The following is a 72,089-nucleotide window of genomic DNA, read 5'->3' as shown; positions in this document are numbered from 1 at the left end:
AAAAACCAAAGGTCTTCTTCCAAGAGAAGCTTGGCCAATGTCTGTAATTTGAAGAAAATAAAAAATAGACCATTCTCAAGAAAACAAAAAGCATCATGCATAAGATAAGATAAGATCATTCTATTAATTTTCAACAAATGACAACAAACCCATGTCAATAGAACCACAAAATTACATCTAGTGCCAATGCAAAGTGGAAGTGCCATAACATCTCCTAAAGTAATTATAAAAGAAAAAGATGTTGAGATTTAAGAACAAGCTAGAAACTAAGTGCTAAATGTCTAGCTAACAGATTATAAATAAGATGTTGGAACTTAAAAAATGTTAGAAACTGAAAATATTTGTACTAAAAAAAAGAGAGAGGATGTCAAGGCCTGTTGGATTTGATGGTCAAGGATGAGTGAGGGGTTTGATATGCAAGCTTGTTCTTGGAGTCATGCCTTTTGAAAGGGTCAATTAAATAGAAGATGACTAATGATGTTTTTTTTCTATTAGTTAATAATTTCCTAGTGAAGCATGTTTATGTATGGATGGTGGTAAGTAATTGATGTTATTAAAACGAGGTTAGGGTTTAGGGGGTTCATGGATTCTAGGTTAGGGCTTCCCTTTGGAGGACCGAGGGTCTATCCATAGAAATGGATGTTGGCTGAGGTTAAAAGGTCTCCTCTATAACTAGGCCACAACTCCATCACAAGGCAGAGAGCCTCATGCTTAAGGTAGGGTCTCAGGAGTACGTCCAAAGGGGCAGAGGAGTAGACTGCAAGCATTACGTAGGAATCTAAAGGCAACTACAACACACTAATATTATGGACAACAAGTGGGGGACTAGTACAAGGCTGAAATGTGAAGTATTTTCAGTGATGGAAGTTTGAAAAACAAGCATTTGAAGGATAAAGTATAGTTGATTGAAGGGAAAACCCTACTATGAGAACCTGATTATACACGAATAAGGAGGCAACAAGAACTTTAAGGGCTTACCAGACAAGTACAGACCCAAGGAGCTTCTTGGGAATCCTACTAGGTGGGCAGCAAGAGGATAGTGGCCAAAGAAGTTGATCACTATGTAATTTTGGAGGCAAAGAATAGAAAGGTACATAAAGGAAAAAGTAGACAGAAAGGATTGGAGATAAATAAATTTCACAACAAGTAAGTCAACCTATTTTTTCTTTGTTGTGATGGGAAGATTGAAGGTGTAAATGATTATACCTCAAGAAATAGATTTTGGGTACTATGTATACTAGTTTGTATCAAGGTTTATGGAGGGCCATGATCCCTAACATGGGATCACTAATGTTTTATGATTAATGGACTAATGAGAAATGAAATTTGGGCCAAATATATTTGTGGACTAATGTTTTCTAATTTGTTATGTTGTGCTAAGTTTCTAGTTAAGGGTTCCTAGTGTGTTTATGTGCTGAGATATAGTCATAGACTAGATCGAGGGCCTATGAAAAATTAACACTAAAAGAAATGGAGAACATTGATATCAAAGGGGGAAGGTATGATCCAAAAACTAAATAGAGACCACATTGAGAATGCATCCCCCATTGTCACAAACTTAATACTTTCCAAACTTTAGAAAATAAATGTATGGTTTATCCATCTGAAGAAGGAGTGATGGCGAACAACTAGGTTAGGATGGATCCATTTGGAATAGATATGGCATGCAGGGAGGGTTGTACACTTAGATGTAGGTGACATAAACAAACCAGCGCATGGGTTGTACTGTGAAACAATGGAAACAACCTGAGGAACGGTGAATTATGGAAACATGTTATAGGAAAGGATTGTTTCAGGGGAGGGGTTTCAAATTTTTTGATTGTTTTCTCGTGTGATCTCCCTTGAATGAACGTGCCTATCAAAGGAGGTAAACAACAAGTTTTTAACAATGGTTGTTTTTACCCTATAGACAGGGACAATAGGAATGGTCAACTATCACAATTGCATTGACTTGGAGCCCAAACCAAAGGATATTCTAATGATTTAGGGGTTGGAACTTACACAACAAAATTTAGAAAAGGTCATTCGTCCAGGTACATCTCTAGTAGGGAAACAGAAAGGAACAACGATTGACAGGAGCTTGAATGGTGGATTAGGGTTTATGGAAACTCGTACGCCATGTGAGCTTAGGCAGGGATTTGGGTAATTGATAAGGAATTCCAAGAGAGTTAGGGGACAATGAAATTTTCGGTGGGTGGCACTGCAAATCAGTCAGTGGAGAACCAGGAGAGGGACACACAAGCTTACTTACTTTCTAAGGATGGCCTGCAACAAGCTATGGGCTCTTGGCGCATAACGGAAGTTAAGGAAGACATGATCCATGTGTCAGATTAGCAGCCCTTTAACTCTTGATCAAAATGGATATTCAACAAAATGTTATGATCAACTTGTTTATTTACCTTTTTCTATGTTGTTTTCTTTTCAGTTGTCAAGAAATCTATATGATCGTTTATGTAAATCATTTTTTGTATATTTTGAAAAAAGATAGTTTATGTATTTATGGGTCGTTCTCCTTATTAATGGTGAGGCCCGATATTTATATATGGCTCTTTTTGGTTTATGGGTTTGAGTAGGATTCTATACTATTATCAACCCAAAGATGGATTACTATATGTTTTTCTTAAGGACATTCAATATTTTGAATGCTTAAATGCATCTACAATTGTAACTTTTTATTCCCTTAATAGGAAGTTCAACTTTTGGCTTGCAAAAAAAAATGTAAGGCTTGAAAGGAAAGGACAAAACATAATAGACAAAGCTACTTCCTACCTTTCTATATCTGATATGTAATTTATGTTCCATTCTTTTGGCTTAATCAAATATGGATTTTATCTTTTATGTCCTTGTTGGCCATTGTGCTCATATAATTTTTATTTTTAGCACTAAAATTCTATCTTCATGGACTCATTTATAGCCCTATAGTATCCTACATATTAGGACATATAATTGTTTGAATAATTATTTTTATGTTTCTACTATAATAGACCTAGCTAATGTTCATGTTGCTACCATCGTCCCCACCTCAAGATGGATCAATTTAAAGTGTGATTTCTTAGCTTGGTCGAAGATTTGCATATCATAGGCCATTAATTCATAACTCGCATAATAAAGCTTAAAAAGCCAAATTCTTCTCGCATTGAATTAAGATGAAAAAAATTACAACTATATTTTTTATATGTTTTTTAGCTATTTAGGATAGGGAAAACAATTCCAACAATTACCATTATAATTATACATTATATTGGAAACTAATTAATTCATTCAACAAACATTTCAGGCATCCAAACATTTAAACTCCTAAACCTCAATTCACATATAGGAACCGAAGTGCACAAGATGTTTGCATCCCCTCACCCCCAATAGAAAAAAAGAGACTGTTATGAAACCAGCTCACAAAAAGATAGAAAAGAGAGATCCACGCCTTAGAATTCAGCCTCTTCGAGGGGGAAACCTCCTTTACATTACATAAATGAACAATTCTTGGATGATACAAATGAAAATACCTCCTTTCTATATATAGGAGTCTAAGTGGTCCCAATACAATCAAAGCCTACATAACAATAATATTGTAGGGCACAACAATAACAATAGTGGGCTTCTATGTGGCACAATAGTAACAATATGGGCACTACATGGGTACATCAATATAATAAGTGGGTTATACTAACAACAATAGGGGGGTAATAGGGCACAACAATATAAATAAGGGGTATAACTACAATAGTAATGGGGTAATCACTAGTATTATAGGGACCCAACATGCCCCTCTCCTTCAAAAAAGTGTTGTCCTCAACGCTTGAGTAGTTCTGGATACTTCTGCATAAAATTCTCATCCTCCCATGTGGAATCTTCAGCGGATAAGTTCTTCCACTTGATAAGATACTCTGAAATTGATCGATTTCGTAGCTGTCGAGTTCTTGTTTCTGTGACTGCTTCCGGTTCCAATATAATTTTTCCTTCCTCATCAAGTTCTGGCAATATTGTTTGAATTGGAAGCTTGTCACCTATAACCTTCTTTAAACATGAAACATGGAAGACTGGGTGCAATCGAGAAGCTGCAGGAAGCTCCAATTTGTATGCCATAGTACCAATCTTTTGCAACACCTTGTATGGACCATAATACTTTGGTGACAATTTATTATCCTTCTTAGCTTGCTTTAGGGACATTTGCTTATATGGTTGTAGCCGTAGGAATACCCAATCACCTACTTCAAAACTTCTTTCACTGCGACGTTGATCTGCCTGTTGTTTCATTCTATTTTGTGCCAACACGAGGTTATCCTTTAAGAGTTGGAGGACTTGTTGTTGATGTTCGATGTGATGTTCCACTGCCTGAACCTTAGAATTTTCTCTTAAATATGATGTGATGGATGGTGGTTGATACCCATAAAGTGCCATAAATGGGGTCATTTTTGTTGCTGTATGGAAGGAAGTGTTATACCACCATTCAGCCAGAGGCAACCATTTGACCCATTGTGTCTGTTTATCAGATACAAAGCAACGAAGATATCCTTCCAAACATTTGTTTACTATCTCAGTTTGCCCATCAGATTGAGGATGATAAGATGAGCTATGAGCTAACTGAGTACCAAGACAAGAAAATAATTATGTCCAAAAATTTCCAGTGAAAATGGGATCTCTGTCACTTACAATAATCTTTGGGTTTCCATGTAGCTTTTGAACTGTTTCCATAAATGCAGTAGAAACTGTACTGGCTTTAAATGGATGTGATAATGCACAAAAGTGTGCATACTTGGTAAGTCTGTCAACTACCACCATGATGACACTCTTTCCCTCAGACTTGGGTAAACCTGTGATAAAATCCATTGAAACCTCCTCCCAACGTTGGCTTGGAATGGATAAAGGTTGTAATAGACCCGGTGTCTTAATTGTTTCAACTTTATTTTGTTGGCAAACCAAACATTCCGCCACAAACTTTTGAATATCTGATTTAAGGCCATCCCAAAAAAATTCCTTCTTAACCCTGTGGTAAGTTTTTAAAAATCCTGAGTGCCCTCCTAAGGGAGAAGTGTGCAATTCCATAAGAATCTTTTGTTTTAGCTGGGAATTCTTACAGAGGTATAAGCGATCTTTGTACCATAACGAATCATTTTTCCAGCTAAATGTATCAGAAGTACTAGAATCTTGTTGTATCTTTCGAATAAGTGCCCATACTTCTTCGTCATTCTTCCATTCCTCCCTTGCTTCGTTTATCCAATCTGGTTGGATAATAGAAATGGCACACAACAATGCTTCCACATCCTCATCCTTTCTTGAGAGTGCATCTGCCACCACATTTTGCTTCCCTTTTTTGTAGATGATTTCAAAGTCATAACCCAACATCTTTGTGACCCACTTTTGTTGCTCTTCAGAGGATAATCTTTGTTCTAAAAAGTATTTAAGGCTATCATGATCCGTTTTTACCTTGAAGTGTCTTCCCATTAGGTAGGGTCACCATTTCTTAAGTGCATGGAGTATTGCCAACATTTCCTTCTCATAAATAGCTTTGCTTAAAAACTTTCCCTTGATTGGACGACTTTCAAAAGCAATGGGTCTTTCATCTTGCATTAGAACAGCACCAATTCCATTTCCTGAAGCATCACATTCCACAATAAAGGTTTTTGTGAAGTCCGGTGTAGCTAAGACCGGTGCTTGGCACATTGCCTCTTTAAGATTTTCAAAGGCCTTTGTTGCTTCCGGAGTCCATGAAAATGAATCTTTCTTCAATAATGTTGTTAGAGGTGCTGCTATTCTCCCATAATTCTTAACAAACTTGCGATAATACCCTGTCAACCCAAGAAATCCTCGCAGATGCTTTATGGATGTGGGGATTTTCCATTCCTTAATGGCTTTAATTTTGCTAGGGTCTACCTTAACTCCTTCATGAGATACAATATGACCCAAATATTCCACCTCCTGGACTCCAAAGAAACATTTGGTTCTTTTTGCATATAATTGTTTCTCCTCCAATAGTTGTAGCACCCTGTCAACATGTTCAACATGATCCTTCCAAGACTTGCTGTAGATTAGTATATCATCAAAAAATACTAACACAAATTTTCTAAGGAATGGTTTGAAAATTGAATTCATCAAACCTTGAAATGTTGAAGGTGCATTGGTAAGGCCAAAAGGCATGACCAAAAATTCATAATGACCCTCATGAGTTCTAAATGCCGTTTTTGGAATGTCTTCAATCTTCATTCTGATTTGATGATATCCCGAACGAAGATCCAACTTGGTGAAGTAAATTGATCCATGCAATTCATCTAGTAATTCATCAATAACAGGAATGGGGAACTTATCTTTAATAGTGAGCTTGTTGAGCTCCCTATAATCTGGACACATGCGCCATGATCCATCCTTCTTGTGCACCAATACTACTGGAGCTGAGAAAGAACTTTGACTCGGTTGAATTATACCAGCCTCTAGCATTTCTGCAACCATACGTTCAATTTCACTTTTTTGGACATAGGGATATCTGTACGGCCTGATGTTTGGAGGAACACTTCCTGGAATCAGATGAATAGCATGATCATGATCACGCATAGGTGGGAGACCCTTGAGAGTCTCAAATACCTTGGAATGATTGTCCAAGACTTTTTGGAGATCTGGAGAAATAGATGATTCCAATGTGGAAACATCTAGCGAACATAATTGTGCAATTACACCTCTTTGCTCCTTTCTTAGAAGCTTTGTCATACCATGAGAGCTGATTATCTTTCTTGGTTTCCCTGCAATACCCCTTAATTCAACTTCCTTTCCTTCTGAAGAAAATTTGATGAAAAGTTCTTGAAAATTAAAAGCTATTGTACCCAAGGATTGTAGCCATTGGACTCCTAGTACAACATCTGCACCTCCCATTGGAATGGAAAGCATTGGGCTAGTCAATACATATTCTCCCATGGATAGCTTGATATTATGGCACTTTCCAGAGAAATTTATTGTTCCTCCATTTGCAATCATCACTTGACACTCTGGTGCTGGATATAGGAAGCAATTCAATTCTTTTGCTACCCTACAATGAATAAAATTGTGGGTGCTTCCTGAATCAATCAACACTATTACCTTTTTTTTCTTGATTTGTCCTTCTATCTTGATGGTTTGAGGAGTGGTAATTCCCGCCAATGCATTACAAGATATGGTCGGATTTATTTGTTCTTCATCTAGGCTTTGTTCCTGGAATCTATCCTCTTCTTTTGACCTTTCTTGCTCCTTTTCTTCTTCCTCTTCACAATCTATGTAGAATAATTTCTTCTCACCACACTTATGACCTTTTGTGTATTTGCTATCACAATTGTAACAAAGCCCTTTTGCTCTTTTTTCTTCCAATTGTTGTGGTGTCAACCTTGTAGGTTGTGGAAGACTATGGGCAACAACACTTCCGTCTTTATAGTTGTGAATGGTATGCTTCCTAGTTGCCATAATTTTGCTTTCGATTTTTCTTGCTAATCTGAATGCCTTCTCTAATGAATCAGGTTCCCAAAGGCGCACATCATGTTGGATATTATCCTTTAAAGACCCTATGAACACATCAATCCTATGCTCCTCTGGAATATCTTTTACCCTTATGTTCAATTTTTGGAACTCCTCAATGTGCTCCATTATTGAACCCTTTTGTTTGAGACTTATCAATTGGCTAAAAAAAGTGTTGCTTTTTGTATCCTCATAATGTGCTATCAATTCTTCCGTAAAAATTGCCCAAGTGATAAATTGTTTACGAGAACAAAGCCATTGATACCATACAAACTGATTTGGTTCCAAATATAAAGTTGCCATACGTACCTTTTGTGTGTTTTGCACATTATTGAGATCGAAGAATTGCTCCATCTATAATATCCATGTGGCGGGATCCTTGCCATCAAACTTCCTCATATCAATTTTTGGAACATGGTGAGTCTTCGATCCAACATTAGAGTCTATGGAATCATGATTAACATTTCTTTTGTTCTCATCGTGAGTTTCCTTTACTACCTTTTCACCATTAGTGACCCTTTCTTGTAGCAACTTCTTCAATTCATCCATCTTATCATCCATGCCATCAATTTTAGCGTCCATGTCATTCACCTTAGCTTCCATGCCATCCATATTAGCTTCCATGCCATCCATCTTAGCTTCCATGCCCTCTATCTTAGATTCCACGCCATTTACCTTAGATTCCACGCCATTTATCTTAGCTTCTGTTAGCTTTTGTGAGCGTGACATTTGTTGCACTTGTTCTTGTAATTTTGATATATCATGTAGCATTTCTTCCTCTTCTTCATGAGTCATGCTAGAGCTTTCAGGTTCCTTACTAGGTGTTTGCATTTTCTTTCCTCGGGGCATCAGTTACCGATAATAATGCTTTACTATGCCCTTTGAATTCCGTTAAACCAAGCTTACACAAAAAATTAAAAAAAAACTACACACCTTTTTTCACTTTATAGAAGCCTGATATTGAATCTGATGTATCTCTATAATTTCGGATCGTCCAGTTCTGAAATTGGTATCTATAGTAGCCTTCTGCGTCCTTTTTCCAATGCCACAAGTCTGAGCCCAATTGGATTCTCCAAGGAAGAGTTATGTGAAATCTCCCACAGTGACTTGCTTTTAGACTGGTTCAGTAGAGCGAACTTGTACGACGTGCCACGAGTCACTGTTTCAACCTTTGAATCTGAAACTCACCCAGAAGAAACTACAGTCCGTCCTCTTTCTGTACCTTTTTATGAAATTTCAATCCGATCCTCAGAGAGAGAGTTATGACGATTTTTCCCAGGTCACCTGTTTTGAATATAATTCAGGAGTCTGCAAAAAGGCCAAATTCCTCAGATCATATCTCTGAAACTATCACGCTAAAAGCTCTGAAATTTGGACCCAAAGTTCAGCGCCCATTCTTCTCAAATGGGTTTGTTTTGCGACTTCTGAAACGTCACATAAAAAAAGTTATAGCTAAAATACCACGATGACCTATTTGGAGCAGCGAAACCCTAGAATCCAAAGCTCTCATACCAAATGTTATGAAACCAGCTCACAAAAAGATAGAAAAGAGAGATCCACGCCTTAGAATTCAGCCTCTTCGAGGGGGCAACCTCCTTTACATTACATAAATGAACAATTCTTGGATGATACAAATGAAAATACCTCCTTTCGATATATAGGAGTCTAAGTGGTCCCAATACAATCAAAGCCTACATAACAATAATATTGTAGGGCACAACAATAACAATAGTGGGCTTCTATGTGGCACAATAGTAACAATATGGGCGCTACATGGGTACATCAATATAATAAGTGGGTTATGCTAACAACAATAGGGGGGTAATAGGGCACAACAATATAAATAAGGGGTATAACTACAATAGTAATGGGGTAATCACTAGTATTATAGGGACCCAACAGAGACGCATCAATACATGCCGACAAAAGCATTGATGTTGGTCTCTGTGACATGATTCTTGTGCAACTTGCACTCTAGATGAGCTCCAATCCATACTTTTCTGAGTGGCCCTTCCTTGGACAATATGAAATGTCAATAAAGCATTACATATAGTAGAATTTTCGACAACATTTAAGTTTGTCTAGGGTAGAAATGGGGATCGAGTGGATGCCAATATCAATGGAGCTGGCAGGAATGTCATGGAAAAAAAATTGAGGCGGAAAAAGGAGTTTGAGAAAGGAAAAGAAAGGGATAATTTTTTTCGTATTTTCTATTTTTGTGTACCACTATTTTTATGCATCAAAATTTATCCACCATAGTAGGTTCAATCCCTGGTTGGGAAAAATTTCCCTGCCAAAGTGGGTTCAATCTTTGATTACACAGAACTAGTGAAATGGAAGATAGATTGGAGAAAGAAACTTGCTTTTATTTTTTTATTTTTAACATTTTAATGTTATAAAGGTTATTTCATTTTTATGTTTAAAATTTGAATAGAAGTGGTGTAGTCTTCTAATATTTTTTTTTTGATATAATTAAAAGTGTAAAAGTTAAAAAATATTGAATTTTTATTAAATTTTTAATTATTTTAAATGATTTAAAATTAAAAAAATAATTAAATATCATTTTATCATGTATAAAATTTGAATTATAGTTAAAAGGAGGATCAGTTTATTACAAGATTATCTTACTCTCCCAAATATATCTTTCCCTAAGTAAAAAGAATTGCCTTAATATCCCAATGATATATGGAAAATAACAAACATATAAATATATATTAAAATTGTGTATTTTAGCTTTTCCCAATTTAAAATAATTTAACTACAATGTGCATACCTTTGGAGATAATGTTAGTCTCATTTTTCTTAGAGTGAATTGATTTTACAAGGCAATGTTCAACACTTTCATTATGTTAATTGAAATATCCTAAGGGGAACATTAGAAAGGAAGTGGGGATAATTGTGGATGAGGTAGGATGTCATTGTTTGTTTTATCTTTTGTGTTATGAGAAGGAAGATTATATGATTGCAGTAGGAATTCATTAATAAATTATTGATCTTATTTTTTATGAATTTAGCAACCTTATATTCAAGTTTCATGGGTGTTTGTATCCACATCCCCCTTTTCATCACAACAAACATAACATGATTATCTCACATGTTCATGGTGGATTGTCTAGCATCGGATGATTAAGAGAACTAATGCACCAAAGCTTGTGTTATTGTAAAGGCTTGCAAAGTTCTAGGATGAATAATTAATTCTTCCTACTTATCTTTGTTGTAAGCAATTATGTTTGATAGCACTTCTCTGCGTTTGCTTCATTAAGGCTAATGGTCAGTATTATTGATTCAATTTCGTGAGGAGGTGGAGATTACCGTGACATGAAAAGAACATTGGTTGTTTGTGGGCTTAAGTACTTTGAGTTTCAATAATAAATGAGGCTTTTGTATTAGGGTCAATTTTCTCTTGGTAGTGAAGATCACACAAAAGGATTTCAAAATGAACTTTAGTGATCTTTTCCTAGCTCCACTACTATATTCAAATATGGCTCAGTGTAAATCATCACTTCACACCATCCTGGAATTTACTACAAGTACTAATGTTTTGAACCTGAATGTTGGTCACATTGTTGTGGGGATAAAAATCTCCATGCTTCCATTTGTAGTGTTAATCATCTGTAATTTTAAAATTTAGTGAATATTAATGAAAAGGGGGCCTTTCAATCCGTTTGTAGTGTTAAAATTTAGTGAAATGTCACTTTAGTATCAAAATTGCAACTTTCCTTTTTTGGAGTGACAATTAAAAATTACTAGCATAAATGATGAATTCATACACTTGTTGTTCATGTTAGATGTTTAACTTTTCTATTATTGGACTATAGTAGTGATTTACATTAGTCATTTTTTTATTTTTGTCACTTATTTCCTAGTCATATATTTTAGCCATGGACTAAATTAGTCATTTAAGTTAGTTTTTTTTAGTTGGGTCACTTAAAATTACTCAAATTTAGTAGTAATTCAATTGAAATAATTGTGGTGACTAAATTTTTTAGTCGCATAGTCACTAATATCTCATTTTGTACTCGTGTAATGGCTTTGAAGTTTGAAGCAGACATCATATAGAAAATAGTATATAATGTGTCTCTGTTAATAGATTACATGGCCTTTCTAAAGGACTATCAAAAATGCAACATGCATATCTACGTGTGCCTTGGATTGATTTCAAATATGTCTCAATTTCTTTATTTGACTTTATATATTTCTTTTTCTCTTCTTTTATTATAGAAACTTGTGCTCGTACTACAGATTTCAATTGATGTAAGTGAGTGTATCACTTACTATAAGCATTGGAAAAAGAAGTAGAGATTTATTTGTTATATTGTGTCTAGATTGAAAAACTATTATTGTCCTCATTTGATGATTTCGAATCCTTTGATGCTACAACATTTTTTTTTTATATTGTGTTGTCAACTAAAAAATGCTTTAATTGAGTAGAACATCTATTAAACCTAGATTTATTGCTAACCGAATATCTACAAGGTACACTTGAGATCGACTTGCAGATATCTCTTTCCAAGATTCCTTGGAGCATTTGTGGTGAATTGTCATTGTCATTAATATTCTCAATATTCTGAATTTCTAGAATTTCAAGGAAATGTGCATGTGATGTATATATTGGCACATGCATAAGATACAAGACTTTGGCAAAAGTTTTTGATGAATATAACCTCAAGGAACTATCTTTTGTTTCTATATTCTAGATATATATGTTAACATCAAGGAGTTTACATATTCATTGTATAGAAAAACATTTTCCCTCTATATGTCCATGCGGATATGGCATTGATAAATTTGTAATATAAGCTTGCCAATCATTGACACATTTCTCTTTTTCAACGTTTTTAGCAATCAGTTGTTGTTTTAAGAAATTGATAGATCTATCATCATTGCAAATGAAACAATTGTAAAAATTTTGTGCAACTGTTTTTTTTTTATATTAGACATATCAAACCATGGTGCAAGTGTGAAAATAGACTCAATAAAAGATCCCTGAAAGTCATTGAAATTTTTTCGATAGATCATGAGGCCTTGTTCAAATAATATTTGTTCAATTGACAATATGTCAAACTGTCCATGTGAGAATTAGTATGTGGAAATGCATGGGCCAATCATTCTATTTATCGAAGCTACACTATCTACTATGCTATGTAACAACATTGTTTCAAAATGCCCACATGCACGATTTTGGTTATGTAGAAAAATACTATATTGATATCCATGCATGTTTGAATTGAACCTTAGATATGGTTGAACATTTGCAAATAGCCAAATATTGACTGGAACTAATAACCACTTGAGAACCATTTGATACAAAATGCATCCCCCCATAAGCTAATTATAGATGGAGCACAAATAGAAGAATGTCTAGACAATCCTTTCAAGTACACTTCAAGATTATTTACATCATGAATATTCTGAAGTTATTCCAGAGCCATTTTTGTATGCAATGAATGTAAAGTGGCATAATGTCCATGAGATAAGCAATGTCAAAAGTGGTTTACAATTCCATGTCGTATATCAGTTGAACTATAGTTAAAGTGAAGAGGAACAATAAATGAGTCAAATAAACAGTCACTGCGATAATAGAAGAAATGATCTAATCTATGTAGATTGAATCTAGATAACATTTGATCAATTTCTTGCAATTTTGATCCTTTCAATGCAGAACTATTTTTCATTTGGATAACGTACATTTAGACAAATTGGAAAATTGGCCAAATGTGACAATGATTTATAGCATTAACAACATTGATTGCCTTGAATGTTCAATGAGAACATATGATACTAGAAAATTTTTAGACCTCATTTATTATGTAGTCTACATTGTCTTTGTGACTAAATTCTCTCCTTGTTTTTTGTTTCACAATACTCCGAAAATGAGTACTTAGCACGATGACAAAGGATTAGAAGAAATGGCCATAAGGAACCTTGAAGACTTCATTTTTTTGCAATTGAAACATAATTTAGAACTAAAGAGATTTATGCAATTTAAAATAATAGCAACAAAATCATTATTATCGTTTTAACAATTTTCAAAACACAATATTTATTTTGTAAAATTTCATATTTTTTTTTTACAATTATTGGAAATTCTTTTCAAATTATATAATCAAATAGAATCCAAATATTAGCTTCAAAAACAAATTACAATATAGATTTTTATAATTAACAACTCTAATTTAAGATAAAAAAACATAAAACTACTTAAAACAATTATCATATTGATAAGGTTATTGAAATAATAAATATATTCAAATGCTTATTATTGTAAAGCTATTAATTGCACTATGTCTAAGTTACTAACCTATTGTTGCATTATAAAGATATTATGCTATCAAATAAAATGTAAAGTATTTAGGTTCCTAGCATGATGTAATATTCTTTTTTTAATACTTGGTGCAAATCGATATAGCTTCAATTTTTTGAGAATACCTATGGTTAACACATGAAAATCATAGCTTTTTGACATATAAAAGTCATAGTAGTTGGAAAACGTCTCATACCTAGTGTGCGCATATGCAGGAAAAAAATCTAGGCATAATTGGTAGAAAAAAAATAATACATGGATTTAATGGTAAATGTGAAAACATCAAAAACTAGTAATTGATATTTCTATGTAGCAAGAAGCACCAAATAAAATTGTAAGTATTTTGATGAATAAAACACACCACAAGTTGTTACTTTTTGGACAAATACCTATGCAATGTTTTTCCATAAAAAAATCTAGTTTTTTTGCTATATATATGATTTTAGAATTCTTGTATCTAAATTGTCTCTATATGATTTATGATAATAAAATTAATTAAACTAGTCCTATATACTTTTTATTCATGCATAGCCTATACATAGTTCAAATGTATTCATGATCACACAAGGCACAATGTATGCAAGGCACAATAGTATCTATAGCACTATAGCCATGAATTTATGCAAGCTCCACAACACTTGTGTAGAAAGACAAATTAACATTGCATTAAATGTTACTATATATATATATATATATATATATATATATATATATATATATATATATATATATATATATATATATATATTCTGCAAATAACAATGACTAAAAATGGGTAATGTGATTTTGTATCATATTCATTACTAGTGATGGATTTATGGAAGCTCCACAATAATTGTGTACAAAGACAAATTAACATTTCATTAAATGTTACTATATATATATATATATATATATATATATATATATATATATATATATATATATATATAATCTATTTTCTGCAAATAACAATGAACAAAAATGGGTAATGTGATTTTGTATAATATTTGTTACTAGCCATTGAAAGCATTACCTACTATGTCATGACCAATAAATAGCATTCGAGTGACACATGACTAAATAAAGAACAAATAAAAAATCATTTCCCAATTGTAACCATATTACTATAAGTACATTAAATTGCAAACCAAGGTGGGTAGTCTAAGTTTGTTTCATAGTGTTTGCTAGCCATTAAAAGCATTATCTACTACGCTATAAATAACAAATAACATTCCAACAACAAATGACTACAAAAATTCAAAATAAAAACCATCGCTCAATATTAATCATAGTTCTATAACTAAATTAAATTGCATATGTACTTTACCAAATGTGCCAATTTGAGAAAACCATATTGCACCAAAATTGTCTAGAAAAGCAATAATTTAAGCTTCGATAGCCATTCATATTGAAATAAACATTCCAAGCAGACATATACAACAAAAATGACTATGAGATTTAGGGGTGAATTTAATATCCGTTGATTTTAGCATTCTAATTTATGAATTTTTTTTCTCACTTCAAACATAGTGAATCAACAAATTTATCATTTAAGTCACACAAAAAAAAATCATGTTGCCCTTTGATATTCATTCAATATTCATTGGATTTGCGCAAATATATTTCATGAAACAACACAAACATTTGCACCAATTAAAACTGGAACTAATTCACGTGCCATGAAAGTTGCATTCAAACCACTCATTGGCTTTCCTCTTCTCTATTTTGTTTGTAGAATTCGATTTCTAATTATCAATATCCTTCTCTTCTATAATGTAGCAACGCTGATGAAGATTCTATGTAATAAAAGTTAAAAACAATAACCAGAGATGAATGGGATACTTATTCCAAGATTAATGTTTGGCAAGACATCCTAGATGGTGTTCATTTAGTTTTCTATGGCTAAGGAAATTCGCAAAGGCAACGACTAAGTCTTTGGAAAGAGAAAATGACATTTTTGGCACAATTATTTATGATAATAATGGAAATTGGGAGAAGAAGGAAGTGAAAGGTCATAGTTTGCACGTGGGCAGAAAACTGAAGGAAAATAATGGAAAATGACGAAAATAGATGCCTCATTCATCAAAAGGCTTATGAGGATCAATTGGTAACACTTTTTCAGTTTAGCTTTCGAGCTTTTTAATTATTCTCTCTGTCCCTCATACTCTTCGACACTCAGAGTTTTCTTGAAGCAATTTGTCATTGGAGCAATAAAGGCAAAGAAGGCAAGAGGAGGAAAGGATCAAATAGGGAAAGGCGGGATAAAAAATCTACAACAGGATTCATTACAACTATTGACTTACATGTGTATTTTCCTTGCTATATCTCACATGCATGCAATCGTATGTGGTTATTTTCTATAATGACATCAGTTTTTCTAGGTGTGATATTTTTTCAGCTTTCCATTTCTAAATAGCTATGGTGTGATGGGGTTCTCATGTTGTGGTTGAGATAAATTTTCATATGGATTCCAAGATGAGTGGGTTTGATCTTCGAATGATAGATCACATGTCCTAGTGGTCCCTGAACCAAACTGTGGATCACGGTAAAGCCATTGGCCTAGTGACCCCTGATCCAGACTATGGGTTGCGATAAAGCTAGGATCGTGTTCCCTTGCTTGGCCTAGGAATCCTTACTAGTGAATCACAGGATATACAATAAAGCCAAGAGATAGTTTTCTCTCTATTGGGACTAATAATATTGGATTTCGGATACGTGGTAAAGCCTGGAGAGTGGGTCTTAGTTTAGGGCCTAGTGATCTGAGTTTGGATTATAGTAAAGTCTGAGAGACTAGGAGATAGGAAAATTACTCACAATGTAGGTGGATAAATCTGGTGGCATCCATGCTTGTTTGGCTTATTAATCGGGTGGAGGTCATGGTAAAACCATTTATGATGTGTTCATTATGTCTTCCTAGTCATAAGGGACGGATTAAGGTAAAGCATGGATTTTATTGATGAGGGTGAGGTGGTTTATCCCTGGTATGCTCTGGTTGAGTTCTTTTCATTTAATTCCCACATTCATGCTTCACTACAACGAAACAAGCAATTTGCGTCAAATTTAGTGTTGGATTTTAGTGCATTGTTTTTAAAATTTGGAAGAGCAACCTGCTACTAAATCTGGCTCTATTGTCTAATTTTTAAAGCATCGTTTTTGGCACCTGATTTTGTATCCTTTTTCATGCTAGATTTTGCATCCTTTTTTACACCAAATTATGCATCATTTTTTGTTTCAAATTTTACACCAAGATTTGCGTCTGATTTTATGACAGATTTTGCTTCTAGTTTTGTGTCATTTTTTGCAATTAATTTATGTAATTTTTTCTTCCTATTCTGTGTCATTGTTTTCTTCCATTTTTGGCCATCATTTGCATCAATTTTACACCATCTTTTGCATCAAATTTAGTGCCTTTTTTCTCATCCATTTTGTGCCAATTTTTGCATCTTGTCTTACATTAGCCTTTTCTTCTAATTTTGTACCTATTTTGCATCCGTTCTTTCACCAGATTTGGTGTCCGCCTTTGCACCATATGTTCAGTTTGATTTAGCACCAAATTCTTCATCCATTTTTGTGCCCATTTTTGCATGATTTTTTGGAGCATTTTTTATGTCCACTTTTATTCTTGATTTGTCTCCCTTTTTCACATCCCATTTTGAACCATATTTCCTATCATTTGTTGCATCCAATTTTTCTTCATTTTTAAAAACCATTTCTTGCATCCAAATTTACATCCTTTTTAGCATCCAAAATTGCATCTATATTTTCATCCTATATTAAGCCATGTGTTGTGTCCACCTTTGCATCCCATTTTGTGTTTGATGTTACATTCAATTTTGAGACATTTTTTACATCAACTTTTGTATTTGTGTTTGAACCAAGTTTTGCATCACCTTTTGCATCCAACATTGCATCACCTTTATTCCAATTTTTAGCTATTTTTATGCCCATTTTGGGGTCATTTTTTGTGTCTACTTATGTTTCCAATGTTGCATCATTGTTTAGGTCCACCTTTTCATCTAATCTTTCCTCCTTTTTGGTTTCGAATTTTACATCATTTTTTCCATCCAAATTTGCATCCTTTTTCTGTCTCACTTTGTGTCAACATTTTCATCTTATTTTGTGTCTATGTTTGAGACAGAATTTGCATCTAAATATGCATCATTTTTGGCATCCAATATCTAGGGTTAGATAGTGATTGTCACAGTTTCCCATGAATATTATGACATGATGGAATCAAAGCACCAACCATCTTCATGTGAAGCAAGTTCTCTTCCATTCATCTAGCACCCTTCAAATAATTAGACCTTGAAACTTTATAAATTCTAAATTCTAAATCTTTTATTAAATTATAAAACTTTGTAAAGTCTTGTTGGTTTCATTCGCTCAACTAACATAAAAAATTGTCCAACAGATGTCGAACATAATTGTTTTAAAACAAGGAAGAAAATTTCACATGGTTATTACACTCAACCACCTTAAAAAAGAACCAAAGTCGATTGGTTAAACATGAGACTAACCAAAGTACAAACCTAAAGCCCCCATGTTTTATGACTCCTCTAATACAATTTTGCAGATGAAATAAGTCAATGAATAACTTAAAAATTGTATATAACTATAGCAAAAATTGACAAAAATAGGCATTATAACTACTATGATGGTTAAAGATAAAAATCATTTAGAGTAGGAAATTCAGCAATGATACTGAACATGATGGAGTGAACACAAAATCCAATGCACAGTTTTGACATGGCCTACATGAATACCTATGGAATGTGACTCTTCTGAATCCCCCAAAAATTAATATACAACTCCAATGATATATAAAGAAATAATGGTGAGTGGGAGGTCTTCATTGGCTTAACATTATCCTCAAGACCTCCTAATACATTCTTTGTCACAAATTTTGAGCTAGGAACAAATATCTAAAATACTAATTGTCTTCAATGTCTTACAAGTTTCTTTGATCCCCACACATCAAAGCTCATATTGTGAAGCAAAATGGCATAAAAAAGTATATGAAACCTAAATATATGAGAGTTGGCCATAATACAATTCCAATCTTAGTTATGCCGATGTAGTATTTACATATCATTGATTTAAGTGGACCTAATTTTTGACAACATGCTTTCCAAATTCATTTTCCAAGTGTGAGGGAAATGTTCCCCCAAAAGGGGGACATATAAGTGCCCTCCCACCCTTTCTCAAAGAATGGGAACACCTAAGATCTCATCCAAACAATTTTTTATTGAACCCATGAAGATAGAGAAAAAACAAGTGATAGATATTTGAGGAGTCTAGGATATTGGTAATTAATGGTAATATTAAATTCATAAAGTAAAAGTAACATTCCCTCCCTTCAGACTTTCTAAAGAGAAAGTAGAATTTCATATCCCATTTAGAATTCCACAGAGTTAACAGTTTTCAATATTTCAGGATTGGTAGAATTATAACATTTCCAATGGATTCCATAATGATGAATTTGGGTTTGAATAGGAATTTATCATTATTATTTTTATATTTTACAATTTCAAATATGGGGGAATAAGGAACTAGACAAAACCTTGTAACCCCACTTTTCCTCAACATTGCAGGCATTAAAGATCTAGCCATCTTAGCCCAATGGTCAAACTCAATATTTAATTCTCTATTAATGTTTGAATGGATGGAAAACTTAGCATGAAACCAACTTTTTTAACAAAAAATTAACCTGAAAACATAAGACTTTCAAAAACACTCCTAGGTTGTGCGAATAAACCTAAATTCGAAAGAAACAAAAATATAGGTTCAATCGTCCATGGTATTTTATTCAGACATGTCTAAGATTTGTGATGCGGGATAGGATTTAGGCATTAAACTTTGATCTCAACAATGCCTTCTTCAAATTAGCCCTGTTTTTTTAGTTTCACAGTAGGGGGTTTAACTCCGCCTGTGGTCAGCCTATGAAATAATAGTGTGTGAATTTTAAATCACATTGTAATAGCCTTCCTCATGGAAGGCACAGAAAACAAAACAAAACAAAAAACAAAATGCTACTGAATAGTGATTTTTTTAATTTTCATAACCTCTTAGATTAGTATAGTGTGAACGAAAAAGTAGCAAAATAAAAACGAAAATGACCACAATATGAAAATTTTACCATAAAAATGATTCAAGATTCCCAACAAAAGTCATTCGTTTGATTTTGTCAAAATACATGAAATTCAAACCTTATTCAATTCACAGTTTTTGTTGAGCATGCAAAATCATAAATAATTCAGGAGTACCCAAACATTAATTCAATAACAATAATGGTGTATTCACTTGTCGTAGGAAAGAGAAAAAGCTTACATGTTAATGAACACCTTGAAACCATCATAGATACCCCATAATGGAATATTCACTTGTAGCAGGAAAGTGAACATACATGCCAATGAACACCTTGAAAGCATCATAAATACCCCATTGTGTTGCATTAAGTTTTCGAATCACAACAATATGTAAAGGAATACCATGAGTAAAGAGACCAGCAGCACCCATCTTCTTCACAACCTGATAACCACAAGAAAACATTGATTGGTTATCAATCCATAATATTGTTATTACTACAAACCACCAAATATACATACTAGGACTACCCACATATGTAAATTAACAAGTTGATAAAATTAAGAGATGGGTTCATAGCTTACATCCCTAGTGGTGGCACACTTAGCATTATTTAGGACAAAAACCAATTTGTCTGCACGGTGTGAAACAATTGCATAGAAGACACAAACAATGTATCTTGCTGTAAAACTCACTCTGAGTTGTAGAGTTTGCTACATTAGTCCTTAAGGATGGGAAATGCATGCTTGTATATCAACTCTATTATTGTTGCAAAATATGCAAACTTCATCATGGTGTCTGCAACAACACACATAACACAAAAATTAGACTCAAGAAAATAAAATTTCCATACTTTAGGGAGTCAAAATGTAGTTGATGAATATTATCGAACATTAAAAAGCACAAATTTCCTTAGAATACATTCAACTAAGTTGCATTTAAGTGTTTTCATTGCATCATATGTATTCTTAGTTAAACAAATTAGACATAGAATAGAGAAAACAAGTAATTTAATTTAATAAAATGGTTCTAGAACAATCCATTAAATGTCTTTTAAACATGATGTCACAAGGAGGTTTCTTCAGACTTGTCAGTTGAGAAATTAAAGGATTTAATCAAGAATTCTCTAAAGAGGAAGAAGAGTCAAACCCCTATCGAAAATATTGTTGAGTATACATCTACCTTGAGAAAAGGAAAGCCCAAACACTATATTTAAAGCACATGTCATGGATATGAGATAACATATATGGGTGAGCAAACATTAATAGTAAGTCATTTTGAGTAGAACTAAAAGGAATGCTAATCAGTTGGATCATTATAAATGGATAACCAAAGAGAATATGTAAACACTAGTCAAGTACAAAAGAATTATTAATAGTATAATTTAGTACCGTGGAGGATAAAGAAGTTATATTTGGAAGAGATTTATGCTTCCTTGACATGGCGGGAGTATCCATGAAATAGTAAAGTGGAATTTGATCCAACAAAATAATTACCATCTCCAACTCCTATATGTTTTATTTTATGTACACTCTCACTAGAGTATTGGTAAGTGTTTGAAGAAATAAAAAAAATAATAGAATATTATGTTACATCTATGGACATGATAAGGAAGATATATAATAGTCTATATGAATTTATTTTCCTTAATGTCACCCATACAAACTTTGAAAAAGAATAAATTTCCAATATGTGGATCAAGAACAAGAGCAGAGAGTAGACAATGAAGGCCCTCCTCTTAAAATACATATTTTTCCACCTAATTAAGAATTAATGAAAGTATGAACAAAATCAAAGAACATTACAGTCTTGTATGACAGGAAACAAGGAATATAAGAATGAATATGGAAATACCAGGGAACAACAAAGAAAGATAGATACAAATTATGGGCTTAAATACTATGGGTGAAGTAATGAATAGTGATTCAGATAAAGAAGAAGAACATGTGAACCAAAAGGAAATTCAATTAGAGATAAAAACTAAAGTTCAAATGGAGAAAGAGGAAAATTTATCTGAATTGCATCTTTGCGGAGCTCTCTTTTCAAATTTGGTAACAAGAATTTAATTGTTTTATTTTGGCAAAGTTGAGAAAGTTTACATAATTCACTTGGAGGTTGAAACGAACCATTATAATGGTTGGAATTCAAAGGCATTCCATTAATAAAGTTTGTGGAGAAGAAGCACATTCAATAGATAGAAGGGATGAATAGGAAATGGAGAATAACATAGATGAGAGCTCAAATAAGCAGTCCACATGATTATCAGATGAGAAGAGGAAAAATTATGTCCCGTGGTTGGGGAAGATTGTTGTTCAGCCATACCCATCTACAAATTTCTTGTAAGTGAATAAAAATACACTAAATATATCTATAGCTTACGGTTTTGTGATTAATTTTTTGCTTAGCAAAATATTCATTCAACTTGGTCTTATTCGTAGTTGGGTTTCTAGCAACATCTCTCTAAATCTATGTTTTAATTTTATGTACTCTATGTTAGATTATTATCGTCATTTATGGTGTATTGTTATTGTTAGTTGCACAAATGGTTATGATAAAAAGTTTCATCCTATTACGTAATTCCCACATGTATTTAATGAATTTTAACTACTCATTATTTTCCTCCATCGATTATAATAGATTTAGGATCAATGGTACTTATCTCAAAGTCATTGCACTTATATAGGAGGTTCCAAATTTTTTTACCTAAATGTAGTGGTTTGTTGTTTAGAATTATTGTGTTTTTTACTTTCTTCCTAGGTTGTTCCCCTCCCCTCTTAGCATTTTTTTTTCCCTGCTAGGAAAATTCAAGATTAGAGTTGGCCATCCATGAGCCTATAGACATCCCCCAAAGCAAATGTAATTTCTGAAGCTACACCAGAATTGTACACAATCATATGGCAACCACATAAACTATACACATCTCCAACATCATGTTGTAAGAATCCCCTACAATAGCCCAATTATCCCTTTGTTGTTTTCAGGTTTGTTTCATGAATTATCACTGTGCCATTTCCTTAAACCTCTGTGTTTCACTATAAATAAATTATAAATACATTCTAGAAAAGGATGAGGCAACCTTTTAATTTTCATCAAGCCCAACCAATTAATGACTTCCAATCATATATTTGGGTGTCTCCTTATTTTCATGGGCATCTAAATATAGATATGAAATTCATTAATTGCATGGTATCACTCATATTGGATTGCGAATGCAAATTTTTTTATCATTGAAGACCATAGAGTCATACTTCATTTTTCCACTAAAAGAGTTGTAGAATGGGCGATGAAATTGGGATTGCAAGCAGTTAAGCATATCCCAAACATAGTACATGTGCTTTCCATAGGTTGGCATTAAACTGAACCATAATTTCTTTTTCATATTTCAAACTAAGAATTGTAATTAGTTGATAAAAAACAGTTGAACATGTTCTCACACTACTAATAATTGAAAATACCTAATTTTAATTTCATTCTCCATAATATCAATGCTGGTAAAATGGATAGGCCATAGGCCTACTATTTACATATCAAATGTATAAATAAGGTCCAAACATGAGGAGTTAAAGGATCTAATGGAACTATTACCCTTCCAAGAACTTGAATTTTGTTTTGGTATGAAGTATCTTGGGCTCATTCCCAAACCCAATGCATATGGCTTCCATGATTGAGTATGACTTTATGAAAAAGCTGAAAAGAAGATAAAAGGATTATGTTCAAGGTGGCCATCAAAAGCAGGCATGCATACCCTTATCCAATCTGTCTTTAAAGTTGCACTAGTGTGTTGGTACTCTTTATCATATCTCCCTGTAGGAATCTGAGACAAGAGAAGCAATTTTTTCAATTATCTATGATAGGGTAATGGAGAAAAATATATCATCCCATTTTTCAAATGGTAGAGGCTTGCTAGACCTAAGTAGTTAGGTGGATGGGAACTGAAGCATAATAATAAATTTGGTAGAGCTCTCCCAAAAACTAGTCTCTAGCTAGTGCTTAAAGTTTTTGGGATCTAGAAGCAAGTTATGCAATCTAAATATATAGCTCCACTCCTTAGATGAGTAGATATGATTTCTGCATAAGTACACAACAAACTCTTCCTCCTATGGAAGGCACTGATGTTGTCATTCCTTCATGTGGGGAATTTATTTTGATGGAAAGTAGTAAAAGGGAGTGTTATTTTGGGTACCCGGGCTATTGTCAAAGACAACATAAACTCCCCAAGGAGCTATTTTTATAGTTAATATAACATTCCATATTCTCTATTACAGATGTGGCAACCCCTAGACACACTTCCTTGGAAACAAGGATGGGAATTTTCATCATTTGGATCCACGTCTAGCACAAAATTGGAACTCATTTACTCTAAAATTTAAATAAATTTTATTAGATTCTGTAAGGAAAAAGACTTTTTTGTGTAGTCAAATAATCTAGTTGGCAATATATACAAAGGAAAATCATATTATATCACAAGTGTTGTTTAGGAGATACCATAAGCACACTACTGGTGGAAACTAACCTAGAATATTAATGCCTCCTCCTAACTCAAAAATCTTATGTTGGCATCCCTTGTCAAACAAGGACCTCACATGGGATGTTCTCCAAACAAGGCCTTCACAAAGATAATGTTCAAGGTGGCCATCAAAAGGAGGCATGCATACCCTTATCCAATCTATCTTTGAAGACACACGAATGTGTTGGTACCCTTTCGCATATGTCCCACTAGGAATCTGAGGCAAGAGAAGGAAATGTTTCAATTAGCTATGACAGGGTAATATTGAAAAATATGTCATCCCCTTTGTAAAATGGAAGAGGCTTTCCAGATCTATGAAGTTAGGTGGATGGGGATTGAATCATATTAATCAATTCTGTAGAGCTCTCACATAAATGAGTCTCTAGAGAATGCCTACAGTTGTTGGGCTCTGGAAGAAAGTTATGAAATCTAAATATATAGCTCCCCTCCTTAGATGAATTGATAAGATTCCCTCATAACTTCACAACAAATTCTTCCTCCTATGGTAATCACTGGTGTTGGCTTTCCTTCATGTGGGAAATTGCTTCTGATGGAAAGTAGTAAAAGGGAGTGTTATGCTGGGTATGGACACCTGGTCTGTTGTGAATGACAACAAAAACTCTCCAAGGATCTATTATTATTGTTAAGGAAACAATCCATATTCTCCCTTACAGATGTAGTAACATGTGGACGTACTTCTTTGTCAACAAGGATGGGAGTTTTCTCATTTGGATCCACATCTAGCTTAGAAATGGGAGTATTTTACTCGAAAATTTCAAAGAAAATTTATTAGATTTTCTATGGACAAACACTTTGTGGTTTAGTGAAATAATCCATTGGCAATATATACACTCCAAAATTAGATTATGTCACAAGTTCTTTTGAGGAGTGAGGTTAGGTTCACTAGTGGTGGAAACTAATTTGGAATATTAATGCCCCCTCCTAGTTTAAAAATCTTATTTTGGCTTCCCTAGTCAAACAAGGCCCTCACATGTGATGTTCTGAAAAGGAGGCCCTAGAAACAATGATGCTCAATGTGGCCATAAAAAAGAGGCAGACATACCCTTAATTGATCGATCTTTGAAGTCGCACTAATGTGTTGGTAATATTTATCATATGTCCCTGTAGGAATCTGAGACTTGAGAAAAAAATGTTTCAGTTATCTATGACACTATAATAGAGAAAATTATGTCATCGCCTCATTCAAATGGGTGAACCTTGCTAGACCTAAGCAGTTAAGTGGATGGTGACTCAAACATAGTAACCAATTTGCTAGAGTTCTAAAAAAAAATCATCTCTGGAGAATGATTATGGTTTTTTGTCTCTAGAATAAAGTTATGAAATATAAATATATAGCTCGCCTACTTGGATGAATGGATAAGATTGCTCCATATGTCCACAACAAACTCTACCTTCAATGGAAGGCACTGGTGACTGTTATCACCCAGATTTTCCTTGAAGTTGTTGGAAGGGGGAAGGGATCCAAGGTAACCAAAAACAAACTTTTAAGTATAGATTCTAGCCAATATGTACTCAGAGAGGTCTCTCTCTTTATGATTTAGCTTCATTTTGAAAGATATTAGGTTAGTTGTGAAGTTTACGAGTTTTGTTTGAATTTGGGTGGTGAGATTCAATAGCAGAGGGGTAAAACTGAGTAGTTCAGGCCATTGGGCTAATGGAGTGAAAGAGGATGGCATAAATGGACTTGGTTTCTTAACAAAAGATGGTTTCATGGGGCAAGATGGTCAAACAAGGAACAAATGGCAACTTGAGATAAATGGAATGGGTTTAAAATGGGTGAAGGGCAGTTAAGAATCCTTCAGCACATTTACAGAGGCAACTTGAATGATTACTACTAAAGAGCAGTTAAGAATTCTTTAATAAATAATCAAAGTGAATGAACTAGAAAACAGGAGCAATTAAGATTTCACGGTTTATACTAATTCAGAAGAAAACATAGAGAATAATAACGATTGAAAACGGAGTGCAATCAAGCATATTCTGAATTAACCTTTTTCATTTATCATTCAGATGCTAAACATGGATGATATAATAAACAAAGAAAACTTTAAAACATAAGGTATAGAGGACTTATTGATCCGGTGTTTGCTTTAAGAAATATGTGAAAAGTCCTTTGATTCAATTCTTTATCTGGCAAGCCATACAAGATTTGGTCCAATCAGCACTTTATTCCAAAATAATCAATATTACAGCAATGTCTAAGAATCCACCCTCAATACTCCAATTGAGGGGGTATTTATACAAAAATTTTTACAATGAAATATCTCATAACAAAGTGAGATATAAATTGGGGTGGCTAATCATATTCTTCAAGAAAATAGGGCTAGAAGACCTCGTAGATGATAGATAAGGCAACCAAATGGTTTGTTTTCCCTACTTCTGAGAATGTGCTGGAGTTAGGCCCTATGATTTGGCCTCTTGCTGTCCTTGGTGTAGTTACGTGTTGGCTGCTCAGTTTTGACCTTCCTACTGATACACTTTACCTGTTCGGATACACATCGACCTGTTTGAATTTTGTTCATCTCTGCTCACCTTTATTCATCTTACCATAGTAAATAGCCCAAAATTTACATTTTCCTATCGATAAATTTACAAAAATTCCAACATGTCTTCCCACCATTTTTGTTCTAGCAATCTGTGTTTCTAATGTTTCCTCAGGGTCTCATCAGTTTTTGTATATATGAAGAAGGTGGGCTGGATTGGGAACAAGTGCTTTATCCCATGCTCAACATAGAATAAGTTCTCTAAGCTGTCATAGAGAACTCAGCCCGTGGGGAGTGCTTTTATTCCTGATGCACTTGTTGATGAACTCGCTTCGTTGCCAGCATACTTATTCAATTTGTCTACATAGTCTATTTTCTTCATTAATTTGTCATTTATCACCAAAGGACTTGGTAGCCCTTTATTTTGCAAAATAGTGAACTTCTCCATAAATGAATTAATTTCCACCTGCATATCTTGACATCTTCTCTCCAAATTCTACATCAAAGTTTTCTTTGTTAGCACCCTTTTGATTTCCAAAATAGTGTCTGTCCTATCTGAGATGCCAAGTTCTTCCAGTTGTTCCTTATTTTTGTTATTCAAAAAATGTATGAGCCGGTTGGCTTGATCAGGAATTTGTCCTAACATAGCTTTTGTCCTTTGAGTTTCTCCCTGTGCTGCTTTCAGTAGATCAATATGTTCATAGATCACTTGGATGGATGGCCATACATCATTTATGGATTGGGTGATGTTGGTCCACAGAATTTTCTTGATCTTTGCCAGAGGCTTGTCAAAAGTGAGATCCTTTTCTAATGTTTTCACTTTATTTTCTAATGCTTTGATCTCCCTTGTTTTTTCCACAACATTTATTTTGGAGATATCATAATTTCTTTCTACCTTAGCCAACTACTCTTTTACCTGTTTTAATTCTGAAACTTGTAGTCTCATTTCTTCCATTGCCTTTATCAACTCTTCAGTGCTTAAATTAGCATTGCCACCTTGTTCTGTTCCTGCTGTTGTTGTACCTGTCACCACCTCTACTATGGCTATTGGGATGGTTGGAGCTAATGTTGTTCCAAGTGTAGAAGGCACTACTGTTGATATTATCGGGATTACATCAGGAGGCTGAGAGGTCGACTCTCCCTGCCTATCCTTTAGTGCTTTTTCTAATGTCTAATCTGTGTCATTCAATATTTCATCGAGTTTCAAGAGGAGATCGATCATCTCTTCTTCAGATTTCTACTTTACAACCTCAACAATTTGTGGATGCCTTGAAGGAGGCAGCTTTAGCTGCTTCCTCAAGGCAGCAATGTCTTCTTCTTTCTTCATGATTAGTGCTTCTACACCTTTTACATCTTTCGGATCATGTCCCAATCCAATGATGATTTCTTCTAATGATTTTATTATGTTATCATTAGCCAGGGAGGAGGCTTTTTCTAAGCTCAGGTGGGCAGTTGTATTATGCAAAGAATTTTGTAGCTTCTGAGCCATCAATGCTTTATCGGTCAAGGCTGAATAGGCCATTTCTCCTGTTTTCTTGTGAAGTTAAATTTGATCCAAAGGATTAATATCCTTAGCCAAGACTTCCAGATTTGTCCTGATGTAATCTCCTACCGTTTGAGGTTGCTGAACCTTTGGCTTTAAGTAGTTCATTATCATATTGCCCTCTTTAATGTCATAGGATGACATCAATCTCTGTCGGTTTGTGGGGCCCATTTTCAAACACTGATTGTAAATTTGAAGCCTTACTAGATCATTTTTGGCTTTTATTTCTGTGAATGTCTTCTTGATATCTAAGGCCTCTTTACTTTGTGGCCTAGTGGATGATACTTCTGCACTGTTTTGTCTTTCTAGCTCCTGCCTCTGTGAGCTAGTGGATGTTCTTCCCAATGGCGAAGTTTGCTGGCTAACTACCATTTCTACTCTTTGACTATTTGTAGTTTATTCAATAATTTCCTCTTTTGAAAGAAGATTCAGTCTTTTCCCCTTTATCCCATGCTGTCCTGTAGGTATACTAGCAGGGGTAGTGGTTTCCCTATCCCTTTTCTATTTCTTTCCTCATTTAGAGGGGTTTGCAAAATTGGACTTTTTGCTACTTTGGTTTGAGCTGGAGGAGTTGGTACTTGACCCTGTTCTTTGGAAATTCCAGGCTGATATGTCATTGTAGGTTTTTCTGTGGTCTCTACTTCCTTACCTTTGGATGTTCCTGTGGCTGGTATGTTGACTTCCTCTGGAGGCTGTTGAGAAGTTCCAGCAGTAGATGTACTAATTACTGATTTTCAAGACAAATTGAATGGTACCTGCCCAAAATAATCCAAGTCAAGGGTTTTCTCAAGATCTCTCATAGCATTTTCCATATTGACCTGCTCATTAACCTCTTCTACTAAGGTCCCCTCTATCCATTCATCCAAGTTTGCAAACTGCTCAATTTCTGGGATCCTATGATGTATATAAGGTGACAACCTGTTTTTCATCCTTCTGTCACATATAAAACTGCAGGGGTCATATGGTACCCACCTAAAACTCTTTCGTAATCTAAGGTGATCTTCTAAAATTTTTTCAGCTTCTTTCCATGCATCCCTAGAGTTGATGACAAAAGGGCCTAGTTGGTTCCTAATTCTTAGCTGAGCTTTCTTCTTGGCACCACAAAAATGGACTAAATCTGCATTTATGATCTACCTGAAATATTCCAATGCAAATAATCTCATGGGAACATACTTGGGTAACTTAAAAGGGCAAAGTTCACACCCATACATCCTGATTTCTGTGTGATCTTTATATAGGTACCAGTCACCTGTCTTGTACTGCTTAGAGAGCTGGAGAATTTTCTTCATGTCACCATTGATCCTAGGAGGGGAAACTCCTGTCAATAGAGTGGTTGTTGGATGTACAAATAGGTCAATAAACTCACTATAAGTGTAAGGGGACTCACTGGTATTATGAAATATTGGACTCCAAAAGATAACAGACCTTGGATTTCCTTTGGTGTCAAGTTTCTTGATAGGGAAAGGAAAGTTATCTGATTGATAATATAACATCAAATGGTATATGAAAGAGGTGTATTTGAAAACTCCTTCCCTTTCAAAATTCAGGAATTGGTCATGGATTTTGTTGGCAATATCGGAGGCATAATCATATCTGACAACAGGGGGCTACCCTAGAGTAAATATTGATAGTAACACTAGGGTGATACATCAACATATTCACCAGAGTTAAATCCCATAATCAGGGATATCATATCAACAATAAGTCATCCAGTTTCAATGAAGAAATCCTATAGATAAGGAGGTGGACCTTTGGGCTAGTGCTTTCGCAACATGAAGGTTTGAGCAATACAAGTCACTTCTGATTTGGATAACTGAGATGTGTTTTCAAGTAAATATGCCATGGAAATAGGAGTGAGGGGTTGACTGGAGAGGAACTGCAATATTTCATTGATGGATTGAGCAGTTATGGGGAAAAGGATTGTCTGGCTTGGGGACATAACAGCTCTATGGTTGGGATCATAATTAGCACAGCATTGATGAGTTATGTCTGGGAAAACATGGACTGAGGGGAGGAAATACATGGGAAGGTTAGATTCCCATAGTCCAAAAATGTCACACTTATTCAGATAACTATCTCTAGCTTTGCAGAAGGCCTGAAGATGGTTTTTAACAGTAGATAGGTCTTTTATCTAAAAATATTTATTGGCCAGAGGTAGATAATCTAAGTCTTTGTGAGGAGCATTCATGGGTGTCACATTCAGGGCTATACGAGTTTCCATCTTTGGTTCTTGTGGATTCGAAATGGAATTTAGACTTTCTGTGAGAAACTAGACCAAACAGTAGGTTTGGGAACTTTTTATGGCAACCACAGACTGTCCTAGAATGGAATTTCGCCCTTTCTTGTAGAATTTTCAATAGAAAACTGAAATTACATGGTTTTAGGATAGACTGGATAAATACTTGTATCAAGGAGGTAGTCAATACAACAGCAGGTTGGATGACAGGCTGCAGAGTGCGTCACAGTAGATTTTCTGATCAAGTGGTAGCTGGGAAACTGGAACAGTTCACTTGAATGTTGTTTTTGCATGGGAGCACTAGTCGCAACGTATAACAGTGAAAATAACTCTTTTTTGTTTTATTTAAAAAAACTAAGGTTGGCAGGGTTTTGTGGATTTATCAGGCAGATGACGCAAGGAGAGATGGGACATTTTTTCGTTTTATGGAGGGGCGATAAGCAGTATGTTCCCGCACCGCTTTTGGGGCTGGGCGGTCTTGGACCGAGGGCAAGCGATCATATGGGTTGCATGATGCGTGGCAGTGGTACTGGCGAAAAACCACCTGGTGGTCGCGCGTTAAAGTGTGGTCACTAGGTGGGTGCCATATAGATTTCAATCGTCAGATGATGGGGATGTGATCGGATGGCAGACGAGAATGGTAATATGGCGGAGGGTTTAATGTAGCAGGCCCAACATAATAAATGTATTTTAATTGTATTGGGAGCATTATAATTGGTTAGGGATGGTTCTTAATTAACCTTGAGGGTTAATTAATTCCATGTTGCGGGTCAGGGAACTTTGGTTATTAATGAATTTATAATAAATCCATTAATCCCTTTTGACTATTTTTAAGGTTATAATTAACCAGGGTTGGGTATATAATGTTTCGGGGATTAGTATATAACTAAATAATATGGGAAAGGGAAATAGGCAGGATTTATATATTATGTATGTTAATAGTTGATATGACTATGAAGTGTAAAAGCGCCAAGTTAAAGCATTTCACGAATATATTTGAACTTAGGCTAAAGATAAAAAAGGGTTTTTTAGGTGATATTATGCATTATTCCTAAGTAAAATAAGATTTTTCTTAGGAAAAAATTTATGAAATGAAATGAACGGTTTATGGATGATACTAAGTACTTAAGCATTTTAAATCATTGGGCTGAGGGTCCGTTCCCTCCAAAAGTTAGAGAAATGCTCTGAGCCCCTTTAATTTTCAAAGAACTTAATACTTCAGGGGGAATTAGTAAAATCTTTAGGGAAAAATGTGAATGGAAGTTAATTATTTGACCTTGTTTTGCTTGAACTGCATCAACTGAAATGTTTGCCTTGCACTCGTGATAAAAGTGAAAAATAACACATTTCAGAGGCATTATCCATCACAAGTAATTCTGCAACACCATCTACCTACCCTGCCTACTTTAGCTTGACATTTTTTCTTCTTTATTAGAGTGCACTTGGACTGACAAACCCTTATCACACTTTTTCTTTTACATATGGAAGTCCTACCTTATTACATCCAAGGGCTCAGTTTAAACTGTTCAGCTCCTTTAATTCACTTTACCTATCTACTTATTTGCCAAGATTAAACAGTTTGGTCAGATTTTATTCTCTATCTCTATAGCATGAAATTGAAAAATGAATGAGCCAAGTTTGAACAGTTTGACTCTTCATCAATTGTGGCATAAGTTTAACAAGCTGGACACAATTGCTTATTATAGAAAATGAAATAGTAGTGGCATTTAGACTTGCACACTTTCCTGGTCTATTTTTGTTTGGGGTTCATTTCATCTTATTTTTTACCATTTTATTTCTTTTCACCCTTTGTTTTTTCTTTTAGGGTAAACCCTCTTTACATTTTTTAAATTTTTTGGTTTTTTGACAGTATGGAAAACCTTTGCAACAAGGAAAGGTATGAACATATTACATAGCTCATCAAGTCAATCATGAAATATGACACCTATTGGTATAGGAGCATAACAGTGACGACTTTCCTTCATGTGGGAAACTACATCTAATGGAAAGTAGTAAATGAGAGTGTTATGTTGGGTACGGACACCTGGAGTGTTGTGAAAGACAACACAAACTCTACAAGGAGCTATTATTATAGTTACAACAACAATCCATCTCCTCTCTTGTATATCTAACAACCCCTCGACATGCTTCTCTGGCAACAAGGATGGGACTTTTCTTCATTTTGGTCCACATCTAGCTTAGAAATGGGACTCTTTTACTCCTAAATTTCAAATAAATTTTATTAGATTGTCTAAGGAAAAGGACTCTCTGGTTTAGTCAAAAAAACTAGTTGGAAATATATACACATCAAAATCAAATTACATCACATTTTTTTTAGGAGCTGCCTTATGTTCACTAATGACCAAAACTAATTTGAAATATTAATGCTCCCTCCTAAGTCAAAAATCTTATTTTGGATTCCCTTGTCAAGGAAGGACCTCACATGGGATGTTCTCCAAAGAAGGAACTGGAAAAGATGATGTTCAAGTTTTCCATCAAAAGGAGGCACACATACCCATATTAAATATGTCTTTGAAGTCGCACCAGTGTCTTGGTACTATTTATCATATGCCCCTATAGGAATCTGAGACAAGAGAAGCAAATGCTTCAATTATCTATGGCACGTTAAGAGAGGAAAATATGTCATCCCTTTTTCAAATGGAAGAGGGATGCTAGAGAGAAGAAGTTAGGTAGAAGGGGACATAAGAATATTAATCAATTTGGTAGAGCTCTCTTAGAAAAGATTCTATGAAGGATGTTTGTAGCTTTTGGGCCCTAACAATGAGTTATGAAATCTAAATATATAGCTCCACTCCTTTGATGAATGGATAAGATTTCCCCACAAGTCCACAACAAACTCTTCCTCCTAAGAAGGCACTGCTGTCGAATTTCCTCCATGCACGAAATTTCTTCCGATGCAAAGTAGTAAAGAGGAGTGTTATGTTGGGTGCAGCGACCTGGGTAGTTGTGAAATACAACACAAACTCTCCAAGGTGCTATTATTATAGTTGAGACAACAAGCCATGATTTGTCTTGTAGATGTTGCAACCCCTGGAAACACTTATTTGGCAACAAGGATGGGAGTTTTCTTCATTTGGATTCGCGTCTAGCTTAGAAATCGGAGTATTTTACTCTAAAATTTCAAAGAAATTTCATTACATTGTCTAAGGACAAAGACTATATGGTTTAGTCAAAGAATCCAATAGGAAATATATAAAGCAAAATCAGATTATATCATAATTTTTTTTTAGGAGCGACCTTAGGTTCACTAGTGGTGGAAACTAATCTGAAAGATTAATGCCCCCTCCTAAGTCAAAAATATTAATTTTTCTTGACTTGTCAAACAAGGCCCTCACATGGGCTGTTCTCCAAAGAAGGCCCTAACAAAGACCTAGATTTGGTCCCCTTTCCAAATGCAATGAAAGAAAAATATGGCATATCCTTCTGTATTCTAATTTCATAAAAGAAGTCCAGAAGGATCTTCATATCTCTCACATATAGAAAAGGTAAACAAGAAGGATCATCACTATTTGACAGTTTCAATTGTTGAATGGAGGAACTGTTTGTGCCAGGTCATAGATAAAGGGGTATTTGCATCACTAGAAATAATATTATATTTTAGGGTGAGCCTTATTATCCGACTTAAATATTTCATAAAATCCATCAAGATAGCCTAGGTCTCTGACACTTAGTAGAGATACCATTTGGGGCCTTTCAATAGTACTACTATGGAGATTTCAATTGATTTTAGAGTTGTGGGTATGATATATCTTTTTGATGCTCATTTTGTTACTCTAAAGATGGGTCTTGTAAGAGATTCGAACAACTAGTCAGAGATCAGAGCTTTGGTAGCACTTCTTAAAATTGCTTTGCAAAAAATCTATCTTCTACATACTCTTGAACATATGATTCTTTAAAAGATAATTTTCGCAAACATCACCTTCAGGCATTTTTACAGGGAGCATAGCATGGATGAAAACATCCTATCAAAAAAAGGAATTCATGTTGCTTAAAGTATTCTAGATCTGTATAATCACACATATAAGCAGGACGTCCCTCATAATCCCAAGCTCTTCATATATTACGATCTCTCTATGTTTATAAGTCCAACAGATTGTCTTCTGATGACAATCTCTATGGCTTTTTCCTTACATTGATTGATTTCCTAGATAGTGCTTCTTATATAAAATATTTTCCTTTCAGTTGGTTAGGAGTATTTTCTGTTAGTAAATACATTTTGTATAAGAATATTTATGGAAAGTATCGTATTGGTACTCTTGGTCATGATAACACATACAAAAAGTAACCATTTTCGGCTCACTATAAAGTCACAATTTTTTCTTTGGTAAAAAAAATCACATGTTTTGGTAATATTTAATTGAATTGTACAAATATTGAGCCTCCTCCTCACCTCCAAACATACTGGAAATAAATATTATCATCTTCAGTAAACCATTATATCGCAGCTTTCAAATCATATCATCTTGGATGATTTCCTGACTAGATATCTCAGTAAGTTTTAAGTTCACGAAATTTTCAGCTGGGTTTTTTATCATACTTCGGATAGAATTTCAAGGCCCATTATGTAGATGACATTTGAATTGGTTCAATTGGGTTTTTCTTGCAAATGAAATTGCAGAGTTAAACTTCCATTTCATGGGATGTTCCAGCGATAATAATTCGGACAATGATTGGTGTTGTCTCTAGTAAGACAGTCACATTTGTGATAAATATTTAACCATAAGGTAATTCATCCATTTTATGTTAAATAATATAGACATTCGAGATTGAAAATTAAATGAATTTGTAGTTATTTGGAGTTTAATGTTAGGAACCTACCATTCTAAGCTGGAATTTTCGATATCCCAATACCAAAATATGAGATGTCTTCTCTTCCATATTTATCATTTTCATTAATTTATAGTAGTGTTGCAATGAGAAGCAACCTTGACGCCCTGCCACCTCCCGCTCTCTCATGGAATTAAAGGTGAATCTTTATGTCACTTCACTGCACAAAATTATCTCTTTTGTCCTCCTCCTGCTACTCAATTAAATTGTACTATTGCATATTTTTTCCATAGTGTGAGGACTTACATATATGCTAGTGATTACTCTTATCATACAGACTTCTCTTTAGATAATAGTTCATGATGTCAATATGTATTATTTATATTATCAAACTTACATCCTAATCTCAAAATAAGTATTTCTATATTACTAAAAGCAGATGGATCAAGATATTAATTGAAAGCTAAGAACTCTTCATCAATATTGAATAATAACATAGCAGGAATTAATCATTTACCACACCTCAGCAAGATGAATTGAATTTGTTGCAAGATACATGAGGTTACATTGATTATTTTATATAAATACATTAAGTATTTCAAAATCAAAAGCCACACTTAAGGGGCTACCTACATTAACAACGCCATTTGGCGATGAAATATGGTCCCGATAACTTCCTCCAATATAAATTCCCTATAGATAAAAACACCCAAATTCAATAAAAATACCCTCCTAACAACCACTAAAAACAATGCTATGGGCACCTTGTGAACATCATCTATTTCGCAGCTTGCTCCATCTCTTGTTCTCATTGGTTCTACTTCACACGACTTGTTTCAAGTTGTTGAAGTTGAAACAAGTAAGCTTTATGGCAGGCACACAAAATATATTAGATAATGGTTGCTCAAGTGACTAAACACACAATGGAAATGTATAAAGGAATGCTGGGAAATTTTGACTTGGTTATCTTAACGAAGTGCTTATAGATTTTCAATTTCCCTAAGGTTGACTAAGTGGGCCAGATGTTGTTTTCGCTCAAAACTGTTTAAAGTGCTAATTAATGTGTATCCTAGAAACATATTCCAAACTAAGGCATACCTATAAAGAGGATACCAACAGAAAAATATTATCAATTAACATATGTATTATATTTTCATGGACAAATAAATAAAGGCCCACTACAATGATTACAGTGGACTCTACTTATAAACTGACATCTACAATGATACAATGTACGCCAAGAAAACCTATTAGAGTGCACAAACTTTACATTAATGTATCTAGATAAAATAGGTTTGGAGTAGTGGTTTGGTGGACATTTGATAACAAATAATAAAATGCGTAGTTCTTACAAAATTATGTAATTCACTGAAACATATTAAAATACACACGAAAATGAAAAATTTTGCTCCAAAGGAGCATAGATTATCATAACATTATCTACAGAAACCCTCAACTTATTTATTTATCACTTGTATTCAAATATACTAATAGATTTATAAACATGAAAAAGAGCTTCAACCCCTAAGGAGCATAGGCTATCATAATACTCTATAGAAAGATTCAATATATATATAATGATGAGATGAACTGCGAGATTTGATACTTAGAAGGAATTTGGCATCCCAAAAGTGGAGCAACGCCTTTGTAGAATGTTGGGTCCCTATAATACTAGTAATTACCCCATTACTGTTGTAGTTGCATCCCTTATTAATATTGTTGTGCCCCTATTATCCCCATATTGTTATTACTGTGTCCCATAGAATCCCTCTATTGTTATTTTTGTGGCTTTATATTATTATTGTTAGGTCGGTTGGGTTATATAGTGACTCCTTGTTGGTGGCATGAATAGAAAAAAGGTACTGTAGAAAAGAGGGTTGCAACTCATTATGCATCCAACGCTGAAATAACCTTTTCCTGTACACATTCATCATTTTAACAAAAATTTATTCAATGCATTATGCATCCATTATAAAACATAGCAAATTTACAAGAAACTATCAAATTTCAAGATAAAATTATAAAAGCATATATAAAACAAGCATGCTTTCATATAGCATGTTGTCCTGAAAGATGATATTCTCGTAATTCTGCTAAAGATTCCAAAAATACAATTTCAAGGATATCAGTATTCATATCTGTTAATTTTAGGCAACAATGGTAGTCATTTGAATCATCCAAGAATTGTTAATTTATGTAATGTAAAGGAGGTTTCCCCCTCGAAGAGACTGAATTCTAAGGCGTTGATCTATCTTTTCTATCTTTTCCTGAGTTGGTTTCATAACATTTGGTATCAGAGCTTTGGATTCTAGGGTTTCGCTGCTCCAAATAGGTCATCGTGGCATTTCCACTATAACATTTTTTTTGCAACGTTTCAAAAGCTAAAAAAACACCCATTTTAGAAGACGTCGTACTAAACCTTGGGTCCTAATTTCAGATCCTTTTGTGCTATATTTGTAGAGATATGATATAAGGAAGTTTGTCTTTTTGCAGACTCCTGAATTACATTCCAAACAGGTGACCTGGGGAAAATCGTCATAACTTTCTCTCTGAGCATCGGATTGAAATTTCGTAAGAAGTTATAGAAATAGGATGGACTTTAGTTTCTTGTAGATATTGTTTAGAGCCAAAGGTCGAAACAGTGACTCATGGCATGTCGTACAACTTCTCTCTACTGAACTAGTCTATAATCAAGTCACTATGGGAGATTTCACATAACTCTTCCTTGGAGAATCCAATTTCGGTCAGACTGGTGGCATTGGAAAGGGGAAACAAAGGGCTACTGTAGGTCATAATTTTAGAACTAGATGATCAGAAAGTATAGAGATACATCAGAAGCAATATCAAGCTCCTACAAAGTGAAAAAGGTGTGTAGATTTTCTTAAATTTTTGCTTAAGCTTGTTTTCAAAATTTATTTTGAAGGAATTCAAAGGGCATAGTAGAGCATTATTATCAGTAACTAATGCCTCGAGGAAAGAAAATGCAAACACCTAGTAAGCAACATGAAAGTTCTAGCATGACTCATGAAGAAGAGGAAGAAATGCTACATGATATATCAAAATTACAAGAACAAGTGCAACAAATATCACTCTCACAAAAGCTAACAGAAGCTAAGATAAATGGCATGGAAGCTAAGATGGACAACTTGAAGATAGATTTGAACACAAATTTGAAGATAGGCATGGCAGATTTGAAGACAAATTTGACAAATTTTCTACAAGAAATACTTACTAATGGTGAAAAGGTAGTAAAGGAAACTCATGATGCGAACAAAAGAAATGTTAATCATGATTTATTAGACTCTAATGTGGGATCGAAGACCCACCATATTCCAAAAATCGATATGAGTAAGTTTGATGGCAAGGATCCCACAAGATGAATATTACAAATGGAGCAATTCTTCGATCTCAATAATGTGCAAGACACACAAAAGGTATGTATTGCAACTTTATATTTGGAACCAAATCAGTTTTTATGGTATCAATGGCTTTGCTCTCGTAAACAAATTATCACTTGGGCAATTTTTACGGAAGAATTGATAGCACATTACAAAAAGCAACACTTTTTTTAGCCAATTTATAAGTCTCAAACAAAAGGGTTCAATAATGGAGCACATTGAGGAGTTCCAAAAATTGAACATAATGGTAAAAAATATTCCAGAGGAGCATATGATTGATGTGTTCATAGGGGCTTTAAAGGATAATAGCTAACATGATGTTCGCCTCTAGGAACCTGATTCATTAGAGAAGGCATTCAAGATAGCAAAAAAAATGGAAAGAAAAATTATGGCAACCAAGAAGAATACCACTCACAACTATAAATATGGAAGGGTGGTTGCCCCTAGTCTTCCACAACCTATAAGGTTGACACCACAACAATTGGAAGAAAAAAGAGAAAAAGGGCTTTGTTACAGTTATGATAGCAAATACACTAAAGGTCATAAGTGTGCTGAGAAGAAATTATTCTACATAGATTGCGAAGAGGAAGAAGAAAAGGAGCAAGAAAGGTCAAAAGAAGAGGATATACTCCAGGAACAAAGCCTAGACAAAGAAGAAATGAATCCAACCATATCTTGTAATGCATTGGCGGGAATTACCACTCCTCAAACCATCAAGGTAGAAGGACAAATCAAGAAGAAAAAGGTAATAGTGTTGATTGATTCAGGAAGTACCCACAATTTTATTCATTGTAAGGTAGCAAAAGAATTGAATTGCTTCTTATATCTAGCACCAGAATGTCAAGTGATGGTTCAAATGGAGGAACAATAAATTGCTCTGGAAAGTGCCATAATATCAAGCTATCGATGGGAGAATATGTATTGACTAGCCCAATGCTTTCCATTCCAAAGGGAGGTGCTGATGTTGTACTAGGAGTCCAATGGCTACAATCCTTGGGTACAATAGCTTTTAATTTTCAGGAACCTTTCATGAAATTTTTTGTGGAAGGAAAGGAAGTTGAATTAAGGTGTATTACAGTGAAACTGGGAAAGATAGTTAGCTCTAGTATGACAAAGCTTCTAAAAAAGGAACAAAGGGGTGTAATTGCACAATTATGTTCACTAGATGTTTCCACATTGCAATCATCTATTTCTCCAGATCTCCGAAAAGTCTTGGACAATCATTCCAAGTTATTTGAGACTCCCAAAGGTCTCCCACCTATTTGTGATCATGATCATGCTAATAATGTGATTCCAGGAAGTGTTCCTCCAAACATCATGCCGTATAGATATCCCTATGCCCAAAAGAGTGAAATTGAACGTATGGTTCTAGAAATGCTAGATGCTAGTATAATTCAACCGAGCCAAAGTTCTTTCTCTGCTCTATTAGTATTAGTGCACAAGAAGGATGGATCATGGCGCATGTGTTTGGATTATAGGGAGCTCAACAAGCTCACTATTAAAGATAAGTTTCCCATTCCCGTCATTAATGAATTACTCGATGAATTGCATGGATCAATTTACTTCACCAAGTTGGATCTTCGTTCAGGATATCATCAAATCAGAATGAAGACTGAAGACATTCCAAAAACAAAATTTCGAACTCATGAGGGTCATTATGAATTTTTAGTCATGCCTTTTGGCCTTACCAATGCACCTTCAACATTTCAAGGTTTGATGAATTCCATTTTCAAACCATTCCTTAGATAATTTGTGTTAGTATTTTTTGATGATATACTAATCTACAACAATTCTTGGAAGGATCATGTTGAACATGTTGACACGGTGCTACAACTATTGGAGGAAAACAATTATATGAAAAAAGATCCAAATCTTTCTTTGGAGTACAACAGGTGGAATATCTGGGTCATATTGTATCTCATGAAGGAGTTAAGGTAGACGCTAGCAAAATTAAAGCCATTAAGGAATGGAAAATCCCCACATCCATAAAGAATCTGCTAGGATTTCTCACGTTGACAAGGTATTATCGCAAGTTTGTTAAGAATTATGGGAGAATAGCAGCACCTCTAACAACATTATTGAAGAAAGATGAATTTTTGTGGACTCCAGAAGCAATAAAGGCCGTCAAACATCTTAAAGAGGCAATGTGCCAAGCACCGGTCTTAGCTACACTAGACTTCACAAAAACCTTTGTTGTGGAATGTGATACTTTAGGAAATGGAATTGGTCCTGTTTTAATGCAAGATGAAAGACCCATTTCTTTTGAAAGTCATCCAATCAAGGGAAAGTTTTTACACAAAGCTATTTATGAGAAGGAAATGTTGGCAATACTCCATGCACTTAAGAAATGGTGACCCTACCTAATGGGAAGACACTTCAAGGTTAAAATGGCTCATGATAGCCTTAAATACTTTTTAGAACAAAGGTTATCCTCTGAACAGCAACGAAAGTGGGTCTCAAAGATGTTGGGTTATGACTTTGAAATCATCTATAGAAATGGGAAGCAAAATGTGATGGCAGATGCACTCTCAAGAAAATATGAGGATGTGGAAGCATTTTTGTGCTCCATTTCTATTATCCAACCAGATTGGATAAATGAAGCAAGGGAGGAATGGAAGAATGATGAAGAAGTGTGGGCACTTATTCGAAAGTTACAACAAGATTCCAGTACGTCTGATACATTTAGCTGGAAAAATGATTTTTTATGGTACAAAGATTGCTTATACCTCTATAAGAATTCCCAACTAAAACAAAAGATTCTTATGGAATTGCACATTTCTCCCTTAGGAGGGAACTCGGGATTTTTAAAAACTTACCACAGGGTTAAGAAGGAACTTTTTTGGGATCGCCTTAAATCGCATATTCAAAAATTTGTGGCGAAATGTTTGGTTTTCCAACAAAATAAAGTTGAAACAATTAAGATACCATGTCTATTACAACCTTTATCCATTCCAAGCTAATGTTGGGAGGAGGTTTCCATGGATTTTATCGCAGGTTTACCCAAGTCTAAGGGAAAGAGTGTCATCATGGTGGTAGTTGACATATTTACCAAGTATGCACACTTTTGTGCTTTATCACATCCATTTAAAGCTAGTACAGTTTCTAATGCATTTATGGAAACAATTCAAAAGCTACATGGAAACCCAAAGATTATTGTAAGTGACAGAGATCCCATTTTCACTGGAAATTTTTGGACAGAATTATTTTCTTTTCTTGGTACTCAGTTAGCTCATAGCTCATCTTATCATCCTCAATCTGATGGGCAAATTGAGATAGTAAACAAATGTTTAGAAGGATATCTTCGTTTCTTTGTATCTGATAAATAGACACAATGGGTCAAATGGTTGCCTCTGGCTGAATGGTGGTATAACACTTCCTTCCATATTGCAAAAAAACTGACCCCATTTATGTTACTTTATGGATATCAGCCACCATCCATCACATCATATTTAAGAGAAAATTCTAAGGTTCAAGTAGTGGAACATCACATCAAACATCAACAACAAGTCGTCCAACTCTTAAAGGAAAACCTTGTGTTGGCACAAAATAGAATGAAACAACAGGCAAATCAACATCGCAGTGAAAGAAGTTTTGATGTAGGTGATTTTGGTATTCCTACGGCCACAACCGTATAAGCAAATGTCCCTCAAGCAACCTAAGAAGGATAATAAATTATCACCAAAGTATTATGGTCCGTACAAGGTGTTGCAAAAGATTGGTACTATGACATACAAATTGGAGCTTCCCGTAGCTTCTCGATTGTACCTAGTTTTCCATGTTTCATGTTTAAAGAAGGTTATAGGCGATAAGCTCCCAGTTCAAACAATATTGCCAGAACTTGATGAGGAAGGAAAAATTATATTGGAGCCGGAAGCAGTCACAGAAACAAGAACTCGATAGCTACGAAATTGATCAATTTCGGAATATCTTATCACGTGGAAGAACCTATCCACTAAAGACTCCACATGGGAGGATGAGAATTTTATACAAAAGCATCCAGAACTACTCAAACATTGAGGACAACACTCTTTTTGAAGGCGAGGGGCATGTTGAGTCCCTATAACACTAGTAATTACCCCATTACTATTGTAGTTGCATCCCTTATTAATATTATTGTGCCCCTATTATCCCCATATTGTTATTACTATGCCCCATATAATCCCTCTATTGTTATTTTTGTGGCTTTATATTATTATTGTTAGGTCGACTGGGTTATATAGTGACTCCTTAGACTCCTATATATAGAAAGGAGGTTTTGCCATTTGAATCATCCAAGAATTTTTCATTTATGTAATGTAAAGGAGGTTGCCCCCTCGAAGAGGCTGAACTCTAAAGCATTGATCTATCTTTCCTATCTTTTCTTGAGCTGATTTCATAACGTAGAAACTACAATCGTTGAGGAAACACAATAGAATTTCATTAGTACTACATGAAAATTTATTCAAAATTGATAGAAGATATGTAAGAAGGGGATAAGAACTCACCCAAGAACTCCTTTTGATTTAAAAATTTTTGGACGCCCATCAGATAATCCTATATCAAAGACAAGTTCTTTTTTGACACAAATTTTTACAACCTCAAAAGGATAAAGGGAAATATCAGGAATAAATTTTGCAAACATAGATCCTACCAAGTAGATCATTATATTGTATTTGGAAGTATACTCAGGCCCCGCAATGAATGAGAAGTACTTCTCAAAGACCTCATAAAATCCAAACTTGCAAGGACACTGAGCATTATATCCAAGAAGACTCGGAACCCAACCTTTGAATAAACACTTTACTCTTTGTTTTTTAAGCAAACCACCAAAATCAATGGAGATGCTCTTGTACTTCAGAGGGTCAATCTAACTTTAACCAAAAAAAACACAAAAGGGATGTAAAAAATTTAGTTAGCAAAGGATAAAACATTGAAGCCAATAAGATAACTTAGAAGATTAGAAATCATATCTTCCGTATTCAAGGAAAATTTCTTTTGGTCAAAAACTATTTCTATGATCATGTCAAATTATTAATTAAATCAAAGAATAAGGTCCATGTTTTGCGGGACATAGACAATTAAGAGTCTCACTTGCAACAATTGTTGGCATTATGATGTATGTGTTGTAGTTGATGTTGGAAATAATACTGAGAGGGGGTGTGAATCAGTATTATCAAGTCAAATATTTCCTTTTTCAACTCCAGATAATATACGCTACTTCAGTTAATAAAAACCACGTATATACGCAACTACATATAAAGAAATTCGTGTATATAGAGCAGACTTATAATTAGATTTATCTTTCAGATGTCAGTTATTAATCTGTGAATCAGAAGTAAATAAACAGTACCATAAACAGTGAAACAGAGCAGAAGACAGTCACACATAACAACACAAGATATAAGGAGGAAACCCAATGTGGGTGAAAACCCCCTGCTGCAATTCGTCTCTATCTTCTTTTTAATTAGAAACTTCTCTTTACAATGTTTTGTAATGGTGCAGTCTTTACCAGTACAGAGGCTGCAACCTGCAGAGAGATACAACTCTCTCTCATTCTCCAGCTTTCCTGGAAGGGAGCTCCAACCCCCTTAGTTCTTGTACTAGCTTGAGATACTAGTACGCATGCTTCTACCTGCAGAAGGTTGCAACCTTCTCTTTGCTTTCAAGGACCTCGATTCATAAATTTTCAGACTGGATCCATGAAAATCAATCAATCATCAAGTATATCTACATCAAACAATCTCCTTTTCCCCAATTAGCACTGAATCAAGTAAACACTTCTCTGACAGCTGTACCTAGAACACAGTAACAGTAACCAGACACCAAATTCTGAACCCAGAACACTGCAGCAATAAAACAGAAGCAACTAGTACATAAATCAAGATATGTATGCTACTTCACTATTTAGCAACCTGCTTGTATACGCTTCTGTACCACAACCAACCTGCGTATACGCTTCTTTCATTCACATAAAAAACGTGTATACGCACCTGCACTTCACTGAGCCTACATATAGATCTATAAGGGATAACTCATTCTTTTAAACATTCAGTCATTATTTAACCTAGATTATTATATTTATAGATCAGGAGAGCGAACATATAATAGATCAAAATCATACAGAAATATCAATGTTCAAGTCTTCAGATTTTGATCCATCAATAGACCTTATCCTTCTCGCGCTCAGGTTCCTCCTTCATTCAGATCTAGATCTGCACCAAAACCTAATCACCAGTGTTGTAGATCTAGCACAATATCATATATTCAATAAATCAGATGATCCTTTGCCACATGATCTCCTTCCCCTTTTATAGTTTTAGGCCTTCCAAAATACCACGGTCCAAAACCATAATAAGCCAATACCAAGGACCCAATACCTGGGATCAACACGTTTGACGAGTTATCATGGTCCAAAATCACAGGTTCAAGTACCAAGGACTAACTACCACGGACCGAAGGTAAGTTCTCCAAGGTATACGTGCTTTTCCTTGCATGAAAGTGCATGTATACACACACGTGCCTTTGAAACATCTAACCCACATGTATACGCGACTTTGCCTAGATGAACCTATGTATATGTATTTTCCTTCATTCTGAAAGCCTGAACTGAGATCTATTACCAAAGAGAGTTGCCATCAAGGACAACACCTGTGCCATAGCTCCAAACCTGTGCCATAATGCCAACACTTGATGGCAACCCACTTGTAGCAGAACAACTCTCTTGTATATGGTAACTAGATGAATCTACAGAAGAGATATCAGATGTGACAGAATAAATGTCAGGAGTATTTACAAGTGTGATCAAATGCAGGGTAGCTTCAAGGAATCAGTTCAGAAAGCAACTCACTAAGATGACAGATCATAGTACTACAAGTTAACAACATAGAGGTATAGATTAAACTACACAGAATGAAGAAAGAGAGGTATACGGAGGTTCACCATTGACCAAGCTCCGTATACACATAGGTTCACTATATACAAGTCGCGTATATGTACACATGCACTTTCACAAAAGGAAAAGTGCGTATACCTTGGAAAACTAAATGTGTGGTCCGAAGTGTGTGGTCCAAGGTATTGGGTTCGAGGTATTGGCCTCAGGTATTTGGTCCATGGTATTGGTCCAAGGTATCGGGTCCGAGGTATTGACCTCAGGTATTTGGTCCATGTTATAGGTCCTAAGTGGTTTTGGTCCATGGTATTGAGAAAGTCCTAAGTCTATAAAAGGAGGAGAAGATCATTAGGCCAAGGTGTGCAAGTATCGAATATCTGATATAGTGTGAGATCTAATATGAAGTTTATTGGCTTATGGTGTCATGCTTGATCTGAATTGAAGAAGAACCTTAGTGCTTGATGAAGGATTATATCTAATGATGTATCAGGATCTTAAGGCCTGAAGTGAATTATCTTTATGTGGTCTGATCATGTATCTGAATAACTGGTGCATGTTGTAGTCTGTAAATATGATGATCTGGGTATGATTGAAGTCTGGAACCATTGTTATGTTTAAATCATATTTTACAGACCTATAAGTAGGTTCACTTTAGAAAAGGAGAATTTACACGTTGGTTCGGCTTATTAAAATAGTGTATACATCATAATTTTGATTTGCATATCTGTACGCATGTTCACTTCAGAAAAGGAGCATATACACACTTGTTCCACATATCAAAACAGCATATACATCATAAATTTGATTTGAAAATTTGTATGTTGGTTTGCTTTGAGGAAAGCAGGCATGCACATAGGTTCGACACAAGGAAGTAGCATATCCCTTATAAAATATGTTTTAGTTTCTTCTGTTTTTTGTTGCAGTGTTCTGGGTTATTGCTTGGGTTCTGGTTACTATATTCTAGTGACAACATTCTCAATGATCAGAGTGATTGATTGATTGAGTTGTGGTTGGTTAAAAAGGAGATTGGTTAGTGCAGATATATTTGATGATTGAATGATGTTATTGAGGGATCCAGTCTGAAAATTTATGAAACGTGGTCCCAGGAAGAAAGGAGAAGGTTGTAGCTCCCTTCTAGTAGAATTTGGAGAATGAGAGAAGGTTGTAGCATTCTGTAGGTAGAAGCCTACGTATTGGTATAAGATTTCACTAGTACAAAAATTGTAAACAAAATTCTCTTATTATTAAAAATAAGACAGAGATGATTGTAGCGGGTAGTTTTCACCCACAATGGGTTTCCACCTTATATCTTGGTGTTGATGTGTGTTTCTTGTGTGTGAAGATCTGTTCTATTTTTACAGCACCTAGTTATTGTTTATATCGTTATGATGCACTGATTAAAGATCAATATATGATGAATTAACTGAATCATAAGTTTGTTGGATATACGCTAGTTTCTCTAAACACAGTTGTGTGTACATGCAAGTTCCCTTAACTAAAGTAGCGTATATGAATCTGATTATGGAAATGAAAAAGTTATTGATTTTCTAATACTAATTCACCCCTCGCTCTTAGTATTATTTCCAACGATTGGTATCAGAGCAGGTCCTTCAAAAGAAACTTGATCGCTTAAAGGAAGATCCATCATCATGAGTAATTAAGAAAGTGGGGGGATCCATCAGAATGCCAATGTTTTATGGGAGAAACTTTGTTTATTGGAAGGTAAGAACCACAACCTATATTCAATCTCTTGGAACAGATGTATGGGAAATCATGGAAGGAGGATATACATTTCCAATAGCAATTCCTACAGATGCAGCAGGTAGAAAGCAATATGAAACCAATGCCAAGGCTTTCAACACATTATTTGGAAGTCTGTCACAATTAGGGTTTGTCAAAGTTATGCAGCTCAAATCAGCCAAAGAAATATGGGACAAAATCATTCTAAGCTACGAAGGAGACTCTCAGGTAAAACGTGCTAAATTGCAAGCTCTCAGAATTCAATATGAAACTCGCAAGATGCACAATGATGGAAGTGTAGCCATTTACTTCTTACGTATAAATGAGATTTTTCATTGCATGAAGAATTTAGATGAAGAGGTAAAGGAGGTTACCTTAGTTGAAAAACTTTTAAGATCCTTATCTGCTAAATTTGAATCAAAAGTATCTGCCACAGAGGAAAAGCAAGATCTACAGACTATTACTATGACATAGCTTCACAGAACCTTAATTGCCTTTGAGATGAGAAAAGGAGGTCCATCAAATATGAGAGAAGATGCATTTAAAGCTTCAACGAAAGGAAAAGAACTCAATGAATCAGGACATATTTCAGAAGAAGAAGAGGAAGCGAACTTTGTCAAGAATATTGAATGGGGTTCTGGTAGATTAAGAGGTAAACTACCTTTCAAATGTTTTTCCTGTGGTAGAGTCAGTCATTATGCTGCCAAATGACCTCATAAAGATAAATATGATAAAGGGAAGGAAACTGCAAAATGGAATAGAAAAAAAGTGTAAGTAAAAAGAGCTACTATACTCATGAAGATAGCGATGGTTTATCAAATAGTGATGAAGATGAAAATAATAATGATTATAGACTTCTGATGGCTTACGAAGATGATGATTTTTTGAATGATTTAAATGATGACCTTTATGAAGAAATCTATAAACTCAAAATCTATTTAGAAGAAAAGAATATGATTATAGATACCTTGACATTCCAGCTTGTTGAAAGAGAAAAACACAATGAAATGCTAGAATGTGAAATTCTGGGTCTAAGAAAGGATCTTGAGGAAAAAAAAGCCCTCAATCTTAGATTTGCTAAAGGATCAGAAACCTTAAATGAACTTATCAAAGTGCAGCACTCTCCTCTTATAAAGATAGGTCTTGGATACACTGGAGAAACATCTCAATTACAGAAGCTGTCAACCTCTACTAAAAGCTATCGTGATGTAGCAAAGAGTAGTGAACACTTCGACAATTGTCAGCAAAGGCATAAAGAAAATCACTAGGTGAATCAGGCTCAACTTACTTTAAGGATGAACAGAAGCCACAATCAACCTCAGGTAAATCATACTCAATTTTCTTCAAATAATATCAATCAACAGGTCAGTAGGAGGAACTTCTACTACAATGTTATGAAACTAGCTCACAAAAAGATAGAAAAGGTAGATCAACGCCTTAGAATTCGACCACTTCAAGGGGGCAACCTCCTTTACATTACACAAATGAATGATTTTTTGATGATTCAAATGACAAAACCTCCTTTCTATATATAGGAGTCTAAGGAGTCACAATATAACCCATCCGACCTAACAATAATAATATAAAGGCACAAAAATAACAATAGAGGGCTTCTATAGGGAACAATAGTAAGAATATGGGGACAATAGGGGCACAACAATATTAATAAGGGATACAAATACAATAGTAATGGGGTAATCACTAGTATTATAGGGACCTAACGTGCCCCTCTCCTTCAAAAAAAGTGTTGTCCTCAATGCTTGAGTAGTTCTGGATGCTTCTGTATAAAATTATCATCCTCCCATGTGGAGTCTTCAGTGGATAAGTTCTTCCACTTGATGAGATACTTCGAAATTGATCGATTTCGTAGCTATCGAGTTCTTATTTCTGTGACTGCTTTGAATTCCAATATAATTTTTCCTTCCTCGTCAAGTTCTGGCAATATTGTTTGAACTAGGAGCTTGTTGCCTATAACCTTCTTTAAACATGAAACATGGAAAACTGGGTGCACTCTAGAAGTTGTAGGAAGCTCCAATTTGTATGCCATAGTACCAATGTTTTGCAACACCTTGTACGAACCATAAAACTTTGGTGATAATTTATTATCCCTCTTAGCTTGCTTGAGGGACATTTGTTTATATGCTCATAGCCGTAGGAATACCCAATCACCTACATCAAAACTTCTTTCATTACGATGTTGATCTCCTCGTTGTTTCATTCTATTCTGCACCAACACAAGGTTATCCTTTAAGATTTGGAGGACTTGTTGTTGATGTTGGATGTGATGTTCCATTGCTTGAACCTTAGAATTTTGTCTTAAATATGATGTGATGGATGGTGGTTGATATCCATAAAGTGCCATAAATGGGGCCATTTTTGTTGTCGTATGGAAGGAAGTGTTATACCACCATTCAACCAGAGGAAACCATTTAACCCATTGTGTCTGTTTATTAGATACAAAGCAATGAAGATATCCTTTCAAACATTTGTTTACCATCTCAGTTTTCCCATTAGATTGAGGATGATAAGATGAGTTATGAGCTAACTGAGTACTGAGACAAGAAAATAATTTTGTCCAAAAATTTCCAGTGAAAATGTGATCTCTGTCACTTACAATAATCTTTGGGTTTCCATGTAGCTTTTTAATTGTTTCCATAAATGAAGTAGAAACTGTACTGGCTTTAAATGGATGTGATAATGGACATAAGTGTGCATACTTAGTAAGTTTGTCAACTACCACCATGATGACACTCTTTCCCTCAAACTTTGGTAAACCTGTGATAAAATCCATTGAAACCTCCTCCCAACATTGGCTTGGAATGGATAAAGCTTGTAATAGACCCGAGGTCTTAATTGTTTCAACTTTATTTTGTTGGCAAACAAAACATTCTGCTACAAACTTTTGAATATTTGATTTAAGGCCATTCCAAAAAAATTCTTTCTTATCCCTGTGGTAAGTTTTTAAAAATCCTGAGTGCCCTACTAAGGGAGAAGTGTGCAATTCCATAAGAATATTTTGTTTGAGTTGGGAATTCTTACATAGGTATAAGTGATCTTTGTACCACAACGAATCATTTTGCCAGCTAAATGCATCATATGTACTGGAATCTTGTTGTAACTTTCGAATAAGTACCCACACTTCTTCATCATTCTTCCATTCCTCCCTTGCTTCGTTTATCCAATCCGGTTGGATAATAGAAATGGCGCACATCAATGATTCCACATCCTCATCCTTTCTTGACAGTGCATCTGCCACCACATTTTGCTTCCCTTTTTTGTAGATGATTTCAAAGTTATAACCCAACATCTCTGTGACCCACTTTTGTCGCTCTTCAGAGGATAATATTTGTTCTAAAAAGTATTTAAGGCTATCATGATCCGTTTTTACCTTGAAGTGTCTTCCCATTAGGTAGGGTCATCATTTCTTAAGTGCATGTAGTATTGCCAACATTTCCTTCTCATAAATAGATTTGTGTAAAAACTTTCCCTTGATTGGACGACTTTCAAAAGCAATGGGTCTTTCATCTTGCAATAAAACAACACCAATTCCATTTCCTGAAGCATCACATTCCACAATAAAGGTTTTTGTGAAGTTTGGTGTAGCTAAGACTGGTGCTTGGCACATTGCCTCCTTAAGATGTTCGAAGGACTTTATTGCTTCTGGAGTCCATGAAAATGAATCTTTCTTCAATAATTTTGTTAGAGGTGCTGCTGTTCTCCCATAATTCTTAACAAACTTGTGATAATACCCTATCAACCATCTTTGCAGATGCTTTATGGATGTGGGAATTTTCCATTCTTTAATGGCTTTAATTTTGCTAGGGTCGACCTTAACTCCTTCATGAGATACAATATGACCCAGATATTCCACCTCTTGTACTCCAAAGAAACAGTTGGATCTTTTTGCATATAAATGCTTCTCCTCTAACAGTTGTAACACCCTGTGAACATGTTCAACATGATCCTTCCAACGCTTATTGTAGATTAGTATATCATCAAAAGATACTAACACAAATTTTCTAAGGAAGGGTTTGAAAATGGAATTCATCAAACCTTGAAATGTAGAAGGTGGATTGGTAAGGTCAAAAGGCATGACCAAAAATTCATAATGACCCTCATAAGTTCTAAATGTTGTTTTCAGAATGTCTTCAGTCTTCATACTAATTTGATGATATCCTGAATGAAGATCCAACTTCGTGAAGTAAATTGATCCATGCAATTCATCTAGTAATTCATCAATGACACGAATGGGAAACTTATCTTTAATAGTGAGCTTGTTGAGCTCCCTATAATCTGGACACATGCGCCATGATCCATCCTTCTTGTGCACCAATACTGCCAAAGTAGAGAAAGAACTTTGACTAGGTTGAATTATACCAGCCTCTAGCATTTCTGCAACCATACATTCAATTTCACTCTTTTGGGCATATGAATATCTGTACGTCTTGATGTTTGGAGGAACACTTCCTGGAATAAGATGAACAGCATGATCATGATCACTAATAGGTGGGAGACCTTTGGGAGTCTCAAATACCTTGGAATGATTGTCCAAGACTTTTTGGAGATCTAGACAAATAGATTATTTTGATCTGGAAACATCTAGCGAACATAATTGTGCAATTAAACCTCTTTGTTCCTTTTTTAGAAGCTTTGTCATATCGTTAGAGCTGATTATATTTCCCAGTTTCCTTGCAATACCCCTTAATTCAACTTCCTTTCCTTCCACATAAAATTTCAAGAAAAGTTCTTGAAAATTAAAAGCTATTATACCCAAGGATTGTAGCCATTAGACTCCTATTTCAACATCAGCACCTCCCATTGGAATGGAAAGCATTGGGCTAGTCAATACATATTCTCCCATGGATAAGTTGATATTATGGCACTTTCCAGAGCAATTTATTTTTCCTCCATTTGCAACCATCACTTGACACTCTCGTGCTAGATATAGGAAGAAATTCAATTCTTTTGCTACCTTACAATCAATAAAATTGTGGGTACTTCCTAAATCAATCAACACTATTACCTTTTTCTTCTTGATTTTCCCTTCTATCTTAATGGTTTGAGGAGTAGTAATTCTAGCCAATGCATTACAAGATATGGTCAGATTCATTTCTCCTTTATCTAGGCTTTGTTACTGGAGTATATCCTCTTCTTTTGACCTTTCTTGCTCCTTTTCTTCTTCCTCTTTAGAATCTATGTAGAATAATTTCTTCTCAGCACACTTATGACCTTTAGTGTATTTGTTATCACAACTGCAACAAAGCCCTTTTGCTCTTTTTTCTCCCAATTGTTGTGGTGTCAACCTTATAGGTTGTGGAAGACTAGGGCCAACAACACTTCCATCTTTATAGTTGTGAGTGGTATGCTTCCTAGTTGCCATAATTTTGCTTTCCATTTTTCTTGGTAACCTGAATGCCTTCTCTAATGAATCAGGTTCCCAAAGGCAAACATCATGTTGGATATTATCCTTTAAATTCCCTATTACACATCAATTCTATGCTCCTCTGGAATATTTTTTACCCTTATGTTCAATTTTTGGAACTCCTCAATGCGCTCCATTATTGAACCCTTTTGTTTGAGACTTATCAATTGGCTAAAAAAAGTGTTGCTTTTTGTATCCTCATAATGTGTTGTCAATTCTTCCGTAAAAATTGCCCAAGTGATAATTTGTTTATGAGAGTAAAGCCATTGATATCATACAAACTGATTTGGTTCCAAATATAAATTTACAATACGTACCTTTTGTGTGTTTTGCACGTTATTGAGGTAGAAAAATTGCTCCATCTGTAATATCCATGTTGCGGGATCCTTGCCATCAAACTTCCTCATATCGATTTTTGGAATATGGTGGGTCTTCGATCCAACATTAGAGTCTATGAAATCATGATTGACATTTCTTTTGTTTGAATCATGAGTTTCCTTTGCTACCCTTTCACCATTATTAAGTATTTCTTGTAGAAAATTTGTCAAATATGTCTTCAAATCTATCTTCAAATCATCAATCGTAGCTTCCACGCCATTCATCTTAGCTTCCATGCCATTCATCTTAGCTTCCATGCCCTTTGTCATAGATTCCACGCCATTTATCTTAGCTTCTGTTAGCTTTTGTGAGAGTGAAATTTGTTGCACTTGGTCTTGTAATTTTGATATATCATGTAGCATTTCTTCCTCTTCTTCATGATTCATGCTAGAGCTTTTAGGTTGCTTACTAGGTGTTTGCATTTTCTTTCCTCAGGACATCAGTTACCGATAATAATTCTCTACTATGCCCTTTGAATTCCTTCAAAATAATATTTCAAGCCAAGCTTAAGAAAAAATTTAAAAAAAATCTACACACCTTTTTTCACTTTGTAGGAGCTTGATATTGCCTTTGATGTATCTCAGTAATTTTGAATCATCCAGTTTTGAAATTGCAACCAACAGTCGCCCTCAGTGTCCTCTTTCCAATGCCACCACTTTCATCCCAATTCGATTCGCCAACAAAGAGTTATGCCAAATCTCCCACAATGACCTGATTATAGAGTAGTTTAGCAGAGCGAACTTGTACGACATGCCACATGTCCTTGTTTCGACCTTTGGCTCTGAAAAATATGTACAAGAAACTACAGTCTGTCCTCTTTATGTACCTTCTTATGAAATTTCAATCTGATGCTCAGAGAGAAAGTTATGATGATTTTTTCCAGGTCACCTGTTTGGAATGTAATTCCGGAGTCTGCAAGAAGACCAACTTCCTTAGATCATATCTCCATAAAATAGTCCAAAAAGCTCTGAAATTTGGACCCGAGGTTTAGTGTGACTTCTTCTCAAATGGGTTTTTTTTTTGCTTCTGAAACATCGTAGAAAAGAATTTGTAGCGAAAATGCCACAATGACCTATTTGGAGTAGCGAAACCCTAGAATCCAAAAGCTCTGATACCAAATGTTATGAAACCAGCTCACAAAAAGATAGAAAAGATACATCAACGCCGTAGAATTCAGCCTCTTTGAGGAGGAAGCCTCCTTTACATTACGCAAATGAATGATTCTTTTATGATTCAAATGACAAAACCTCCTTTCTATATATAGGAGTCTAAGGACTCAGAATATAACCCAGCTGACCTAACAATACTAATATAAAGGCACAAAAATAACAATAGAGGGATTCTATGGGGCACAGTAATAACAATATGGGGACAATATGGGCACAACAATATTAATAAGGAATACAACTACAATAGTAATGGGGTAATCACTATTATTACAAGGACCTAACATACAATCAACAGGTCAGTAGATTCTATAATCCTAGGAACTTCTTTAATGGTCAATGTTTCTCATGTCATAACTTTGGACACAAAGCTACTCAATATGTTGCTTACAAAACTATCATGACTAGAGAAGCACGAAATCAAAGAAATGTGATAGGGATCAAGAAAATTTCCTATAATAGCTTTTCTTTTGTTGAAAATGAAATAGAATGCTCAATCTGTAACAACTTTAGCCATGAAGAATCTAAATGCAGGAGTAAATTTTGACAAATAGCTCAAAAAGAGAAAACTCCATTAAATCCCAAAATATGGAGAAAGAAAGAACTGCAAATAGAAATATGTGGTATATCCTTGTATGTATAAGGATAAGGAAACCGGTGGTACATTGACAGTGGATGCTCAAAACACATGACAGGTGACATAGAAATACTACACTCATTTAATGCCTTACAAAAGGAAAAGAGTGTCTCATTTGGAAATGACACTCCTATTGTCATAAAAGTTAAAGGATCTATTTTCTTGAGATAAAAAGTTAAAGATGGCAATGTTATGTATGTTGATGGCTTAAAGCATAATCTGTTGAGTGTGAGTCAAATATGTGATCAAGAAAATGAAGTAGTGTTTCGATCAAATGGATGTGTTGTTCGTGAGCTTGACACAGGAGAAATCGTGATTAAAGGTACATGAACTCCAAACAACCTATACATACTCAAGGGAGGACAAAAACAATGTTATCTAAGCAAAAATGATGAAAACTGACTATCGCACAGAAGATTGGAACATCTAAGATTTTCTCAAATAAGAAAAGCTTGCAAATTCCAGGTTGTTTGCGATCCTCCAAATATCAACATTCCTGAAAATACTATATGCAAATCATGTCAATTTGGTAAGAAAACTAGATCTAAAATCATCAAAAAGGAAGGATCAGCTAGTAAGCCTCTTGAACTTGTTCATACTGATTTATGTGGTCCATCAAGGAAAAAATCACCTTGTGGAGAAGAATACTTTATAGTGTTCATTGATGATTTCTCCAGAATGTGTTGGATAGGTCTTCTAAAGCATAAAGATGAAGCATTTGAAAAGTTCAAGGCCTTCAAAGCTTTGGTTCAAAATGAATTAGATCACAAAATTAAATTCCTCGGATCTGAAGAAGGAGGGGAATTTACCTTAGACGAATTCTTTGACTTTTGTGAACAACATGGAATAAAAAACCAGTTCTCCACTACAAGGAATCCTCAACAAAATAGAGTGGTAGAAAGGATGAAAATAACTATTCAACAAATGGCTTGTGCTATGCTAGATGAATCTGGAACTCCTGCAACCTTCTGGGGTGAAGTTGCATTTGCTGTCGTCACTATTCCCAATCAAGAAAATTTTCAGGTAAACAACACTCAAGCTCCTCTTGAAATTTGGTATGGTAAGACTCCTACTGTAAAAAACTTCAAAGTTTTTAGAAGGAAATGTTACATCAAAAGGATTGATGAAAAACTTGGTAAGTTTGAACTTAGAGCAGATGAAGGTATTCTTCTTGGCCAGTCTTCTTGAAGCAAAGGATATAAATGTTACAACAAAAGACTTGGGAAAATCATTGAAAGTATTGATGTTGTGGTTGATGAAGCATACAAAAATCCCAAACAAATAAAAAACGAAGATTATGAAAATGAAGAGTATGAGGATCATTTTCCCACATCAAATCACACTGATTCTGAAGAAGAAACCAATGAAGCACCAAAAGAAGAGATAATGATAGAAGAAATGACTCCGTCCAGGTATGTTCAGAAAAATCATCCAGAAGCTCAAATATTAGGAGAAAAAGGGGCAGGTGTGTAGACTATAAGAACCATTGCTGAAGCTTCAAGCTATCTAGCATTACTATCTTCCACTGAACCTCAAAATGTAAATGAAGCATGCAAAGATGAATGTTGGGTCAAGGCCATGAATTAAGAACTTGAGAAAATTGAAAAGAATAATACTTGGGAATTAGTTCATAGACCTCATGATAAGAATATCATAGGTTCTAAATGGATATTAAAAAGCAAGCTGAATGAAAATGGAGAAGTTATTAGAAACAAGGCCAGACTTGTTTGTAAAGGATATGCTCAACAAGAAGGTATAGACTTTGAAGAAACTTTTGCACCTATTGCTATACTTGAAGCCATCAGAATGTTTCTTTCTCTTTCTAGTTTTCAGAAATTCAAAGTATACCAAATGGATGTAAAATCTGCCTTTGTTAATGGAGACTTAGAAGAAGAAGTCTATATTGAACAACGAGAAGGATTCATTCTTGGAAATGATGCAAAACTTGTATGAAAACTTAGGAAAGCTCTCTATGGTCTGAAACGGGCTCCAAGGGCATGGTATTAATGTCTTGACAAATATCTCCACCAACAGGGTTTTTCAAAGGGGTTAGCAGATAGCAATCTATATAAAAAGATGGACACTGATAAATTGCTAATAATTGTTGTGTATGCTAATGATATCATTTTTGTCAGCAATGAAGAATCCATGCATCAAAATTTTGCTTCAGTAATGCAGAAAGAATTTGAAATGACCTTACTTGGTGAGCTTACCTACTTTCTTGGTCTACAAGTGCAGCAAAATAACAACGGTATTTTTCTCTCACAAACCAAATATCTCAAACAAATCCTGAAAAAGTATGGCATGGAAGATTCTAAACCAGTATGTACTCCAATGGTAATAGGATTTAGTCTCAGCTCAAATGACGAATCATCAACGGTACATCAACCAATGTACATATCCATGATTGGCAATCTTCTTTATCTAACAGGTACCAGACTGAACATCGTGCATGCAGTGGGAATAGTTAGAAGATTCAAAGCAAATCCAAAGGAATCACATCTTTAGGTAGTCAAAAAAAATTTCAAATATCTTCAAGGAACACAGAACTTTGGCTTATGGTATCCTAGAGATACAGATATTACACTTCATGCATATACAGATGCAAATTGGGCAGGAAGTGTTGATGAGAAAAAAGGCACTAGTGATGGTGCATTCTATATGACTTCCAGGTTGGCGTCTTAGTCCAGAAAGAAACAAAGTTCAATTGCATTATCTACAGCAGAAGTAGAATACATGGCCGTTGCATCTTGCTTCACACAATTACTTTGGATGATGAAAACCTTGCAAGATATTTAGATCACATGTACTCCACCCATATCCATTCTATGTGATAATACAAGTGCCATTAGTATTTCAAAAAATCTAGTGATGCACTCCAACACCAAGCACATACCCATCAAATATCATTTCCTATAAGAACAAGTTCTTGAACAAAAGGTCAAATTGGAGTCTGTTCCCTCCAAAGAATAGGTTGCTGATATATTGACTAAACCACTACCCAGAGAGACATTTGAATATCTCAGACAAAAGCTGGGAGTAGTTTCTGTGTCATCCCACTGCTAGATCTTATTTTTCAAGGAAAGGTGGTTATATGTGAGTTTCTTGAAGTGTAGTCACATACATGTGCGATTTTTTGTGGACACAGTCGCGTATATGTTGGTTTGAAGAAAAACAGTGGGACGGGATCAAGAAGAAGGGTTTGATATGGTTCAGACAATTATTTGCTCTATTAAGTGATGGTCACAATCTGTTGATGATGTGTGGAAATGTATTGGTACTCATAAGATCTTATTTATAAGTTCTTTTGATCCTCACAAGTTAACTTGATGCATATATGATTGATGATGATGCCTTGATACTTCTTTCTGATATATGCATGATCAAATATGATAGTGAACAGATGGAACAGGTTCAGGGGGAGCATATGCTTCGAATAATGCATTGTTAGCATTATTGTTAGAAGTCCTTGGTTGTGTTGCTTTTGTGGGTAAATGAAACATCTTGCTACTGGTTGTTGGTTGGTCAAGAGAATGGTATTCCTAGTTACAGGTCTGGATGTTGTTGACAAATTCTGCTTATGATAGTTGTTGATGACTATCATGGTCTTATTTAACACATTTGGTCTCTGTTATATATATCATGTATATCTTTTAATGTAGCAATCATGAAAATACCTAATTTCTAACCCCACTCTCCATGGGATGAATTATGTAATGTCTCTTGTTGGCAACTTGTATAAACAATTGATATATCTCCACTTGGTTGGGTGGATGAGTAAAATTTGGTATATCCCCACTTGGTTGGGAGATGGATGCATGTATGAATCATTGTTGATAGGAAGGTCATTTGAGATGTATGTATATAGTCATCTTCTTCTTTTAGAACTTTTTTTGCAGACCTTGCTTATGATTAGGGGGAGCATGGACTCTCTCAAGGGAGCTCAATTAGCACTTTAGCATATCAGAGAATTCAGCATGCACTTAGGGGGAGCATGACCCTTTGCCCTTGATGTCAAAGGGGGAGAGTGACTTGGTGTTGGCATGGTTGTTGTTGTTTTTTCCATCAAGTACAAAGGAAGAGATCATTGGAATTATGATGTATGTGTTGTACTTGATGGCAACCCACTTGTTGCAGAACAACTCTCTTGTATATGGTAACTACATGAACCTACAGAAGAGATATCAGATGTGACAAAATACATGACAACAATATTTACAAGTGCGATAAAATGCAGGGCAGCTTCAAGGAATCAGTTCAGAAAGAAACTCACTTAGATGACAGCTCACAGTACTACAGGTTAACAACATAAAGCTATAGATTAGACTACACCAAATGAAGAAAGAGAGGTATACATAGGTTCACCATTGACCAAGCCATGTATACATTCAGGTTCACTGTATACAAGTTGTGTATACGTACACACGCACTTTCACAAAAGGAAATGCGCGTATAACATGGAAAACTAAATGTTTGGTGAAAAGTATGTGGTCCATGGTATTTTGATCCATGGTATTGGTCCAAGGTATCGGGTCCATGGTATTGACCCCATGTATTTAGTCCAAGGTATTGGTCCTAAGTGGTTTTGGTCCATGGTATTGAGAAATGCGTAAATCTATAAAAGGAGGAGAAGATCATTAGGCCAAGGTGTGCAAGTATCGAAATATCTGATATCGTGTGAGATATAATATGCAGGTTATTACCTTATGGTGTCGTGCTTGATCTGAACTGAAGAAGAACCTTAGCGCTTGATGAAGGATAAGATCTAGTGATGTATTAGGATCTTAAGGCCTGAAGTGAATTATCTTTATGTGGTTTGATCATGTATCTGAATAACTAGTACATGTTGTAGTATGTAAATATGATGATTTGGGTATGATTGAAGTTTGGAATTGTTTTTATGTTTCAATCATCTTTTACAGATCTGTATGCAGGTTCACTTTAGAAAAGGAGCGTATACATGTTGTTTCTACATATCAAAATACCGTATACATCATAAATTTGATTTGCAGATCTGTATGCTGGTTCGCTTTGAGGAAAGCGCTTATGCACGTAGGTTCGACACATGGAAGTAGCGTATACCTTATAAAATATGTTTTAATTACTTTTGTTTGCTATTGCAGTGTTTTGGGTTATTGCTTGGGTTCTCATTACTGTATTTTGGTGACAACATCCTAAATGATCAAAGTGATTGATTGATTCAGTTGTGGTTGGTTCAAAAGGACATTGATAGATCTAGATATGTTTGATGATTGAATGATTTTGTTGATGGATCCAGTCTGAAAATTTATGAAACGTGGTCCTTGGAAGAAAAGGGAAGCTTGTATCCCTCTGTAGGTCGGCACCTACGTACTAGTAAACATATCAGCTAGTACAAGAGCTAGGTGGTTGTAGCTCCCTTCCAATAGAAGTTCAAGAACAAGAGAAGGTTGTAGCCTCCTGCAGGTAGAAGCATGCACACTGGTATAAGACTGCACCAGTACAAAAGTTGTAAAAATAATTCTCTTATTATTAAAAATAAGACAGAGACAATTACAGCAGGTGGCTTTCACCCACATTGGGTTTCCACCTTATATCTTGGTGTTCATGTGTGTTTCTTGTGTGTGATGATCTATTCTATTTTTACTGCACCTGGTTACCATTTATATGCTTCTGATGCACTAATTAAACGTCAATATATGATGAATTAACCGAATCATAAGTTTGTTGGATATACGCTAGTTGCTCTAAACACAGTTGTGTGTACATGCGAGTTTCCTTAACTGAAGTAGCACATATGAATCTAATTATGGAAATGTAAAAGTTATTGATTTTCTAATACTAACTCATCCCCGCCTCTTAGTATTATTTCCAACAATAATTTTTTGGTCACACAAAAAAAAATTAGTTCCCAGAATTGATGCCAAAATGACATGTAGGTTATTTGGTTTTCTTATTTACACCCTCATGTGTTCAAGATTAATTTATTAAGGCAACCCACAAGGCTTATTGAGCATCCATGTGATCGAAGTCCACAACGACAACTAGTAAGTTTCGTGATCCAAATAGGGATCCTCTTTTTCAGAAGCCTTGTTAGAAAACTAGAATGCCTATTTTCCCAACAAGTATACCATGTGTATGTTCGCTAGTTCTCGAGTTAATAAATTTTAAGCTTTTGGAGATTCTCTTTCCCCATATAAAATAATTTGCATAATAAGAACATTGTCAGATACTAATGAGAACACAAAAACAAAAACTTCTTCAGTTGTTAAGAAATACATGCATATAGAACTGGATGAAGAAACTTTTAGACTTTCATACATGCCATAGTTGAAAATCATATTTCAAGCTTATAAAAATTCTAGAACCAATTGCAGATTCGATTTTCTCACTATGAATTTAACATATCTGCAGATTAATAGGTGTAATTTAATGTATACAAATGTAGAATGTAAGTAGAAATTTGTAGTTAAAAACTAGATTTAGATTCGGTGGTTATAAGGAGAAGTCGTTGTCCCCCACAACCCAATGAAATCCAAATCCCAACATGTTTGCTCCCCATGGACCTATTAGGAATGGAAAGGTACAAAAAATATTACTCTCACTTAAGTGCTTGGGAGTGGAATGATATGATTGCAAATAAAATTTCGATTCAGTCTAGCATGGATAGTTATAATGAGAAATTTCTCATTCCACCCCACGTAACCCACTTCCAAAATTCAAGTTCAATGTAAAGTAAATATCACTTTCTTACATTATTGAAGTTGGGATAAGATCATTCTTGACATTTATCAAACAAAGGAGTTAGCTCAACCAGTTATCACCAATGTTATTGGGAATTTTTCTAGTTTTGTAGCAGTGAATGTCAAGTTGAAATAACACTAGGTTAGGTGTAGTGCTCTAGGTCACAAGTTTACTAGGGACACCATCCACAAATGTGGGGAAGCATAACTTGAGTTTCCATACAAGGTTTTCCTCAAGGGAAAAAATGTCTTAGAGTCATGTCTCCAAGCCAACAATGTTGCATGGGACCTGCCCCCCACCCCCCACCATAAGGAAAAACCCTGTGTACCCTGCATTCCCATGTATCAGATACTTGTGGACCCTTAGAAAATGTTCCCAAATTGTTGGGGACTTAATTGTGGATTCAGGTATTTGTTGGTCATCTCAAATATATCCTAGGAATATTTTAGGAGAATTCTAAATGGATTCCAGATATTTTTTTGGGATATTTCAATTAAATTTAATGGAGATTTACTTTACTATTAAAGTGGAATTTATTGTGTTAATGCAAATTTGGTTTCAAATTTCTCTATGGATAATCAATAAAAATTATCTGTTAAAACTATATGAAAAAAACAAAAATAACATCTCACAGTGACCAATCAAACACAATTATCGACGAAAACAATATGAAAAACAAAAATAAGAAGAAAAAGATCCTACCAGAGGATTTATCACAACATAGTTAAGACTTTAGCACACAACTCACCATCTCTAAATAAGCGAAAAGACTAAAACCAATTTAACAGATATCCAACTGCATGAAATTAATTTAATCCTCCCCAAGATGAACAAAAATGATGTGAGAAAAAGGTATTTGTCTCGAAAGCCAAGATGCATATTGCATTTGATAACATTTAGAGGGATTACGCCTGTATTAGTAAGACCATATCTGAGAATGCCACCCACGGTGCAGGATGCATATAAGGCCAGGTAATAAATGGTGATTTCCCTTGGCTCGCTAGGTGCCAACACAACTAATGTGCTCCAAGCATTAGCATTGTAACATATATTTTCTACAAGACTCATGGTGTTGTGGAGATTCAATGGAGGATCTGTTTCTTTTCAAGAGTCGCTAACACAAACACGCCTCCTCTAAGATGCCTTAAGAAAGAAAAATATGGGGAGTAAAGAAAAATCAAAATTAGAGATCATTCTTCCTTCTCTAACATCGCCATGGCAATGGATTTGATTGATCATTGTGTGTTAGGTCCCTATATTACTAGTGTAACCCCTTATTATTATTAGTACAACCCCCTTATTATATTTATGTGCCCATGTAGTCCCCATGTTGTTATAATTGTGCCCCATAGAATCCCACTATTGTTATTATTGTGCCCTTGCATTATTATTGTTATGTCTACTATGATTATATTATGACCCCTTAGACTTCTATATACAGAAAGGAGGTATTGTCATTTGTATCATCCAAGAATTTTTCATTTGTGTAATGTAAAGGAGGTTTCTCCCTCGAAGAGGCTGATTTGCAAGGCGTTGATCTTTCTTTTCTATCCTTTTGTGAGCTGGTTTCATAACATTGTGTAACACGACTAGATAAAATAGATGAGAGAGAAATATGGTTTCCTCTGCACTCTTTCCTCATGCCATGTCTTAAGGGATTTCGAAGTTTTCTCTTCTTACTTTTTATTATTAATAAGATTCTTATTTTTTCTTTATTTAAGAATATTGTAAGAGTCTATTTGTTTTTGGTTTTTCATGTGTTGTATTTAAATTTTATTTCTCCTTGGTGAGTATTTATCGACCATTTATTCATAAGGTTAATTTTTTGTTGTTGCAAATCGCAATTCTCTTTCCAAGAATTATGGGAATTGGTTCACAAATGGTGAAATTATATGGTCAATTTTATCCTTGATGTGGTGGGACTCTATTAGTTCATAAGGGTTGAAATTTGTTGTAAATGTTATCCTTGTTGTGGTGGGACTTCATTGGATCATAAGAGGTCAAATTCTACGGCCAATGCTCTCCATGTTGTGGTGAGACTCCATCCATAAGATGTGTAACACGTTTATTAGAAATATAAAATTTAATAAGGAATAATATCACTTTGTTTAATAATAATTAAAATTTTAAATAATATATAACCATTTTTATTTATTGATTTACAATTTTTTTATTAAAATTAATTTCAAATAATAAATAAAGATATAATTTGGGCATAGTCTAACTTATAGAGGAAATGGCCTTTTTAAGAGAATTTCTCTAGTCAATTTAAATCAAAATCTAGCACATAATTTTAAAAACTTGAGTACCCCGTGGGTGTTTCAGGGTGTTGAATCTATTTATGAATTCAAAAATGCATTACAAACAACAACAAAAACATTATATTACTTGAGATTGTATCACTGGATTGGGTGAAAAGGTTATTTCGTCTAAAAGTTACACTTCTATAACTTATAATTGTGTCTATTTTGGGATGGCATATATGGAAGGGATTATTCATGATTTCAAAAAAGGAACATGAAATAAGTTTTACATGGGATTTTGGAGAATTCTTAAATAATTAGGTTAAGCTTATACATTTTTTTTATGTTTGCTTCTTCTAAGAAAATTGATAATAAGGAATTTAATAGTTATTAGGAACTAAAGTTTAATAATTAACGTAATATTATTGAATTTATGATATATGATAATAAGATTTCCTCTTTAAAAAATCTTGTTTTTTCAAATGCCTTGATTTCAAAATTGCCAAGATGCCTAAGGCAACAAGACGACACATATTTTAGTGGTTGTTAAGAAAAAAATAAGTGTTCTACTACCATTGATCCCATAATGTGGCTCATTCCTTAATCATGCAATGTATCCTCTCATTAAATGAATCATATGTCACATTGTCAAGGTTTCAAGATTACATATAAGGTTGAGGGATATGATACAACTTGTGTATGAATTGTTTGCATGCTCACTCTTAAACTTCGAATGCCCTCTAAAAGTTATGTTTAGGTTTTTTCGACAGTGCTGGTCCTGCCAACATGTCAAGGGCTCTCCATGGTAAGAAGTCCCAATTAGAACTCAGATGACTTGGTGTAGGAGCCCCAGCAGTGGGCCATATCGTAATGCGTTGACCACAGTTTTGCACAGAGGAAAGTATGATGTCCCTATTCGTAGCAAGGGTGTGACATATGCAGTAAGTCAAGGAATGTACTTGAGCGGTTCTAACACACAAAGGGTGAGGTGAGTGCGCCCCTTGGAAACCTGTGATAGCACAGAGCTAAGTAGGCAACATGCGAGAAAATATGCATCACAACATGGGAGGAAAGTTAGCTAGCAATCAAAATTTATGATTAAACCAATCAACACATTTCAGTAAGATTCATACATACTTATACAGAATAGTCCATACATGCATGCGTAAGCAAACAGATACATATATTATTGAGAGTAAACAAGATAGTTGGAATATAATAAGACATATGCATGAAACATGATTTCTATGTTATATTAAGAAGTGTAAGTTCTAGTCGTACAATACATCCATGTCCAACCACTAGTTCTGACAGTGGAACGTTACAACCACAACCACCTACTCCTCTAAAGGGATATACTAGCTCTGCAGAGTGGAGAATCCAAGCCACGTTACAATATTGTCTAAGCTTTCTCTAAGATACTCTTATCAGAAGCTTGGCTAACCAAAATCCTATACAATGAGTTATGAGGGACTATTTATAGCAAATGGAGGGGTGGCCCTTGACATTCCCCTTTGTGACAGTTCATCTACCCTCATGACTCTTCGTCTACTCTATGATTGTTACTTCCAACTATCGACACTTGAAATTACACTTGACAATATGTTACATTCCAATGCACATGTACCCATGTGAGACAAAATTGCTTGAGCAAGCCATGTAATACATCACTATGACTCAGAAAACTGTGGGAAGGCTAGCTCTTTCACATCCTCATTGTGGTCAATAGTAGTGAACTGATGCCAAGCTCGGTAGTTCATGATGGTGTCTGTGTACTCTAAGGTGACATCTTTCTTGAACCTCACTCTTGCCTCCATAGAATCTTCATACACTTCTCGGGCTCCTCTTTCCAACTCCTCTGATAGCATGGGCATCATTGTCTTCAGCGCGGCAAGGCCAAAAACATACTTGTGCATGGTGTCTGCACTGATGGACAAGTCTGGGCTGGTGGCTATGCACATCAACTTGTCAAAGTATGAATCAATCTCTAGTCAGACCTATGCCTTTTTATTTTCCTAGGCCAGTGTCCAAATAGATGGGATCACATGTGTGTGTACCACAACATCCACACCCTTAAATACACCTCCATGGGAAGCCTCTAGACTATTGATGAGTTGCAGTAGTTCTTCGTAGTTCTGGATCTGACTCCAGATGCATGGCTTAAGCTCAACTTCTCTGGGCTTCATTATTTTATAAAAGTGAAGTGGGGATCCCTTGTATCTCATCATCCATGATTGCATGTAATCAAGAGCAGCATGCACATTCGATAAGATGCATACTCTCCTAGCACATCGGTGTTGTCACCAGTTGAGATGGATGACTGCCTTATGTATGGTACGAAACATGGAATTCAACACCTGCATGACTGTGTCAAGAGACAATACTTCATCTAGTATTGCCTTCTTCAATTATTCTTGGGTGAATGCTATAGCCAATTCTCCTCCTGCTTGGCCATCTACATGTCCTTTGACATTTGCTTGTTCTTAGCTATTAGGAATCCAACACTCGAGATAATGGCATCGACATATGCTTTGGTATCATTGGCCATTGTTGCTGGATGTTTGCTCACGTCAGACATGATTAGTCATTCCTCAAACGACACAGGAGATGTATGATCATCCCGAGTCAACACTTTGCAAGATTTCACAACTCTATGTTGAGATTCATCGAATGAGATGTTGTACATCTATCCTTATGTCTGATCTCCAAGGATCTCAATATCTCCTTGTTTACTTGGGGCTTGCTCATCTTTTGGATGGGGTGAAGCTGGTGGATTGACCTCTTGGTGTTGACGAATGAGGTTGATGTCTTGCCCTAACTCTTACTACTCCATATTCGTATCCATTTGCTCAAGTGCTTATTCTATCTCTTGAGCAAAGTTCTGCTCCTATGACAGTTCACCATGTCTACCTGATGCTAGATGTTCTGATGAGTCTACTACATCTATGGGAGTAGTTTCATATATCTTCACAAGTTGTGCCGCTCGTTGTACCTGCTCCTTCTATGCTTCCTTCTCCTATCTGCGTAGCTCCTATTCTTTCCGAAGTTGCTCCTTCAACTCATGAAACTCCTTCTCTATTTCCTCCATTCTCTGTTTCTCTCTCTGCCTTTTCCTGTTTCTCTTGTCACACTGTTGCCTCTTTTCCTCTATCGCCAAATTTGCTTTTTGTACAAGTGGGTCTACTTGGACCTTGCAGCTTTTCTCCTTCTCCGTGCTATGGACAATCTTTCTCTTGCCCTTGTCACACACTGGCATGTTTACCTCTACTGCTTATGTTTCTCTCTAGGATGTTGCTTCGTTATCCATTCCACAGTGAGGCCAACCATTCATTGAGTCTAGAGGAGTTGTAACAATATCCCCATGGGTCTTTCTTAGCCCAATGAGATGCCTTGTGGATCCTGTTGAACTGTACTCTCACGCAATGATCTTTCACAAGAAAATGCAGGTCATATGGATTATAACTTCAGAGGTCAAATGGATATTTCTTCATCTCCTCTCCTTCGACATCCGCATGCTTGAAATTATGTATCTCATATAACCCGATCCACAATGGAAGAGCGGGCCAAGGTACCTTCTTCTTCTGATTTATCCTATCTTTCAATAATGCAGACATGTCATATGATACTTCCTGCATGACGAGTGTGTCCAATGCAAGCTTCAGTAGAAGATGCAGAGGATTCTTTGCGCTGTACATCCATATGAAGGTGCCAGATGGTGAGGCATACCAATCAACTATGTCAATCAATTCCTGCATTGCTTCTTTCGACATGCAAGGTGGATCCCATTCAAATATCATCTTGTAAATCGAGGTGACAAAATGATCAGACTTATGTGATAACTCCTCTGAAATTGCATTCAGAAAACATCTTACAATAAGTGTTCATAGAAGTCTCTACCGGTGTCCATGGCCATTTCAAGCACAGATTACATCCAAAATGTAAGTGGACATGTAAATTTTTTCTTGCATACCTTTGGACAATTGTCAAGCCCTTGTTACATGTTCCTCCAGATGATGAGACACATGTCATATCAATTGCGTGCTTTTCCTTCTCTGGCCAGTTGGTCCAATGCAATCACCCAACTTTATGGGAATGTTTCTATGCTTTGTTGGCCATACATTCGACATGCAAATATGACCAGGTATTGAGATGAATTCCGCAGTATCTTCGTCTTATAGATTTGGTTGTGTGTCATCCTGAATTTGGCTGACTCCTTCACCCAGTTCTTTGACATGTCTCTGGAGCTGCCATTGTTGCTAGGTATGTTGAAGGTTGTGTCCATGATGATCACGGGCTTCAACATCTAATACATCTCATCATAATATTATGCCCTGAAGGCATATATCTTCATCCTTCTAACACTGCTCAATGTCATTATCTCAGGATCAGTGTGCAAGGGGACCCAATGTATCATGTCCTCGCATGGGAGCACAGGATACCGACATGTAATGCAGTAAAAGCTGGACTTTTGGATGTTCACATAGACTTAGCAGTCCTTGAGGTATTCCTCAAATGTACCTACAAATGCATCATTGACTTCTTTCCATTTCATCTTGATGTCCTTGTCTACAACTAGTTCGATATCTTCATAGATTGATAGACTTGTAGACACTTACTCAACTACTACTCCAATTGCACTTCTGTTAGTGTCTTTTGATCCTACTCTCTTGGAGGCCATTTGATCTTGAACTACTAAGAGGCGGATGAAACCCTGCTAGATCTGGAGACAATGTGACATGCATGGCAAGAAATATGTCAGCGAAAACCAAAGAAAACTTCAGGAATGAAATGCAACATACCTGGGATTGACTCGAAAGGATTGTGCAATTTTTTGTGGGAGGCTGGGGGACTAGCTGCCAGAGTTGCATAAAACACAATTTGGGTTGTCCAGGGAGGCTGGATGGTTTTTGGATTTGCGCAATGTGCAATCTAGGCTGGTCTGCTGGCTGTTGGAACTGCACAACAAACACTTTTAGCTGGCAGTGGTTGTAGACCGATTGACTACATTGCACAATTTTCTAGGCTAGAAGTCACTGTCCCTTAGAATTGCACAATGAAATACTAGAGGATAGTCATTAGGCAGTAATGCACATTTCTTGAGAGGAAAATAGAGCCTCCCCTCCCGATATTATGCATTGTTGTCTTGGTGAGGTAGAGTCGGGGCCAAGGCTACCTAGACACGCCGATGGGCAACTGAAAGCAAATGTGAATGTGATTGCATGGTGAGACAAAGTGTAAGTAGGAGTGAATGAAATATTTAGAAAATGGAACAACATGCATGTGGGTGAAGCGAGTCACCAAATCAATGACTATTCATGTAAAACAGTTTCATGGATGCGACAACAGTGAAATTATAATGAAAAATGAAATGGTGCTAGTACAAGCTAGTATGCATGTAAATGATAACAAGTGTTCAAAAAATTCATGCAAACAACACTCGCACAAGGGAAAACACAAAAAGTGACAAAAATGATGCAAAAGACAAGTTAAGACAACTTACAATGAATAGTTGAGTTGGATGTTTCAAAGAATCCTGGATGTTCTGTGGGATGTCAGAGCTCCAAGATTGATGTGAAGAAATGAGCTCTCATGCGTCGAATAAAAAGGTTTGAGGCCCACGACGTGCATGCCACAAATATAGGAAAAAGCGACACTTGGAGGAACTATTCTAAAACAATCTTTGCATGTAACCTCCAGCTGCTAAAAATGAATCCCTAAAATCTGGGGATTCTTTTTGCATGTTTCCACTTTCTATTTCGGGAAAAAGCAACCCGTGCATGCAATTCAAGTTTTCTTGGTTCGAGGTGGAATCGGTCAACCCAACTACACATGAAATAGTCTCCTCAGCTGTGGGGAAAAAAGGGGCATTTCTGGGAGGGAGCTGGGTTGGTTGCCCAGAAGGTTTGCACAATTTCTAGGTTGAGCAATTGACTGCTACCCAGAATTGCGTAATTCATGGCCTGAGCAGCCCTACTAAGATGAATCACGCAATTTTCTGGGTGAAGCTTGAATAGAAAATTTGCACAATTCTAGATTTGAGTAGGCTGCCAGCCAGAATTGCATAATTTCTGGAGGGGAAACTGGTTCCCCTCCATAATTGCACAATTTCTTGAGGGAGTTTCTCAGCCTATAGCTGGACCAAGTCCAGAGAGACAACCTATGTGGGTGATACAGCAAGGTCCGATGGAAAGGATGTCATTCTGCAAGAAAATAATTGAAGCTTGTGTACTTGACAAGGCAAGACATGCTGTTGTGAAAGATTGTCAGGGAGGTTCCAAAAGGAAGCTAAGGCAAAATTTTGGAGGGTTCTTGTAGCCGCTACAACACTTGGTGACACACTGGTAGAACTCTAGCTCTATGAATGGACCTTATTCGTCAAAAGCAAGTCTAACACCTCTGGAAGTATTCTTCAATTCTCAATTTGTCTTGGTTTTCACACTAGCTTGATTGTAATATGTAGCATCCACCAAGATCTTGGTCGATTGACACACATTCCAAACCAAGCCAAAATAGTTATTTCTATTGGGTTTGAGGGGTATATTGGTACATAAATAGTATAGTCGTTAGAGTCTTAGTTTCATATACATTATTGATTTGCTACAAGCATGCATGGATAATACCCCGACAAAGTCACGCAAGAACACAAGCATCACTCCGTTGCCAATGAGCCTGGTTAGTAACTTGATGGAGTTACTTGCATCACTTGTCTATGCAAGAATCCCTTCTCTTCTTTCGCCTCATTCATTTTTCATTTTTCATTTTTTCACTTTTCATTTTTTCATTTTTCTCATAAATGTGCATAGCACTTATTCATTTTAGAGGCAAAAGAGGGATCCCAACTTATTGAGAGAATAAGAGGTTGTTCATTTAGAGAAGTAGTTTATTATATACCTCGAACATGCCTTTTAAGGTTTTCCCCCTCACCTTTCTCTACTTGACTAAGCTAACAAGGGTTAACCCAAAAGCAACTGACTAGAGTAGGTGACCACTAGTTAGTGCACAAGCATTGTGTTTTCATGAAGGTTCACTTCGAACGGTATGTATATTCCATGGACATATCATGGAACAAAAGGTATCTAGTTCTTCACATAGAGGTAGGATGACAGATAACCAAGTAGTGATAGCTACACATGGCCTTTTGTAATTTACCCAGGTTGTTTCAAGAGTCATACATGGTTTCATGCGAAACTAACCTATGGAAAAAAAATCAGACAAATAACAAAGCAAAGTGGAAGCAGAAGTAAATGAGAAAGTGAGTAAGCAAACAAGCAGGAAAACAAATAAGAAAAGCAAGTAAGAAAAAAACCATGCAAGAAAACAAAATGAAAGAAAAAACTACTTCTACTCCTAAGTTAATGGTGCATGGGCCTGATCACGTGAAGTGATATTTCCAATGCATCGACTGATGCATTCATTGACCGATGTTGGTGAAGTCTTGGCCTGCCAGAAACATGGATGTGTGAACCAACAAACAAGAAAGATAGAACAATGAATACAAACTCACTTCATGTTTAAAAGTGTCCACGAGACATAATTGAGTCCAAGTACATGACATGTGGTCCATGGACATGTCACGGTGATGTGTGACACTGCGTGCATCTTTGAAGAATACACATTCTCTTGACTATGGCATGCAAGCAAATGAAAGAAACAAAGACAACTTGCGTCGTGCACGTGTGCTTGTAATGTAAGATTCCTCCAATGCATAATTGATGGGATCGTGCAACTCAAGTGGAGGAAGTATGATTTGTGTGTGAGATTGATATTCAATGCATACAAATGAGTGATGAGGAGCATAGAGTGATTGAGAAATTTCTTGATCAGAAGTGAAACCAGTCTCAGGATAGCGAGGGCCTAACATAACCATCAACTCAGGCTGAAGTACCTTGACAGTCTGGGGTGTTTCAACTTCATCGTTAGATATATCATCATAAACAGTTGGCTTCAAAAATTCAATTGTGATAGAATCATTATCGTGATCGAATATGGGAATAAATGGATCACGACAGCTACGATCAGAAAAATTAATGATTTCATCGACATCCTCATGATCTGATAAATAAAATAGAGGGGTAGATGAAAAGTGGACAAAT

General features: G+C 35.4%; 1 pseudogene; it reads right to left on the bottom strand.

Annotated features, from left to right (window-relative positions):
- Positions 1 to 19,641: 19,641 nt before the first annotated feature.
- On the bottom strand, positions 19,642 to 62,970 carry LOC149170841 (mitochondrial phosphate carrier protein 3, mitochondrial-like; annotated as a pseudogene).
- Between the last annotated feature and the right edge of the window lie 9,119 nt (positions 62,971 to 72,089).

This window comes from Pinus tabuliformis, chromosome 4_2 (genome assembly GCF_031772625.1).
Source record: "Pinus tabuliformis cultivar Carrire ecotype Pingquan chromosome 4_2, CPIR1, whole genome shotgun sequence".
Lineage (NCBI taxonomy): Eukaryota > Viridiplantae > Streptophyta > Pinopsida > Pinales > Pinaceae > Pinus > Pinus tabuliformis.
Note: the sequence above shows the minus strand (reverse complement) of the source record. Positions and strands in the feature narration are given on the sequence as shown.